The sequence below is a fragment of the Sarcophilus harrisii genome, chromosome 1 (assembly GCF_902635505.1).
Source record: "Sarcophilus harrisii chromosome 1, mSarHar1.11, whole genome shotgun sequence".
In the NCBI taxonomy this organism is placed as follows: domain Eukaryota; kingdom Metazoa; phylum Chordata; class Mammalia; order Dasyuromorphia; family Dasyuridae; genus Sarcophilus; species Sarcophilus harrisii.
The window spans coordinates 252,960,549-253,016,723 of record NC_045426.1 but is presented as its reverse complement, the minus strand read 5'-3'; the positions used below and the strand labels follow the sequence as shown (position 1 = coordinate 253,016,723).

General features: G+C 38.9%; 4 protein-coding genes across 5 annotated transcripts; 2 read left to right on the top strand and 2 right to left on the bottom strand.

Annotated features, from left to right (window-relative positions):
* The first annotated feature begins 5,014 nt into the window (after positions 1-5,014).
* LOC111719340 lies at positions 5,015-31,129 on the top strand. Its single transcript, XM_031942905.1, has 3 exons — positions 5,015-5,027; positions 5,655-5,984; positions 30,417-31,129. Exons 1-3 carry the CDS (start codon positions 5,015-5,017, stop codon positions 30,893-30,895), a joined length of 822 nt encoding a protein of 273 aa, XP_031798765.1. The 3' UTR covers positions 30,896-31,129.
* Positions 31,130-35,564: 4,435 nt separating this feature from the next.
* BCL7C (BAF chromatin remodeling complex subunit BCL7C) lies at positions 35,565-38,786 on the bottom strand. Of its 2 annotated transcripts, none has more exons than XM_012542875.3 (6): positions 38,121-38,786; positions 37,709-37,787; positions 36,620-36,728; positions 36,331-36,495; positions 36,159-36,244; positions 35,565-36,032 (listed from the first exon to the last, which is right to left on the bottom strand). In XM_012542875.3, the coding sequence occupies exons 1-6, from the start codon at positions 38,210-38,212 to the stop codon at positions 35,886-35,888; spliced, it is 678 nt and encodes a 225-aa protein (XP_012398329.1). In that variant the 5' UTR covers positions 38,213-38,786; the 3' UTR covers positions 35,565-35,885. The 2 variants fall into 2 exon arrangements, with proteins under 2 accessions (XP_012398329.1, XP_003761659.1); XM_003761611.4 differs by having other exon boundaries at positions 36,331-36,492; positions 38,121-38,784.
* Positions 38,787-39,845: 1,059 nt separating this feature from the next.
* LOC100928781 (cardiotrophin-1) lies at positions 39,846-43,615 on the top strand. Its single transcript, XM_003761591.3, has 3 exons — positions 39,846-39,957; positions 41,449-41,567; positions 42,674-43,615. Exons 1-3 carry the CDS (start codon positions 39,933-39,935, stop codon positions 43,118-43,120), a joined length of 591 nt encoding a protein of 196 aa, XP_003761639.1. The 5' UTR covers positions 39,846-39,932; the 3' UTR covers positions 43,121-43,615.
* A 427-nt stretch (positions 43,616-44,042) lies between these two features.
* LOC100935199 (cardiotrophin-2-like) lies at positions 44,043-46,779 on the bottom strand. Its single transcript, XM_031949379.1, has 2 exons — positions 46,537-46,779; positions 44,043-44,775 (listed from the first exon to the last, which is right to left on the bottom strand). Exons 1-2 carry the CDS (start codon positions 46,738-46,740, stop codon positions 44,317-44,319), a joined length of 663 nt encoding a protein of 220 aa, XP_031805239.1. The 5' UTR covers positions 46,741-46,779; the 3' UTR covers positions 44,043-44,316.
* Between the last annotated feature and the right edge of the window lie 9,396 nt (positions 46,780-56,175).

Here is a 56,175-nt window from a genome sequence, read left to right as displayed (position 1 = left end):
TTTAGAGTTGTAATTGACCTTAGTGATTAATAATAACAATAGCTACCATGTTATATATATATAACATTTTTTTGGCTGAGGCAATTGGGGTTAAGTGACTTGCCCAGGATCACACAACTAAGATATGTTAACTGTTTGAGGTCAGATTTTAACCCAGGTTCTCCTGACTTCAGAGCTGGTGCTCTATCCATTGCACCACATTTATATAACTCTTGCTATGTGCCAGACCCTGTGGTAAATGCTAACAATTTTTTCAATAGTAATTTATTTTTCCTAATACATGAAAGATAGTTTTCAATATTCACTTTTGTAAAACTTTGTGTTCCAAATTTTTTCTCCCTCCCACTTCTCTCCCCCTTCCCCAAGACATCAAGCAATCTGATAGAGGTTAAATATGTGGTATTCTTCTAAACATATTTCTATATTTGTCATACTGCATAAGAAAAATCAGATCAAAAGAGAAAAAAACCACAAGGGAGAGAAAAAAAAAAAAACAAGCAAACAAATAACCACAAAAAATGAAAATACTATAGTTCTCCCTCTGGATATGGATGGCATTTTCCATCCCAAATCTATTTGAATTGCCTTGAATCACCTCATGTTGAAAAGAGCCAAATCTATAACAATTAATCATTGTATAATCTTTGTTGTTGCTGTGTACAATGTCCTCTTGGTTCTACACACTTCACTCAGCATCAGTTCATGTAAGTCTCTCCAGGCCTCTCTGAAATCATCCTGCTGATTGTTTCTTACAAAACAATAATATTCCATTACATTCATATACCATAATTTATTCAGCCATTCCACAACTGGTGGGCATCCATTCCATTTTCAGTTTCTTTGCCATTACAAAAAGGGCTACCACAAGTGCCTAAGTGGACCCTTTTCCTTTTTTTATGATCTCTTTGGGATATAGTCCCAGTAGAGATACTGTTGGATCAAAGGGTATAGTAGTAACAATTATAAACTCTATCTTCACAACAGTCCTGGGAGATAGATGCTGTTATCCCATTTTACAGATGCAGAACTGAGGCACAGAAAGGTAAAGATATTTGCTGAGGATCACATAGCTAGTAAGTGTCTGAGGTCAGATTGGAATTTAGATCTTCTTAACTCGAGGCCTGGAATTCTTTCCCCTGGATTTACTATCTGCCTTGTCAGATACAATCCCTCATCTTATAGAGGAAGAAACTGGGACCTAGAGAAGTTAATTTGCTTAGCACAACCAAAATTCACATTTCACTTTTGGCTGGTTTGAATCATTAGGAAATTTTCCTTTTAATCAATCCTAAGTCTGTCTCTTTCTTGTCTCTCAGAGGCTCCTAGATCTGTCCTTTATGGCCAAGCAGAACAAATCTAAATCAACTTCCCCATGACAGCCTCTTGGATATTTGAAAGTAGCTCTTATATTTCCCCATAAATCTTTTGTCCTTCAGGCATACCATTTTTTCAGTCAATCCTGGCATGATTTTAAAGCCCTTCACCATCTTGGACACTCTCTTTTGGACACCGTAGTTCATCATGTACTTCCTAAAAGCAGCTGCTAGCACAGTGGATACAATTAAGGGGCTGGGGTCAAGAAGACTAGAATTAAAATTCAGCCTCAGACTCTTACTAGCTTGTAACTGAGCAATTCACCTAACCTCTTTTTTATCTCTTTTGGGACACAGACCTAGTAGTGGTATTGCAAAGCAATAATTTTCAGTTTCCTCATTTATAAAATGGGAAAAATCCAGAACTGATGTGAAGATCAAAAGAAAAGTGCTTAGTTGACACATTATAAGCAATATCTATCAATACTTATTCTATTCCCTTGCCTTTTCCTTCTATCTTTCTAAAAGTATACCCATAACTGAACACAATATTTCCTATGTGGTTTGACTAGGTCGGAGTATAGGGGAACTATCACTATCTTTGGGGCACGGCTTTTCCATGTAGCCTACCTGCTACATTTTTAGGATATGTTATAACATACTCATAATGAGCTTGCATTTCTCAAAAATACAGATCTTTTTCACAAGAAATGTTATAGAGCAATTCATACATTGTTACATTTATGAAATTAATTTTTTGAACCATTACTCTCTTAAATTTCATCCTATTAGATTTAGCCCAGTTATCTAGATTGTTTAGATCTTTTGGGATCCTGACTCTGTCATGCAATACGTTATTCAGCTTTGTAAACTCCAAAAATTTTATAAATATCTCATCTAAACCTTTATCCAAGTCATTGATTTAAAAAAAAAAACCCTTAATAAACAGTACAAGCTGAATAAAGCAGAAATTTCTGAAACATTGGACCAAAATCTTCCTTCTAAGTTATATTTCCCATTAATGATTACTTTTAATCCATTTAGCCAATTATAGTATACATTTTCATTTTATTTTTCCTTGTCAGCTTTAGTTCATTTTGAGCTTTAGTCTTCTTGATGTTATTCCTATGGGACTATGCCATGCTCCTGTGTCCATCCTCTATTAAGTGTCTTTGCTTGGCTCTTCTGTATGTCTTTTTAAAATCTAAGTTTGTTGATGACTTCCCTCTGGGTACACATCACTCTTTAGACATCTCACCCATTTTAAAAATTAGAATTGTTTCTCAATGTATCTTTTTTTATGTCATGTGAAACATATTTCCATATTAGCCAGTTAAAAAAAAAAACAACCCCACAAAGAAACTTTTTTTTTTTTTAAAGTATGCTTCACTCTGCTTTTAGAGTTCATCAGTTTACTCTCTGGAAGTGGATATCTTCATGGGTATTTTGAAATTGTCTTGTATCATTATCTTGATCAGAGTAGTTCTTTGATTAGTCTTGATTAGTATCTTTCACATTTTATCATCCTTATTACTGTTATGGTGTACAATGTTCTTCTGGTTTTACTCACTTCACTTTGCCTGAGTTTTTCCAGGTTTTCTGAAACAATTCTGCTGGTCACATATCATAATCATTGCGTCTTGATTTCATTTTGGAGATTTCCATACCATCCAGGTTCATTTGTAGAATTTTATTCTGTAGGATATTGTTTGCTTTGGAATCTGTTTTCTCAAAATTATTTCCACCCAATAAACCAGTTCTTCCTTATTAGAGAAATCTAAGTCTAAACATTTTAGACTTAGTTGTTTCTTCTGGGTTTTGAAGGAAATTATCATTAAAGTAAAATACAAATTATTAATATTAACCAATCTACAGAGAGCTCCTTCAGGCATCTATATAAATGAAGCCCCCCCATAATCATAGTGTTCTCTCTATGCTCTCTGTGATATTTCCCAAACATATGTTTTCTTTCTTAAGATGTGGTCTGTAGTAAATTCCAACAATATCCTATCTTTCATTCATCTACCTCCATTGTTCTTAATCTAAATGATCTCTACAATTCTTCCCCTTCTGATTCCTGAATTTCCTCACGTAAGTATGTATTTTTCATATTCAGCACTCTTACTGCCTCTCCTTTTGCCTTGTGAATAAAATATAGCCTTCCAGAGCCATGGTATGGTAATGGCCTACCATTTGATACCAATATATCAATATACAATACAATATACCAGTATACTAATAGTAGGCCATTTGATATCATTGGTATCAATGTTCATATTAAATTTGCCCCCTTGCATTATTTTTAGTTCACCTTACTATTTTACCTTGTTTACTGTATTTGTCTTAGCCCCTGAGTTTTATTCCTGGATCTTTTCTTGAATTTTTTTCTTTTTTTTTTTTTTTTAATAACTTTTAATTGACAGAACCCATGCCAGGGTAATTTTTTACAACATTATCCCTTGCACTCACTTCTATTGCGATTTTTCCCCTCCCTCCCTCCACTCCCTCCCCTAGATGGCAAGCAGTCCTATACATGTTATGTATATCCTAGATACAATATATGTGTGCAGAACCAAACAGTTCTCTTGTTTCACAGGGAGAATTGGATTCAGAAGGTAGAAATAACCTGGGTAGAAAAACAAAAATGCATACAGTTTGCATTCATTTCCCAGTGTTCTCTCTTTGGATGTAGCTGCTTCTGTACATCATTGATCAATTGAAACTGAATTAGACCTTTTTGTCAAAGAAATCCACTTCCATCAGAATACATTCTCATACAGTATTGTTGAAGTATATAATGATCTCCTAGTTCTGCTCCTTTCACTTAGCATCAGTTCATGTAAGTCTCTCCAGGCCTCTCTGTATTCATCCTGCATTCATCATTTCTTACAGAACAATAATTCTTGAATTTTTTTCTTTGTCTTATAGCATACCTACATTCTATGGTACATAGTAATGTAGATTTCAATAGGTAGTTTATTACTTCACCTTCATTTTCAGTTTAAAACCCTTATGATTAGATTTATTATAAGAGTTTAAACAAATATGTTCTTATTAGATTTGCTTCAACAGAGCAGTTTGGTTGGGGGTCAAAGTGAAAACTTACATAGGATTCACTTTAAGTCAAAACTTTATTTTATCAAAGCTGGTGTGACAAATAGCATGGGCAGCTAATTAGCAATTAGGGTCAAGGGGAACAGAGCTTTTATGCCAAAATTTTGGCTCTAAGGAATGTGAGGAATACTTAGACTGCTAAAAACAGCATATTTTTTTCAGACAGTAGCTTTGACATGAGATCTCTTAAAAACAGAATTAATCAAAACAATTTGGTTATTTGGGTTCATGGAACAGTTTACAGGACAAGTGTTCCTTTTATGAGCCCAAGTCTAAACATCCTTGTTTTAGTGATTTTAGTAAATGTTTATGTTAGTAATTTTCACAAGCCAGTCTAGGGCCTGGGGTTAGGGTCCAGCAGGACCCTATCATTACATCCCTACTTAGGAAACTTTCCTTCTTAAATTTTAAGCAGATTTCAAACTGAGTGTACCCAGAATTGGGGATCAGTGTTAGAAAATGTTAGCCTATGAAATGGAATATAATAATCAGCATTAAACAGAACCAGGGTTTAAAAATAATGGAAATTGTTTTGATCTGGGGGAGTCAAGAACTTTTAACTCTAGTCACAATTCTGACAGGTAGCCATGTCACCCTTGGGCAAGCCACCTCTCTACTTAGTGTTTCATTTGTCTCATCTGTAAAATGAAAGCTACATTAATTCTAGTTTACCTTCCAACTTTAATTCTATATTCTGGCTTTATTGCCTTTCAATGCTGACATTTTGTTCTGAGTGGAATTAGCCAGCTGAAGAAACAACAGTGTATTTTTTTGTGCTTTTAAGTTTTAATGATTTAAAAAAAATTTTTTTACATAATTTCCTAGATTAGCCTCCTTCCACTTCCAGAGAGCTCTCACAGAAATTCCAGAAAGGGGAGGGAAGTTGGAAAAGTCAGCAAAATTAACCAACACAGCCATCTAGTCCAGCATTTCATGCAGTATTCCATATCCACTATCCCCCACCTCTGCGAAGAGGGGAGGTGCATGCTTATATCTCTCCTTTAGGGCCTTTTGCAGAATAAAGTTGATTGTATCGTTCCTTTCTTTTGCATCGTTATCCTATATGTTGACATCCTAGTTCTGCACACTTCACAACTCCTTCCAGTTCTGATGATCATTTCTTTGATTCCTGGAGGTTTGATCTTAAACGTATCTCTTCCCTGAGATGTTCTCCCTGAGAAAAAAATGCGGGCAACCAAGGAAGAAACTCTGGACTTTAAAACCAAGCGGAGGACGCTATCTTTGGACCTATCCAGGATGAACCACGCGCTCGGGCCGCCCTCATTCATACAGCAGGTTCTGATTGGCCCCTGGGATCTGGTCTCCGCCTCCAGACTCTGATTGGCTGGAAGAGGCACGCCGTGGGCGAGGAACGACGCTCCTCTCCAAGCCTGTGGCGGTTCTCCTGCGCCCCTCATCCGCCCCCTCCTTCGTTTCTGCCGTATCCTCGACCGTGGCTCCCCAAAAATAGCGTTGGGAAAGGGGTGTGCGAGAAAAATAGAGGATGTGTCCTTCCCCTGGGCAGCGCTAACACCTGGGTCGGATCACGAATACGTGGTGAGTTTGGTGCCCGGCCTGCGCCCCTGCCCCACCCCGCCCCACAATCACTCGGTGATCCATTTTTCCCTTTGGGACCTGACGATTGCCTACGGACTTCCTTTTCCCCAAGCCTTTTTTTTTTTTTTTTTTTTTTTTTTTGGCGGACCCTTGAGGTCCTACCGACTTGTAGAGCCGGCCTTTCTGTGTTGACCGGTGATTTCATTGCTGAGAGAAGACGTGCCCTCTGCTCCTGTTCATGACCTCAAGTTTGGGAGAATAGCCCGAGGAGCGGGGCTCCCGGACTCCCGCCAGGCCTGCTGTCCAGACACCAATCCCGAATACGCTTTGGGGGAAGCCAAGAGAGAGCCTTGTGTTAGAGTGGAAAGAGGCGCTCAGACTGAAAGGCTCACACTTTTAGAGCTGAAAGCATCCCTAGTGCTATCAAACTCAAATAGAAATAGGGCCATGTACAGACTTTAGAAACTTTGTATTTTGTCTATTTTTGTTAAATATTTTCCTATTACACTTTAATCCTGTTGGGGCCACACTCGAAAGTGCCTCCTCTGATAATGTAATCCTAGATTTTACAAATGAACAAGCTTTGGATCTTTCCCTCCTGAGGTCACACAGCCAGTAACAGAACCAGAACACAAACCGCCATCTCTTTGACTCCAGTGAACTTGTGCAAAGGGCTTCAGCTCTCAGGAGTAAAAGAGTAGATGATCTCTGAAGTTCTTTCAAATCATGCTATTGTGCTATTGTCTACTTCAAATTCCTAAAAGAGCTAAATCTGTCATGGTTGATCATCATACAATATACCTGTGTAAAATGCTCTCCTGATTCACTTCATTCAGCATCAGTTCGTGTAAATCTGTCCAAGTTTTTTCTGAGACATGCCTGCTCATCATTTATTGAACAGTAGTATTCTATTGCATTCATATACCACAACTTGTTCACCCATTCCCCAATTGATGGGCATCCTTTCAATTGTTTTGTCACCACAAAAAGGGCTGCTACAAATATTTTTGTACAAATAGGTCCTTTTCGCCTTTTTATGATCTCTCTGGAATACAGACTCAGTATTATTTTTGGTGGTATTGGGTATGCAATTTTATAGCCCTTTGAGTATAGTTCCAAATTGCTCTCCAGAATGATTGGATCATTTCACAACTCTTTCAACAATGCTTTAGTGTCCTAGTTTTCCCACATCCCCTCCAACATTTATCATTTTCTTTGAGAGAAAAATTCTTAAACATGAAAGAAATAAGAATGAATGGAGGAAACCTGTGAAATATCCCTTCTGAAAATTTTTGTAAATAGCCAGAGCTCCTCATTTACTTTGTATAGGTCAAAAGCAGCCCTTTTTTTAGAACAGAAGGAATGAGATGAAATGAAACTGGATTAACAGTCATTTGACGAACATATTGGGCATATATGCCTACAGATAAACTAAAATTGATCTAAAATTATTTTACCATAATGAAATTTTGTTAAATATATTCACAGAAGATTGAACAGAACAAAAGTTTTCCATTCCCTTTCCCCACTGAATTTGGCACATAAAAAAGAAATGCTTTTACTTGAGGAGACTGGCTAAATAGATATATCCACACATTTATTCCTGGGCCTTAGTTTTCTCATCTAAGGACTAGAGGGCCTCTGAGATCCCTTCAGGACCAGAATCTATGATTCTTTCCTTTTGTGATCAATTCCCAGGCCTAGATCTAGTATTTCTTAGGGCAACATATTGGTGGATGCTTTGAATTTAGGTTTTTTTTTTCCTTTTAATGTCTGAGGCTCTCATAAGATTTGCTCTCATAAGAGAGATTTGTTTAGCATATTATCATATATTAGGGGTTCCAATTAGCAAACCCCTTGTTGGCAAGTAGTGGGTTTAGAGAGTGGATTTGATGATTAAGAAATCCTGAAAAGGGAGTCTCCTGGATACTAAAGATTGTTTAAATTCAGCAGCCATCTGATTTGGCTCCTTAAGATGCATGTGTCACTAAGATTTACAATTAGCTCAGGCTAATTAGTTTAAACTAGTTATGAATTTTTGTGTGTAGTGTTTTCTGATAAAGCATAGTTTACTTTGAACAGACTAAAGTTACTATCTTCAAGGTGGATATAGTTGCCCGAATCATGTTAATTTATTCCAGAAGTCTTTTTAAATTAATTCAACTTTTGTAATTTAATTTGGGGGGATTAGCAGATTTTTTTAAAATTTGACTTATACAATGACAAACCACAATTCTAGATGTTTCATGATGAAATATGCTACCCACTTACTGATAGAATAGTGATCATCTCTACAGACTGAGATGTGTGTGTATGTGAGAAAGAATGATATAGCCAACTTGGGAATTTGTTTTTCTCGACTATAAATGTAGCAGGGATTTGTTTTCTTGTTTTCTGCAAGGAGTGGGATTGAGGTGGGGAGGGTATTGCTGGGTCAGGAAGAGAAGGTGGCTCTTCATAAAAATAAAATTTAAACAATAAATGTTGGTTCTTTTTTTTTTTTTTTTTTAAATTAAAGCTTTTTATTTTTAAAAACAGTGGACAGTTTTTCAACATTAGTCTTTGTAAAACCCTTTCCCCACACCCTTCCCTAAGATGGCAAATAGTCCAATATATATTAAATATGGTAGAAATATGTTAAATCCAATATATGTATATATATTTATTCATGCTGCACAAGAAAAAAAAAGTGAAGTAAAATGCAAGCAAACAGCAACAAAAACAAAAATGCTATGTTGTGAACTACACTCAGTTCCCACACTCTTCTCTCTGGGTGTAGAAGGCTCTCTTCATTCCTGAACAGTTAGAACTGTTTTTGAATCATCTCATTGTTGAAGAGAGCCACATTCATCAGAATTGATCATCATATAATTTTGTTATTGCAGTGTATAATGATCTCCTGGTTCTGCTCATTTGACTTAGCAGTGTTGATTTATTTCAAATCATTTCTGCTTACATTGTTCTTTTGTATGAACAGCTAACATTAAAATTCTAGACAAGATGTTTGGGGAAGGCCCTAGGGAATGGAGAAACTCTAGTTCTTGTTCCAGTATGCCATTAACTAGTTACTTATTTCCATAACTATAAGAAAGTAATTTAACTTTTTTGGTCTCTGTCTACAGAATGAGGTTTTTAGACTACATAATTTCAGAGTTCTGTGAGGCTATGAAACATTTAATGTTTTAAATGGCTACTTTATGAAAAACAAAAATAATAAATATTTCAACTGCTGCTCTCATATGCTTACCTAAAGCACTAATAACACAGAATCATAATAGTAATGAGAAGAGCTACAACATTTATATAGCACTCCAAAGTTTGCAATGTACTTTACATCTATTTCATAAGATTCTCACAATAACCCTGTAAAGTAGGTGCCATTATTATCTTCATTTTACAAATAAGAAAATAGACTGAAGATGGTTAAGTGACTTATGTAAGATCATATTAAATGTCTAAGGCAGCATCCTAACTTGTAGTCCTAATGGACTATAAGTCCATCTTTCTATCCACTGCATTACCTAACATTTATAAGAATGAAAATTTTTTAAAAATGTATTGTTAGGATTATCCAAAAAATGGAACTAATTAAACTAAAATGGGACTAATTAAACATCAACATTTTCAAAAATTTGTTTAGGATTATCCTTAAATATGGAACTAATTAAACAACAAATGAAAAATTAGCATTCCTATGGTTCATCCACTAGGACATAGAAATGGCTTTACTATACAGAAAGCTTTTCTCCAATATCAAGAAATATTTATTAAGAATCTACCATATTCAAAGGACTATGCTAAATGCCGAAGGAGATACAAACAAGACTATATTCACTGAACTGGGAGAAAATAGCTATAGTCACTTTCCTCCATCAACAAATCTGAATTGTTCTAAATTGCAATTTGGTCACTCTCATATTTGCTAATATAATAATTACCATTGTTTGTATAGACAGGGCAAAAAAATATATATCAGTATCTGAAAGTGACCTGGAGGTCATTCCTGTCTTATTACATTTTGACAATTCCCTCCAGCATTTCCCTAATTCATTTTCCTTTTTCACTATGTGTTTAGAAAAAAAGTTTATGGAATAGAGACTGTTGGTACCTAGACTAAATGCCTTCCCTGGCAGAAAATTTATTGCTATCTTTTCCTGAGATCTCTCTTATTAAAATGGATTTCCTGAACACTTAAAACAATTTTATACATTTTCTCCTTTATACAAACCAGCTGTATGACTCCAGATCTATCTGTAGCTCCAGTTGATTTAGCTACTGTCAGTTCACATTTAGAACTGAAATGGTCTCATAGCTTAATATCCATCTTGCTTCACTGTACCTCTTGTCCACTTCTGTTTCCATCTAGCTACACCTCACAAGTATAGATAATCCGTGCCATAAAAGCCTACCTGATCTTACTTACCATATCTTCTAATTATCATGGAATATGAAGAAAATAGTAATGAGGATAATTTAAAGGTCTCTGACTTCTGAATATATTATCTAATGTTTCTGCAGCAGATTTACCTTATTAATTCTGTTTGATGTGGAGTACTATTTCATAGACCACATACCAGTAACCCTGAAAGGAAAGCAAGAAGATGGTAATAAGCAGATAAACTTCAAAATAAACATTTTTTGTGGATAAACCATATGCAGATTACTGAAGACTGAATGTGGATAGTTAATGCCCTTACCAGTGTACTAATCACTGTAAAGGTATTGTCCATAATGAATTTCAGGTCCCTTGGTAAAAAATGTACTATAAGATTCCAAACAAAGTATTTGAGTAGAATGAAGAACTCTAATCTCTTGCACAGAACTTCTTCCCAATTACAAAGAAATTCTAGGTTTTCTGCCCTGGAGAAATCACATCTTTGATGTATCTATGACCACATGCCTTGGCACAATTAGTACATTTTGAAGACTTTCCCCCTGTGTGTATTTTCTAATGCTGAATGAGGCAGGCATCCTGACTGAAGCATCTTCCAGTCAAGGTATTTGTTATATTTTTCTCTCCATTGATTCGTATGGTGACAGATGGAGTAAGAACTACATTGAAAAAAATCCCCACAGTCATTACATTTAGACAGTGTGAATACATTGGTGTGTAATGAGATTAGAACTACAGCTAAAATTCTTTACACAAGACACAAAGAATTTTTCTTCTGTGTGAGTTCTCTAGTGAGTAACAAGTTTAAAACTTTGATTAAAGCCTTTCCCACATATGGAATATTTGTAGGGCTTCTGTGTGTATTCTCTGATGCTCAATAAAAATGGAACTCACACATTGACAGGGTTTCTCTATCCTGTGGCTTCTTTGGTGCTGAACAAGATTTTTGTGCCTCCCAAAACTTTTCCCATACCTATCATATTTAAGAAATTTCTCAGAGAGGTGGTGTGTTCCTAGTGCTGAAGCAGGCTGGAGATTTGTTACTGTATGTTTTTGTGCTCTTGGAACCAATAACTCCATTAACACTCCATTGTGTTTGATCCACTTAAGGTGAGAAATCTGGCTGAAGCCCTTCCCATATTCAGAGAATCGTTAGGTCTATAGCACTTTTATGTACCTAGAAGGAAAAAGAAATGTTTTCTCTCCAGTGTCTCCTCTGATGAGAGGACTTCTCTCTTCTCTCCCCCTCTGGTGGGGGCCAACTTTGTTTCTATACTCTACTCATTCATTTGATTCTCTTCTTTTCTGGGACTCTGGACTATGTTACCTTTATATCTTGTAAGTTTACTTTGATAATTTTCATCCATAAAAGATCTAAGTAGGTCTTCAGAGAATGACATTTGAAGCATTTTATCTTTAGACTTTTCCCACTGGATATTCTTCAGTTCTTTCTCTGTATAGTATCTTTCTACTTCACCCCTTTACATCAGAGAATTTCTTGAGAGAACTTCTGCCTTCTAAATTTAGTTGATCATATATTCTAGTGAAACCAAATTACATGAAAGTGCTTTGTTAAAAACACTGTACAAATATAAGAGATTACTGTCGTCATTATTATTCTGAAAAGGTTATAGCCCCAGATTCAATTTGTTAATCAAGTTCAAGACACATTTATTACTTTATTCATTCACCTGCTGCTACACAACAATATGCTAGAAGCTTGAGAAAATAGTGATTAAATAAGACATATTCTCTTCCCCCCATGGAGTTTATAATTTGTTCATAGTAATAGAGTATAGTTCACTTGAAATTTTTTGTCCAAAATCTCTATACAATTTAAATGAAATTCCTACTGTACCCTGTAGGATAAAGGTGACTAGCAATATTCCTGGGATCCATTCCTTCAAAAAACTTTTAAGTAACTTCTCTGCATAAGACCCTGCTAGGGATACAAAATTATTTATGGGCTAGACCTTGATTTCAATAAGCTGAAAAATTCAGAAAAGAGGGGACATACTTTAAGGATTTATTATTCTAGAAAGATGGTACAGTGGGTGGAAAGTTGAATTTGGAGTCAGAGATTCAGTCTGTCCATTCCAGAACTACTACTTATCATTATGGTTTTAGACCCTCAATCTCTCTGGGCCTCAGTTTTATAGTATCATTAATCAAGAAATGGAAGGAACCAGAGAGATACATTTTCCAGGTGAGCAAATTAAGAGAGGTTAAATGACTTCCCCAAGTCACATAGATAGTGGCAGAGCCAGGATTTCACACTTTTTTGTCTAGCTAACTTTTAAGGTCCCTTCCTGTTTTAAATCTATGCTCCTTTAATCCCTGTATACAGATAACGATTGTAACTCCTATATGGTCTTTAAGAGTTTCCAGATATTGGGCAGCTAGGTGGTGCAGTGCATAGACCATCAGCCCTGAAGTCAGGAGGACCTGAGTTCAAATGTGACTTCAGACACTTAACATCTCCTAGATGTATGACCCTGGACAAGTCATTTAGCCCCAATTGCTTTAGCAAAAAAAAAAAAAAAAAAAAAATTGTTTCCAGATACATTTCTATCATTGGGCCCACAATTAGTCTTCTCATAATGGTAGCATCTCTCAGGACTTGAGCTTCATTGGCATTACCTTTAAGAGTCTAGGTTGAACCTAATCACTTCTGCCACTTTAGTAGCTGAAATTCTTCACAGGAGCTGGTAGAAATAGCCCATTTCCTCCCACTTTGAGAAACTCCATTTCCTCCCCAAATTCTGCCTTCCCCCCTTATCTCTCAAATGCCACCTTTCCAAAAGGCCACATTAAAACTTGCAACTGACGCCCACATTGTAACCACTGTAGATACTACCACCATAGTCTGATAAAGACCCTTTTAGTCCAAATTGGGATCATTTATATCTGCACAAGAAAGACAAAGATAGCTACTTTGTCTGTGATCCTCAGGAAGGAGAAGCTAGTGTAGATTAGAGCAATCTAGCCCAAGGGAAGGAAAAGAGAAGGATTTTATTTGATGTAATTCAATCACCCAAAGTACTTTTCAGGCATCTAAATGCAAAATACTAAGCACTAAATTTATTAAGTGAAAGTTACATCTGAAGCCCGCATAAGTACTGATAATAAGCAAGTCTTCTCCCTCCAGGGCAAGATCCAGGGATTCTTTTAACTTGAATCTTTCTTCCTAGGTGACAGGGAGATGTAAAGAACAGATTTTAATCTCTTTAACTATGGAATTTAGTCTCTTAGCCAAATGGTATTTATAACTACGTGGCAGAATTGTACTATCCCTCCTACTGGGCATTTAGGTGCTTAACTTGGTAGCATTCTATACTTTTCTTTGGAGGAAAAGAGAGCTGGCCACTCAGTTCCACTACTTTGCCAATTCTGTGCTTCAGTCTTCCTCCTAGCAACATATTAAGAATCAATACGGTTGTTCAGACATTATGTATTGCTCCCTGGATATAGCAGGCCCTTAACCTTTGTTTAATTAAACTGGCACTTTATTTGAGGATTGAAGGAAGAGAAAGCTTTGAATGAATTGAAATGGAAGGGAATCCATTCTAGGACAGCATGAGACAGGAGAAAACAGAAAAAGAACAGGTGGCAGAAAATCTTGTACAAGATTGTAACCTACAGGAAGTAGAGTAACATAAGACTAAGAAAGGTAGGTTAGAGCCAGATGGTAAAGAGTTTTGAGTGTCAAGGAAACTGAGGAGAAGTTGGGCATAAAGACAAGAGATTTGGAATTCATCTGCACACAAGTCTAAATTGAAGGCATAGGAGTTAGTAAGACAGAGGATGGCGAAAAAAGGGACATTGACAAAATCTTTGGTAAAATTGATACTTAAGAGCTGGTGAGAGAATGAGCAACAGAGTCAGGAAGTGGGGAGTAGAAAATCAATGAATTTCAGGGTGATAGATGAGGAAGGCCAAGGCACCAAGAGTAAAGATATATGGAGAACTTTCTGTGGTCCAGTGGATGGAGTTAGGAGGACCCGAATTCAAATCCTATCTCAGACAGTTATTAATTGTGTGTCCCTGGGCAAGTTACTTAATCCCAATTGTCTACAAATAAATTTATGTGTGTGTATAGATATATACATAATATATACTTCTATCTAAATCTAAATAAACACTTTAATTGTTTTAATAGCATTTTCAATGCATTTAGTTTCATTACTGTTATTAAAATAGCTCAGTAGTTAATGGTACAATGGTAATTAGGGCAAACTTTGGCATTAAATATTAACATGACCAAACCTCTTCATAGTTGCTTTTCATTTGTGTGTGGCTTGTGACTTTTTTTTTTTTTTTTTTCATCTAAATACCTAATGGCCTCTGGTAGAAGAAATATTTCTTATTTTTCAAAGGTGGGGGAGAAGGATCTGCTTGCACAGGATAATTGTTTGGTACATCCCTTTTAACATTCAGACTTCTCCATTTCTTGGAAGCTCAGGTTTCTCATCCTAGCCCTAACCTCAGTTGTCATAACTTGAAGTTTGTCTGGAACATGGGAGGGACTTTTAATTTTAATTTAATATTTTGATGGTTGTATTTTATCACAGTTGGTTTCTTTTATAATCCTATGTATTTTATGTTATATATTAAAATCAATATTCTGAGAAGGGGCCCATACCCATAGACTTTATGAGATTATTAAAGGAGTCTGTGACACACACATAAAATATTAAGAATCTGGTTTAGGGCTTGCAAAAGGATATTCAGAACCCCTAAGAAAAAGGTGGGAATCTAAAACTGTTGGGGAATAGCCCCATCAAAGTAAAAAAGATGAACCAAGATAAGGCAATAGGCTCAAAATTGTATATTAAGATACTAAAGATTGGGAGGAAGAAGCATTGGAGGAGCACCAACCTGCAAGAAGCCTCATTAGACACAACTAAAAATCAAAATTCTGACTAGGGCAAACAGGCCTGAGGGTACACATTGGAATGTGAAGAAGGAAAACTAGTTTCTCTGGTAGATTTGGTCCTGCTCCCCCATTTCTGTTCATCCTCAATCTGTATCCCTTCCTCTTTCTTCTTAAGGGTTAATAACATATGGGCATGTCAGGGAAAGGAGATACCTTCCAGATGTTCTGTCCAGATGCTACATCTCATTTCAAGCCCTAACATGGAATTTGAAGGAAATAGCTTTGATGAATTAAGACAGACCCAAAGTAGAAATCCAGACTTTCCTCTATAGTATGCAGGCATAATGGGAGATATCTTGGGGTTTAGCAGCAGGCTGCCTGGGTTCTGAGACAGAACCAGAAAAAAATGGTGCTTACCCTTTGGAAGCAGGTTCCAGTAGTTTTCAGACATGATGTGGCTTTACAGCAACCCTGAACAGGAAAGGAGACAACCTGAAATTCCCCAAACATGTAGAGTCATATTGAAAAGGGGGATTTGAATAAATGAAACCCTAGTTAATCTGAAAACCCTCTAGTGAGTGGAACAGGAAGTTGCCTTCCTCAGCCTCTCTAGGATTTAAGATTGGCACTTGCTGGGCTTAACCCTTACCTCCCCAATCAAAAGTGAAAGAAAATCTTTTTTTTGATAAAGCTATTTATTGGAGAAATCAGATTCAAACCCAGACACTTCCAGAATTCTTATATTTATAACCACAAGCCATTCAGTTCTACCGAACCCTGTCAATGACTTCCACAGAAAAGCCTTGAATTTTAGGATAAGGGAATAAAAGAGTTAACCCCAAATATGGGAAATTTAGATTGTTTCTAGTCACTTCTCTGACCCTCATTTACCTTACTTGTAAAATAAAAGTTTTGGACTAGATAATCTCCAAAGTCTTTCCTAGTTCTGACATTTTGAAATCCTAGTCCCAGCAAAATTTATGTTGTCTCAACCGATTTCACCTTTGCATAATCTTTCTAATATTGCCTCCTTTTCTTGCCTGCACCCTATCCTGGTGCAGACCCTCATCACCTCACACCTGGACTATTTTAAGAACCTTGTTGTTGATCTACCTGTCACAAATCGCTTCCCTATTCCTTTACACCTTCCATTTAGCAGCCAAAATAATTTTCCTAAAATCCAAGTTCAGTCATGTCACTCCCCTAGTGGCTTCCCGTCACCTCCAAGATCAACTACAAAATCCTCTGGCATTCAAAACTCTTCATTAACTAGTTCCCCTTTTCCTCCACCACCATCTTTCCTATCTTCTTATACTATATTCCCAGCCACAAACTCTTTGTTATGATGATATTGTCTTCCTTATTTTTCCACAAACAAAATACTCCATCCTCTGGATTTTTCTCTGGCTGTTTCCCATGCCTCAGTGATCTCACCTTATCTTTAACTTCTGGCCATCCTTTTAAGTCCCAACTAAAATTCGACCTTCTACAAGAAGCCTTTCTTAGTTCTTTAATTTCAATGCCTTCCTCTATTAATTATTTTCTACATATTTTGTATACATGGTTTGTTTGTATATATTTATTGGTTTGTTGTCTCTCCATTAGATTGTGAGCTACTTGAAGGCAAGAACTCTTTTTGCCTTTCTCTGTATTCCCAGCACTTAGCACAGTTCCTGGCACATAGCAGGCGCTTTGTTGCTGTTGTTGTTGTTCAGTCATTTCAGTCATGACCAATTTTTGGTGCCATTTGGGGTTTTCTTTTTAATTTTGTTCTGTTTAGTTTTGTTTTTGGTAAGGCACTCGGGGTTAAGTGACTTCCCCAGGGTCACACAGCTGGTAAGTGTTAAGTGTCTGAGGTTTTATTTGAACTTAAATCCTCCTGACTTCAGGGCTGGTGCTCTAGCCACCTAGCTGTTCCTCCAGCCCACCCCCATTGGGATTTTCCTGGCAAAAATACTAGTGATTTGCCATTTTCTTATTTAGGAGATACAATTTGTCAAGTAATCAGAGGTTAAGTGACTGCCCAGCTAGAAAGTATCTGAGGCTGGATTTGAATTTAGATCTTCCCAACTCTCCTAGTGCTTTATCCAGTGAGCCACTAGCTGCCTCATAGTAGGAACTTGTGTAGTTATTGATTGAACAACTGACTAGATCTCCAAACATTTGAACCCCAGTTTCTCATTGGTTCAAATTTGTCCTCAAAAAAGACTTTTTTTTTTTTCAAATAAAGTGTCTATTTCTTATTCAATTTAACAAATATTTATTAAGCACTTAACTCCAAGGAAGACATTGTGAATTTTCAGTCAATTAACAGAAATTTACTAAGCACTTACATTGTGCCAAGTACTATGCCACATGCTTTGGATAAAAAGGCAAAAACACTCTCCCTGCTTTCAAGGAGTTCATATTCTGATGTCTAAAGGACAATATATAACTTACATGTACAAAAAAGGTGTGTGTGTGTATACAGAATAGAAAAAAGGTGATCACATGGGGGAAAGGCATAGGACCAAAAAAGGCCATCTACAGAAGGTGGAATTTGAGCTGAGTCTTGAAGGAAGCAAAAGAAGCTAAGATGGAATATGAGGGACAATCCAGGTATGGGGAATCCGGAGAATCCAGGTACACGTAAAAGGCAGAGGGTCAGTAAATGGGATGTAAAGATCAGAAAGCAGTTAAGTGAAGCTGGATTGTAGCGTGTGTAGAAGAAATTATAAGACTGGAAAGTTAGGAAGGGGTCAAGTTATAAAGAGCTTCAAAGGACTTAATATATGAACTTAAAGTAATAGGATGCCACTGGAGTTTTAGTAGTGGGGTGACATGATCAGATCTGTGTATTAAGAAAATCATTTTGGCAGTTGGGCAAAGGATAGATTGAAATGGGGAGAAGACTATTATAAAAATAATTTAGGTGAAAGGTAATAGGAGCCATATTAGAATGGTGATTGTGTGAGTAGAGAGAAAGGGACACATGTAAGAGATGTTGTAAAGATAGAAATGATAAGATTTGATAACAGATTGGGTATGTGAGGTGTGAATGAAAATTGAGGTAATCCTACAGATCTGGGTGACTGACAGGAGGATGGTGTCCTAGACAGTAATAGGAAAATTGGAAAGATTGAGGGATTTTAGACATGCCAAGTTTGAGATGCCAACAGAATATCCAGTTTGAAATGTCTACAAACATATGTGACTAACTCAGGAGAGAGATTATGGAGAGAAAAGAGCCCAAGACCAACCAAGCCTTGGGAGACATCCCACAGTTGGAGGGTGTGACATGGATGAAAAGATTCGGCAAAGAATTAGACCATAAAGAGCAGTCATGGAAACCAGAGAAAACGCCTAGAGAAAGAACTCTGTGTGATGAGTAAAAACCATTACATTGAATTCCCAATCCCTATATTTATGCCCACCTGCATTTTTTATTTCCTTCACAAGCTAATTGTACAATATTTCAGAGTCTGATTCTTTTTGTACACCAAAATATCGGTTTGGTCATGTATACTTATTGTGTATCTAATTTATATTTTAATATATTTAACATCTACTGGTCATCCTGCCATCTAGGGGAGGGGTTGAGGGGTAAGAGGTGAAAAATTGGAACAAGAGGTTTTAATGCTGTAAAGTTACCCATACATATAACCTGTAAATAAAAGGCTATTAAATTAAAAAAAAGAGAGAGAGAGAATAAAAAGAAATAATTGTAAGGTAACAAAATATACAGTAACTAAAGATGGGAAAAGACTAGAAAATTGGAAGAATTAAAAAAAGCTTTATTTTAAAAGTCAAATGAAAGGAGAGGGGATTATTTGAATCAGTCACTCCACTCAATAAGCATTTTTTACAAATACTTACTGTTCTCCAAGCACTATGATAGGTGCCAGAAATAAACATTCTTTATTGTTGAAAAAAAAAAAAAAAACCAGAGAAAATATCCAGAAATATCCAATGGTCAACAGCATTAGATGCTGAGTAACCAAGAAGGATGTTCAAAAAGAGTCTTAAATTTGGCAATTAAGAGACTATTGGTAAATTTGGAGGTAGTAGTTTAAGTTGAATGATGAAATCAAAAGCTATATTGCAGAAGGTTAGATTCTTCTAAAATAAGAGAAGGCAAAGTGGAAGCAAGAGTGTGGCTGTTTTATCCCCAAGGAATTTAGCTGAGGGGAGGGGATATGTAAGATCATAGCCGTTGGGCATAGTAGGAACTAGTAAGGTTTTTAAGGATAATAAAGACTTGTATGTCTGTGTAGGTAGAAGAGAAGGGACCAGTAGATAATGATGTTGATGGTAATCACCTGGATAAGATGGGAAGAAATACAATCAAGAATACAAGAAGAGGCCTCAGACAATTAACACTAGTAGCTCTGTGACTTTGGGTAAGTCACTTAACCCCAATTGCCTTGCCCCTCCTCCCCCCCAAAAAAAAAATACAGGGGGAAGAGTTGGTTTTGGCAAGGAGAAGCATCAGCTTATCTTCAGATAACACAATGAAGGAGATAGTGGAAGAATGAAAGAGGATTGTGAGAGGAGGGGAGAACTCTTATTGAATGGCCTCAAATTTTTCAGTTGAGTATGAGTCAGTCTTCAACAGAGTGAAGAGAGGAAAGCAAAAGAAGTAGATTAAGTCCCTAGTTTTTATTTTAGCATCAGCAAGGCAAGATATTTTGGTAATCTTAAATAAAGCTTGTAAAAGTTTTGTTTTTACAACAACCACTGTTTCTCTGTATGCCTATCTTACATTTAACGATGACTTAACTTTTTCTGTGATAACTTCTCCATTACTTAATATCACATGGATTTCTTCTCCATAAAATCATAGGATCTAAATACAAAACAACCAAAAACAACACAGACAAATTTGTTTTGTTTATTTGAAGTTCATTTATCTACTATGACCAGTTCAAACAACATGCATAGAGTATCATACCGTTTGTTTTGAACTCTCACAGTTAGCCTATACACAATATCAAAACAGACACCATTGATTACTAATAAGTTTTAAAAATGCCAGAAATGTCACTTAATAGGTCAAAAGTGAATTGAACACAAATCGTTAATAGTCTCTGAATAGATATAAAAAAAATTAAACTGGATTATTTTCCATTGTGGAAATACTTCAGCATGATGCTTCTCTTCCTGGTGAAAATCAATCAGGCATTTACTAAAGACCTTTTATGAGTCAGTCACAGTGTTAAGTAATGGAGATAAAGAAAAAGAATGAAACAGCTCCCATCCTCAGAGAGTTTCTATTCTAATGAGAGACACAACATATAAACATTAAATAAAAAATAACCTTAGAGAGGAAAGCATTAACCAGAAAAGGCCAGTCACAGGGAGGAATTTGAACTGAGTTTTGAAGGAAGCCTAGGATTCTGGGAAGCAAAAGTGGAGAGAGAGAGAGAATGAGCATTCCAGTTACAAGGAGGACAGCCACTGCAATAGCATGGAGACACAGAAGATGAAGCTACTGTGTAAGAAATGGCAAATAGACCAGTGTGACTGGACCATAGAAACTGTGACAGAGATTTCTGTAATTTGTAAATAGACTGGGAAAGTAGGAAGGGCTAAATTGTGAAGCACTTTAAATGACAAAGAGTGGAATTTATAGTTCATCCTAGAGCATCTAGAAGTTACTAAGAGGGGATAGGAATGGAGTTGACATAGTCAAACTCTTACTTTAGAAAATTACTTTGAAGGTTAGATTACAAATTATGAGATCTGAGGCAACGAGACCAAGTAGACTATTGTGATCATCCAGGCAATAGGTAATGAGGGCTTAAACTAAAGCCGTGACGGTGTGAGTGGAGAAAATGGGACACATCCAAAAGATACTATAGAGATTAAAATATAAGAATTGTTAACTGACTAGCTATGAAGATTAAATGAGAGTAAGCAATCAAAGGTGACACTAGGTTTATAACCTCAAGGGTAATAGAGTTGTTACAAATAGGGGTAAATTTTAGGGGATATTGAGTTCTATTTCGGATATGTTGAGTTTGAAGTACATATAGGAAATATATCTAGTCCTTAAGGAAATACTATGAATTATCTAATAATATCTAATATCTTTTAAGTAGTTAATGGTGCAGAACTAGAACTCAGAAGAGAGATTCGATAGACTAAGTAATCTTTATATAAATATAATAATTGAACTCATGGAAGCTCATATAGTCATCAAATATAAAAATATAGAGATCAAGATGAAGCTTCAGGGTACAATCCACAGTTAATGGGAGTGACATGGGGATGAAACAGCAAAAATAATTAAGGAGTGATCAGTCAAGTTGGAGGAAAACCAAAAGAGAGCCATGTCATAAAAAAAAAAAAAAAATCCAGGGAGAACAAAGTATCTAAAGGAAGAATGTAAAATGCTTCAAAGAAGTTTTTAAAAAATTAAAATTGAAAAGAAAAGGCTATTAGATTTGACAATTAAGGGATCCATTTTATGCTTTTGTTAAATGAGATTGATGAAGTCCTGAGTAACTAAGTAGGGTTGATAGAGAGAGAGAGAGAGCCTGAAGTACTAAGGTTACTCCCCAGGGTAAGCAGGAAAGGGCACTGATGAGAATCAGTTCAACCTTGTAGTCCTACCCTCGGAGGAGGTCTTGGGTAGCTGGCCTTGGTGTGTCCAGTCAGAAATCCGAGTTTTGTCAAACCCCCAAGGTTAAATTTCCCCTATAAATCTGCCATAGTTTACACTATCTTTGCTAAATCCCTTTTGGGTTAGGCCATCATACAAAGCCTTCTTTCTGTCTCATAGTCTTTCTTCTTCTTAGAAATTTAGTTTCTTAAACTCTTCTATGGATTTAACCTGCCAGTCAATGGGATACTCCCACCTCATGGCAGATTCCCTTTTTCCTGGTTAATTGTGAGTTCCACTAGGGAATCATCTTTTCAGTTGTTATATACTCTCCCAAATCTATCTCATATTTACCATTCTTAGTATCTATTGTATCTCTTCATTTTGTGGGTAACCTCTTCTCAGAAATAAATCTAAGATAAATTTATAGGGAAAAGTTAGAGAGACCAGGAGATTCATGTTATTTATTTGCTAATTTTAAATGGTTTACAGGTAGGTTTGAGGGGTGGTCTATTCACTCTTGTCTCAGAAACTTTGTTATCACTGACCAACAGATTGTTTATCTGAGGACTGTACTGTAGTATTCCTAAAGCCGGGAGACTTTAGGAGAAGGAGGAGGAGGAGGAGGAAAAAGAGGGGAGGAGGAGGGGGAGAAAGAAAAGAAGAAAAGAAAAAAAAAGAAAATGACTGCAAAAGTTCAACTTGTACACCAAAGATCTGAAAAGAGCACCAGATTAAATAATAGTTAAGAAATCCAAATAGATACTACAGAAAATGTCTTTATTCAGTCTAAAAGTGCACAAAAGAAACTACTGATTACATTATGAAATAAATGAAAATACTCAGGAATGTCATTACCAAAATCCATAGTTTCTAGATTAAAAAAAAATTTGTAAGCATTTAGAATATTATGAGATCTGAAACCAGTTACTATAAAGAAGAGAAAAATCTTATGATACAGTTTTAAAAGGCAAAGATGGAAGCTTTACAATCAAGAATAACTTACCGAACTTACTGTGGGGCAAGCGAGGTGGTGCAGTAGATAGAGCACCAGCCCTGAAGTTAGAAGGACCCTCAGACACTTAACATGTCCTAGCTGTGTGACCCTAGGCAATTCACTTAACCCCAATTGCCTGGGGGAAAAAAAAAAACAACAGCAAACAAACTAACCCTGAAAGAATGAGTATAATTCTACAGGAAGAAAAATTAAATGGAATAATGAAATAGAGAAGTTTCACCCATTCCTGATGAAAAAGACCACAGCTGAGTAAAAAAACTCTCAAATGCAAACACAGAAATTAAGAGAAACTCAGGAAGATAAATATAGTTGAGCAATTGGAAAGAGTTTTATGAAGATGCTTGCAAGAGGGAGAAGAAACAATATTCCTTCAGAATCTTAATGTCTTCCAAGGATTATAGAGGGAGTTGAATAAGACAAATGAGACTTGAGAGCAGTTGTGTTCTGTTTTGATATTCTTGAAAGAAAATTGTAGAGAAATTTGGAGAAAGGAGAATAAAAATCTTAGAAGAAAAAAAAATCTTGTGTGGTGGTAGTAGTAGTAATTGACTCCTCCTCTTAATCTACTTGACCTCCCATTCTAGTTAGGCTAGTTGAAACATTCCTTAAGATTTAGGATGGTCCAGAGAATTAAGAACTCAGACTATTGATAGTCTTTCCTAATTCACTGAACACAAAACATCCATAGAATCTAGAAAAGTTGTCAGATATAAATCAAAACGAGAGCTTCACTCACCTGAATCAATTCAAGGGGTTTTCAGTACCTGTCCTTCCTTCTCTAGCTATAGTTAAGTAAATTGTCTTTTGTTGACTAAAGCACTATTGAATAGTGTTGCAAAACTATAAGCAAAGAGGCTACAGCAGCATATTAAAAAGATTATTTAACTTAACCAGGTGAGATGTATAATTAGGAATAAAGGATTGATTCAATATTTGGAAATCTATAGATAGTATAGGTATTAATAACAAAAGCTATAGTTCTCATAATTATATCACTGAATGTAAAAAAAAAATTTCTGACAAAATATACCTATTTTTTGTAAGCAAACAAAAAAAAACTACCACACATTTAAAAACCAAAATAAATAGACTATTCCTTAATATGAGTAAAGGCTATTTAAAACCAAGAGGCAGCAATATATATGAGAAAAATGATAGAACCCTTTCAATTAAGAGCAGGGGCAAAGCAAAGAAGACTTTAGTCAGCACTATTATTTGAATTGGTTCTAAAAGTCAATTACAATTAATTGAAACAATATTATTTGCAAAACAGCACAGTGTAAAATAAAGTCACACATGTCAATTTTTCTGTTTAATAGCAAAACCCAGCAGAGAAAAATTCCATTCAAAATAATTACATCATTTATAACAAATTTGGTAGTTTACTTACAAAAACACACTCAGGAACTATATGAATACAATTTCAAAATATTCATTTTTGACTTGGAAGCCCTGGATTTTGACAGTGACATTCCTGGAAGTTTTCATTTTGAGATTACTTTGAGAAGTTGATCTATAAAGGCTTTTTGTTTTCTCTGTTACCTTGGTTCTGATAGAGATAGGCAGTTTTTATGCATGATTTCTTAAAATTTTTTTTTTATCTTTGATGTTTGCCTTATCTCTGCTTAAATTTTTTTGTAGGTCACTTTTGATATTTCCTTCTATTTTTATTTCTTCTGACTTTGTTCTAGTATTTACAGTTTCATGGATCTCTGGTTCAATCTGACTTTCCTTTTTTTTTTTTTTTTAACAATAGCTTTTTATTTTCAAAATACATGTAAAGATAATTTTCAACATTCACCCTTACAAAACCTTGTGTTCCAGATTTTCTTTCTCCCTCCCAACCCTCCCAAACAGCAAGTAACTCAATATTTGTTAAACATGTGCAATTCTTCTGAGCGTATTTCCATATTTATCATACTGCACAAGAAAGAGCATATCAAAAGGGGGAAAATGAGAAAGAAACAAAAAGCAAGGAAACGGCAATAAAAAAGGTGAAAATACTATGTCGTGATCCACATTCAGTCCCCATGGTTCTCTTTCTGGATGCAGATGGCACTCTCTATCATAAATCTATTGGGATTGGCCTGAATCACCTCATTGTTGAAAAGAGCCTTGTATATTAGAATAGGTTATCACATAATCTTCTTGTTGTACAGTGTTCTCTTGGTTCTGGTCATTTCACTTAGTCTCCCAGAACTCTCTTAAATCATCCTGCTGATCATTTCTTTTAGAACAATAATATTTCAGAACATACATATATAACTTATTCAGCCATTCCCCATTGATGGATTTCTACTCCATTTCTACAAAAAGGGCTGCTATAAACATTTAGATCCTTTTCCCTTTTTTATGGCCTTTTTGGCCCAGCAGAGACACTGCTAGATCAAAGGATATGCAGTTTGATAGCCTTGTGGGCATAGTTCCAAATTGCTCTCCACAATGGTTGGATCAGTTCACAACTGCACCAATAATGTATGTGTCCCAGTTTTCCCAGTGCTATTTCTTTAGTTACCTGAGGAACAGCTCTAACCAATGCATTGTTTGGGAGGTCTACTCATGATAATCTAAACAGGGGTAGTGTAATCCAGATATGGGTAGGTTCTGATCATTTCCTTCTCAGTCTAAATCCTGCAAGCCCCTTAAACTCAGGATCAGGGTCCACATCAGCATTTTCCTGAACAGACAGCCCAGCTACACAGTACAGATGAAAACCCTTGTTTGGGCTCTTCTCTCTGTTCTCTATATACAGACTGGAGTCTTCCTTAGTCTGCCCTTAATCTCCATTTGTGAGCTATGCTTTAGAATGGGCTTTTGTTCTAGGCTTCTGCTTGTACAGACTTTTTGGAACATGGTCAATTTTTGTATTTTTGTTTTGCTATAATTATTTTTTATAAGAAAGAAGTTTGGGCTTTTTAAATTAGGAGGTTATTTGGTGGCAAATGAGTGCAAGTAATGCCAAAAAATGAAAAAGATGCTAAAAAAAATTTTTAGAGCATCTAAAAAGTGTATAAAAGAGAATAGAAGGCAGTTAAGGAAAACATGTTGAAATGGGTTAAATTTATTGCATATTTTTAAAACAAAGCTTATATGATTTTTTAAAAATTCATTTCATATACAATCCAAATTTTCTTTTCTTCTTTGTATATAGAAATGTTCCCTAATGGAAATAAAGGGAACAACTTCATTGGATGAGCAAATAAATTAATTATTCCCATGGGGGCTTTAAATAGAGACACCCTAGGGAACTTGGAAGACATTATAAATTGAGAAGTGCCTCTGAAGGATACTCCTGCAAGACAGGAAGAGGGAATTACTCCTTTCTCTCCCTGCTTCCCCTTCTCTTCTCATTCCACTATCAGTCATATAGTTTTAAAGGGGAGCTATTCACACAGTAGGAGACATTCAGATAAATCTACATACACACTTGAAGAGCTTTGAGTTCTTGCAGCATAGAAAATTTCGGGGATAGTTGGGAGTAGATTCTGGGAAACCACTTAAGGGACTTATTCACTGCAAACACTGCGTCCAAGAGGAGCTTAATGAAAACTAAGAGGAAAAAGGGCTTCTGACTTTCAAGTCCTTCAATACATAGAAATGTTGTCTTTGCCCTGTGTAGTGTTCTTACTGCTATTAGTACTTTAAAGTTGAACCCTTTCTTTATATGGACACTTATGTGTATTTGTGGGAAAGTACATCTCCCTTGGGGGAGGAGAAGTATGATGTTTTATAGCTTTTCTTTTTTTTAGGATTAGCAAATGCTTTTGCTACTCTTTCCATTAGCTGGTTGTTAATGGGAAATGATCTGTTAGGGCTCATGAATTCTGACTCCTCATAGTTACGAATGAACTCTTAATTGCCAAATCCATTGGCCTGTTTTCCTCAATTTTCTTGACCTCTCTGCAGGCTTTGACACTTTATCATTTTCTCTTCTGTTTAAGTTTTCAAGAAACCACTCTCTCCTGGTGCTTTTCTTACCTTACTGCTCTCTTTCTTGTCTCTTGTTTCTCTTTCTCTGCTGCTAGATTCTCCAGATAATGCCCTCTAACCATATTTGTCCCTCAGGATTCTATCCTGAGGCTTCTTAATTTGGGGTATGATTTGGGAACGGATGGATACTAGTGATAATGATGCCTACTCATCCCATCCCACAGATTTAATTATTGGAAGACTCTCAAAACTACCTGGCCTGCTCCAAACTCTTTGCTGTCTCCAAAGTCACTTCTCCAACTGCCTCAAGACATCTTGAATTAGATGCCCAGTAGACATCTTAAACTTAGTGTTTCCAAAAGAGAACTCATTATCTATTCCCCCTAATCACTCCCCCCTTTCACCTTCCTCATTACTGTAGAGGAGGGCTTCTTAAACTTAATACTGGTGACCCCTTTTATCTGAGAAATTTTTATGCAACCTGGGGTCTATAGGTATATAAAATAGGTATGCAAATCAAACATTTGCTGATAATAAATCATAATGTCATGACCCCCATATCTCATATGAGGGCATAAGCCACACTTTAAGAGCTGGGCATAGAGGCCCCATCCCTCAGGCTCACAATCTAGGTGCCATTTTCAACTACTCACTATTTCTTTTTTTTTTTTTTTAATAATTATAACTTTTTATTGACAGAACCTATGCCTGGGTAATTTTTTACAACATTATCCCTTGCACTCACTTCCGTTCCAACTTTTCCCCTCCCTTCTTCCACCTCCTCCCCCAGATGGCAAGCAATCCTATACATGTTAAATATGTCACAGTATATCCTAGATACAATATATGTTTGCAGAACTGAACAGTTCTCTTGTTGCACAGGAAGAATTGGATTCAGAAGGTAAAAATAACCTGGGAAGAAGAACCAAAATGCAAACAGTTTACGTTTAATTCCCAGTGCTCTTTCTTTGGGTGTAGTTGCTTCTACAAGTCCCTCGTTGATCAATTGAAACTGAATTAGATCTTCTTTTTGTTAAAAATATCCACTTCCATCAGAATACATCCTCATACAGTATCGTTGTTGAAGTGTATAATGATCTCGTGGTCCTGCTCATTTCACTCAGCATCAGTTCATGTAAGTCTCTCCAAGCCTCTCTGTATTCATCCTGCTGGTCATTTCTTACAGAACAATAATATTCCATAACATTCATATACCACAATTTACCCAACCATTCTCCAATTGATGGGCATCCATTCATTTTCCAGTTTCTAGCCACTACAAATAGGGCTGCTACAAACATTTTGGCACATACAGGTCCCTTTTCCTTCTTTAGTGTCTCTTTGGGGTATAAGCCCAACTACTCACTATTTCTTACCCTCCCCACCCCCCCATATCCAAACTGTTGCCAAGGTTTGTCAGTTTTACCTTTGCAACGTCTCTCAAGTGACCTCCTCTCCTCTGACACTTCCACAATCTGCTAGAGCACATGACAAAATTCCTGGTTCTGGGAGAGTGGGTTCTGAATATGAAAAATTCACATAAAGGCATTATCATAGTCACAAGGACCATTTATTGTCATAAGAAATCTCATAGGCTCATAGGTAAAAACGATTAATGAGTGAGCTTCGAATGAAGATGGTTAAAGAATAGAGATGTAAAGGTTTAGGAAAAGGTTAAGAGGAAAGAGGGAAAAGGGAAGTAAGGGTGAGGCCTAGAGAATTAGGGAAGAGTTAAGGAGAGTGCTAGTTGAGAACAAACTTGCATATGCCTTTTGTCTAGATCAGCAACTGCATGATGGGACAGGAAGAAATAAGAGTCTGGTAATATAGGATAATGAAGGTGCTTTAGTCACAAAGATTATTTATTTATAGGACAAGAATGTGTTTAGTATAGCTGCTCAGGGAAGGAGGGTCCCTTACCTGATTTGGTGAGTTAAGTATTCTCTAGTCATGCTGACAAGATAGTCCTAGAATTTGACCTCCTTTTGTGTGTATGTGTGAGAAAGTTGTCAATGGGAACAGGATGGAGTTCAGCCAGATAAATAGGACATCATCACAGGACCTATTTTACCACCTCACACCTGGATTGTTGCAATAGTCTGCTGGTATGTCTGCCTGCCTCAAGTTTCCCCACTCCAATTAATCCTCTTCCATATAGCCAACAAAGAGATTTCCCTAAATTGAAGGATACCCCTCACCCCACTTCTCAGTAAACTCCAATAGTTCCCTATTTTCTTTAGAATAAAAAAGAAAATACTTAGGTGAGTAAACTCCAATAGTTTCCTATTTTCTTTAGAATAAAAAAGAAAATACTTAGGTGTTCAAAGCCCTTCATAATAATCTAGTCCCTTCCTACCTATCTAATCTTATTACACTTTACTCGATTATACATGTTCTTCAGTTCAGTGATGCTGACTTTTTGACTTTTCCACACACAAAACATTCAATCTTTCTCGGTTCAGGCTATTTTCTCTGTCTGTCCCTCATGCTTGGAACACTCTCCCTTCTCCACTTTGACTACTGATCTCCTTGACTTCCTTTAACTCCCAGCTAAAATTCCTCTTTGTAGAAGAAGCCTTCCCAACCCCTGTACCTTCCTTATTTTCTATTTATGTTGTATAGCTTTATTTTGTGAATATTTGTTTACATGTCTCCTAATTTAAATTGTAGGGAAAGAAAGAAGAAGAGAAGGGGGAAAGGGAGGAAGGAAAGGAGGGAAGGAAGAAAGGAGCTAAAGGAAGGAGGGAAGGAGCGAAGGAGGGAGGGAGTGTTGCCCAGTCCTCTGTGGGGCAGCTCCTACTTCACAGACCATCACATCAGAGAGACCAATGCTCAGAGAGACCATTACAAAGAGCCATGACATGCAAGTTTAATTGCCTCAGAGTAAATGTAATTAACAATTACTGAGACCTGTTTGACTGAAACCTGTTAAAAGATCTTAGCTTTAAAAAGTCAAGGTCTCCCGCCATCCATCCAAGGATCCATCTCCATTCCACCTGATCTGTATCTGGCCACTGGACCCAGATGGTTCCAGACGAGAACGTGAGGCTGGTGACTTTGCACAACTTCTTTCACCCAGGTTAGAATAGAATGAAATGGGAAGAGGAAATAGTCCAGTACTTTTGTCCCAGAAAGGTAGTTTAGAAACCTTTAGTCCAAGCATAGACAAGCATAGTACAAGCATAGACAACCATTCACTTTCTGACAAAGGGATGAATTTAAAACGAATATTATCTGATATATATAATCTAGGTGGGAGTTTGTTTTGACCGACTATGTGGATTCGTAGGAGGATTTTTTTGTTTTGTTTTGCTTTTACAATTTGCTCAATGGGAAGTAGTGGAAGAGAGATTAATTTTTAAAAACAAAAATAGAAACACAACAGCATTGCAATATAGGAAAAGAGCTTTCAACTCATGCTCTAATCTGTCCAATGGAGATATTTGGCCCCGCCCCGTCCCAGCCAGGATTAGCCAATTGGGGGCAGCAAGGGCTGGGCCTTGTAGATTCGCTCAAACCCTTTCTAAAAGGGGATTAGTCTGTGGCAACCGCTTCTCCCTTCCTTGTTCTAGCGTCAGAAGCAATGGCATTGCTGCTAGATCCCGCTTCTTGTTCTCCTTTTGCCCTATCAGGGAGTCCTATCTGGCCTGGCAGGAGGCCGCCTCAATTATTTAAAACTGAAGTTCGTCTGTGGGTGGAGGAAGGAACCTTGGCGCCATCGCCTTGGAAACTGTTTCGCTCGGTACTGGGTGGAGGAACTAGCGGATCACGTTGGGACTCCAGTGTGGGCAACCATCTCCTGCCGCGGGTTACTGAGACCCTGCTTATCCTCCAAAGGCTGGGACCTCGGAAAATGCGGACCCTGATACTTCGACCTCCTCTCAGCCTTTTAGCACTACGGACGCCTGAAGCCAGCTGCTTAATGCAAGTCCTGGAAGTTCCTGCCTCAGATTTCCCGCCTTTGAGCCTCTGCACCAGACCCGGGAATGCTCAGGAAAATCCAGGCGAGGAGGGACAAGAGAGGTGGAAGAGAAAAAGACAACCAACCAATCCTGACTTGTTTTGTGTTTTCCCATTTACAAACCATTATATTAAAAATTTTTATCTGTGACACGTATGAGCAGAAAAGGTGATTCTGTCCAAGATATCCAGAGCCAGGGAAGGACAGTCCGAATACTATACTTAGGTGATAACCTCAAAAAGCTAAAAGACCTAGAGCTTGCCCCGAGCGCAATAGGTGCTGCATTTGTGAGAAGACTGAAACAAGAATCATCCCAAATGTGTAATCTGCACCAAAGAGAGGCATTGTACAGAATGCAGACACATTATTTTCCTTTTTTGTCATGTTAGGCAATCTGATGAGCATGAAATGGCACTTTGGAATTTTTTCATTTCCATTTTGCTGATTATGTAATTTAAAGCATTTCTTCATATATGTCTATTGATATGTGTATATGTATCTATATATCTACATTTACATATAGAGAGAGCACTTTGATTTATTCTTCTTAAAACAGCCTGTTCATATCTTTTGACCATTTATCAATTAGGGATTTCCAGAAATTTCTAATCCCCTTCTCAACCAAGAAACAAATAAGATCTCCCCAAATGGAAGTAGTAAGAGTCATTAACCTTTTGTACTCTGATGACTCAGTAAGCCCATAAAAAATCTATAATGGAATAGGATAAGAGTTCATTCAAGAATGCTCAATCTGTTTTTTGTATGCCTATTCCTGAAGAACCAGTAGTGAAGTTTCAGATCCCTATGGATCCCTACTGATTTTCTATCTTGACAACCATCACAGTCTTCTTGTCCTCCAAATGCTCAGACCTAATTGCTCCCAGACCCAAAACTAAAAGAGGGATCCCCCCATCTCCAGTGGCTAAACTATTCTTAATTGGTTATCTCTTTTATGCCCTTCTTTATTTTCCTTTTTAAATTTTTAAAAATATTTTAAAACACATTTCCTCATGAATCATGTTGAGAGACAAAAATCAGAAGAAAAGAGAAAAACCACAAAAGAAAAAAAAAGGGAAAAAATGAACATAGCATATGTTGATTTATGTTCTCTCTGGACATAGATGGAATTTTCCATCCAAAATTTATTGGGATTGCCTTGGATCACTGAACCACTGAAAAGAACCAAATCTTTTATAATTGATCATTGCACAATTTTGCTGTTACTATGCACGATGTATTTCTGGTTCTGCTTATTAATGCTCAGCATCAGTTCATGTAAATCTTTCTAGGCCTTTCTAAAATCAGCTTGTTCATAATTTTTTATAGAATAGTAATATTCCATTACTTTAATATACCATAACTTATTCAGCCTTTCTCCAATTCATGGGCTTATGTATTTCTTTTTGGTGTTCAAAATGATGAGAAAATTTGATGGCAAGAGAGCTGAGCCTGGAATGCATTTGTTTTCAGAAAACAGTTGCGTTAGAGGATGTTAGATTGAGTCTGGAGTAAAAATGAGTGCTATAAGACTAGAATTAAATTTATTCAATGGAGATAACATAACATGATGTCTCCCTTTATGACTTCTCACACTCCAGAACCAAGGTATCATCGTCCCTCTCCCTCCATTAAGGAATACTGACAAAGTAGAACTTATACTTATGAGACTACATATTTCTCTTAGGACACCTATTATAAATAGATGAACACCTATTTTGTTTTGTTTTTATAAGAAGAAATACAGAAATAGCATATAGTAGAACTACATTGTTTGAGCCTTGCTAAATATTCTCCCTTCCCTATTACTAGGAATCATACTTCATGTACTAGAAATCCTGGGGTTTTTATGTTTTTTAAGCCTTGGGGTTTGGAGAAGGGAGTTCCTTCTGGGGAAAAAAGTCCTGTACTTAGGATCATAAGATTTAAATTCAGATTCCAGTTTTGCCACTGAATGACATTGAGCAAGACAATCAAATTCTTTGTACCTCAGTTTTTCTTTTCTGTAAAATAAGTAGTTTGGACTAGATTAATTTTAAGGTGCCTTCCAACCCTATATTTATGATCCTGTGTCCCTATGATTCTCTTAAAGATTTGTATTAATGGATACAGAATGAAATAAACAGAATAATAAATATATACAGTCACTCCAATTATGTATAAAAAAAGAAGAAAGCAAAATCTAGAAGCGGGGTAAAATTATAATAATCAGTTTGACTCCAGAGGAAATATGATAGGGAAATGCACCTCTTCCTTTTGTTGGAGAGGTGAGGAACTATGAGTACAAAATGTTATGTACAAAGTCAAATGTGGCTATGGTATTTGTTGCTTTTACTTTAACTATTTTTCTTTGTTGTAGGAAAGGTGGAAGGAGGGGTAAGTGTTTTAATTGCTGATGTTAGAAATAATTGATAAAAAAAAACAAAATAAAAATAAAGTCCTTTAAAAAAAGTCTTTAGAAGAATTAGCTAGTATTGAGGAAAGAACCTGGAGATATACATACAATATGCATGGATTAAATAAAACATCTAAGTTCCAGAGTCCTTGTAAGATTACTAAAAGCCTACTAAAACTCATTAAGGAATGATTAAACTAGTGAGAATACAAGAATCGAGAGTTTTTCTATCCGATCAGAAGAAGGCTGTTTCTCAGGTGGCAGATAGAGCAATGGTTCCTGCTAACTTTTTAGCCCACATAAATCATTAAAGACAAATATGGAAGCCTCCCCAAAAAGATCAAAGTCTTGCTGTGAGAGGGGCTCCAAAATGCCCCAAATGGTTATCTTCCAAGAGAGAAAGATTTCAGTCAGTGAATAGTTCTAGTCACCTTGTGTTTTGGGATGGAGGGAATCCTTAGAGAGTAAAAGGAACTTCAACTACTATGGAAATCTATTTCTCAGGGAATCCTTGGCTCAGTGTCCTAAGCAACATAAAAGGAAAAATTGCATTGACTTACAATTAATTGGAAGTCATTGGATTCAAATCTCTGCTGCATTGTTGACCACTTTTGGAAACTATGTAATCTCTGAGGGTCTGTTAACTAATATTTAAAGTAAAGTGATAGTAACAGATAAAATTATGCTGTGATCTCCTATCCTTTCTAGGTCATATCCTGTCTAGCTGTAAATCTATGACTGTTTAAGATTTACTTTCTGGCCTTAAAGACTGGGCCTGGATGGTATAATAGAATCTAGCTCAAAGGCTACTTCTGCTATTTAACTACCTTCATAACCTATAATAGTCACTTAAACTTTTTTCTCATATGAAAAATGAAAGGTTTAGACCAGATCAGAGGTATCAAACAGGCAGGCAGTATAGCCCACAGCATCCTAAAGGAAGGCTAGAACTAGATTGAAATGTAATTGGGAAACAACTAATAAAATAAATAAAAATATTATAAAATGGAGATAATATCACATTAGAAAACTAAGTCAACATGCAACTCTCTGGGCTACTCATGTATGGAATAGGAGCCCCTACTTCTATTTGAGTTCCATTTGAACTAGATGGCCTCTAAGATCATCATCTAGCTCTAAAACAAGATCCTTCTGAATGAATAGGGTTTGCAATTACATGCTCAGTTATTTTCCTGAAGGTGTTGTTGAAGGCTTTGAATAGTAAACCTGACCTTAGGTCCTATAAGGCTCATGAGAAAATATACATTCCATTCCACAATCAACATAAAAGAGATCCTTTAACTGTTCTTAATATCGAAAATATTTTGGAAACATCTCATTCCAGCTCCATTCACACAATGAGGCTTGCAAACAGGAGTATGTGTGGAAATAATATAAAAGAAAACCTGGCCCAGATATGGTTAGAAAACTAGTAATAGATTCCATATGCAATCTGATGTCATAATAGTATGGACCCCCATCCTCAACAACTCTATTTGGTAAAGAAAATTATAAATTTACTTCAAAATGTGACTCACACGGCAGAGAAAGAATATTAGGGCTTAGATCAATGGTTTTCCCTAGGAGTACAACTACAAATCCATCTGAGCAAATAGGCATTCTGTATCATATACAGTCAAAATGATTTTACAATATTTGTAGGACAAAATGGCCCAACATTATATTCCAATCAGATCAAGGACACCTACTCATACATATGACACTTTTTGTTATAGTGAAAAACTGGAAACAAAAAATAAGTACCCTTCATTTGAGGAATAGCTGCACAAATGAGTTGTAGTATAGGAATAGAAGGAATGTTATTAAGTATGGAAAGAATGCATGAACTGATAGGGTGAAATTAGAAGAATCAGAAGACCACAATAATAATGTGACAAGAAACTATTTTAGAAGACCTTAGAAATCTAGCCAAAGCACTGCCCAAATATGACTTAATATGATTCATGATGAAACATATATCCTGTCTTTTGGCAGAATGGTGGTGAACTAGAAGTGAAAAATGAGAAACATTCTGACAACATGGCCAATGTGTTGATTTGTTTTGGCTTAATTGTTTCAAGAGAGGCCTACTGAAGGGAAGGTTTGTTATTGGAAATTGATAAGCATGAAATAATAGAATATCAATAAAAACATTTTTGAATGCACAGAGGAAAATAATACTGAAGGGGACACAGTGATTTTGTTATTACCTCGTTAAAGTTAATATATCTTTCTTTATATGACAAATTCAAAGTTTCATATAGGATCTCATTCTTTGTATGTTGAAATGTTTGTGTTGGTGACTAAATCCATAATAAAACCCATTGTTTTTTAAAGATCAAAGAGAGAACTTGTACAGGGAAGGATTTAGGTTGTAAGAAAGGAAGGATAGAAAATGGAAAAGGATAGGAAGGAAAACACAATGGATGATAGAAGAGAAAAGAACTCTATTAATAATACTTTTAGGATCCAACATACAGTTTCTATTTTCATTGCCCTCTTCCTCACTGCCCTTCTCAAATAGGAGATCTGTGAATATTTATGGATGCCTGGTGTCCCGCTTTTCTTTGCATGGTTGGGAAAGCCCAGGTTCCTAAGAGAACAGGAGGATATCAGGCAGAACCTTGGTGTTCTGACTGAAGTGATAGAATACTTGGCTACAAAAGCTTCTTTATTTGTAAAAGCCTGGGGTGGGGGGTAGGGGGAGGAGAGGCAGGACATAAGAACTTATGGATCAGCTTTTTAGGCTCAAGGATCCGAAGGGAGAGGACTGCCTGCAGGGGCATCTGGACAGATACGCTTGAGAGGGGGTGCCCCCTCGGAGTCTTCAGTCTCCCCCACAGCTGCCTCAGGTACAGGGGGCACTGGTTCAAAGACTGGGTAAGCTTCAGGAACCTGGGGAGGAGGAACTAAGGATAAGTTTTCCTACATTCCAAGAATTTTGCTCCTCTCTCCCAGCCCTTCCACATCCCTTATTCCCTACTCCTTCAAAGCCAGGCATCTTTCTTCAGCCTTTCTTACCTCAGCCTCCAATAACTCAGGCACAGGCTCTTCCTTGGTCAGCATTGGGGGTTCATCTGTCCCACTTATAGTCACACTTCCTGGTTCTGGAATAACAATGAAGCAGGTCATCCTAGGAAACAAGGTGCTAAAGATCACAGTGGGAAACCAATGCAGTTGTTTGAGTTCTTACCTCTTTCCTGACCCAGCCTTGGAGGCTGGGCATCTTCAGGAGCTCCATCTGGCTGGGCAGCAGGTGAAGCTGGTCGACTAGGCTGAGGAGTTCCCCCTGGGCTGGGCTCTGTGCCCTTCTGCAGGGAACTCTCTGAATGGAAACTTTGATTGCTGTTCTCATCTGCTGGGGGGGGAGAGAGGCTGGGAGGGATGGGCTTGGGTGCCTTGGCTCCTTCTGCTTTAAGATCTCCTCTCCCTTCCCCCACCCAAGACTTCCATTCTCCTACCCTCCAGATGCCCCTACATACCACTGAGGTCAAGCAAGATAAGGGGACCACCCCCTCTCGGACTGGCTCCCCGACCCCTCCGCTCCCTGACTCGGGGCCTTTCAGCCCCACTTCCCACCCGTCGACGTTCCTGCAGAAGGGAAAAGGAAAAGGAAGTTCGAGAATGGTAGAAAAAGGAGTGAATTAGTTAGGAGAGGGAATGGGAAAGTTTCCCAAGAAAGAAAAAAGAGTAAGACCCTGAAGGAATTCAGCTCTTTTCAACAAATATTCATTAGACACCTCCAGTGTTCAGGGATTTGTGCTAAGGTATGGAGGGAATAATTTTTTTTTTTTAATTAGAGACTAGCCCTCTAAGAGCTGTCCAGTTATGGAGATGGGGACACATATATCAATAATCCAAAAGAATACATAATCAGTTCATTGTGGACTTGCAAAGAAGATTCTACGGATTTGGAGGAAAGGAGGTACAGCTATTACTTCTGAGCCCAGGGAAAATTTCAAATCAGAGGATATATTTGAGTCGGGCTTTTAAAAATGAGTAAAAATTCAACTGGTGAGAAGGGAATAGGGACATTTCAGGTATAAGAAATTGGCAGGAAAGCATAGAGGACAGAAAACAGTCTACTTTGGCTTAAGCAGTCAGTAGAGATGGAAGAAAGCTGCAGGAGGGAAGTCTGCAAAGCTGAATGATGCCTAGTGGTGGAGGGCCTTGACTACCAGGCAAAGGAGCTTGACCTTCAATAGGTAGACAATCTGAAACTACAGAAGATTTTGGGCAAATGACATGACTAGATGTGGCAAGCCATGGGAAGAGGGGGAGGGAAAACATCTGGCAGCAATATGAAGGATGGATTTAGAGACTATTGCAATAACCCAGAGAGCCTGTACTAAGGTGGTAGCAAATAGAAATAGGAAGGATAGGACTGATGCAAATGTCACAGCAGACCTTAGTAACTTATAGGCTATGAGAAGAAAGAATCCGGTAGTTAGGGGAGACTGGGATAGTGACACTGAGAAAAACAGGTAAAGCAGGGGAAGGATCTGTAATGTTACAAAGAAAAGAAAGAAAAGGAATAGAGAAGCAATGATGTTGAAAGGGAATTCTCTCACCTCCTCATGTGGGTCCACAACAGGCACCCACTTGTAGATACGGAGGGAAGTGTCTCCCACTGTCACCCAGCGTTTCTCCCTGGGGGTGGTCCACAAAGCCAGATCAGCCAGAGCCAGAAATTCAACACACACACACACACACACTCTCTCTCTCTCTCTCTCTCTCTCTCTCTCTCCTCTCTCTCTCTCCTCTATTTCTCTCTCTCTCACTGTTCTATGGCACAGCTATCTTTGGAGAAGAGAAAAACAGCAACCTGGTGGGATATACCTAGATACCTAAAGCTTTGGAGGGTGGTCTTTCTGAGACCCTCCTACTCCTCCTCTCACTGTTACTGCCATGTTACTGTCCCACATCCCTTCCCCTCCTCCTTATCTCAAACCCAACCTTCCAGTCCCTGGGCCCCGTTCTCACCATCTCCGGACCTTTTCGATGGTTGCCATCACCTTCTTGATGTCATCCTTGGCCCGGCTCCTGGTCTCAGCCCTCACTGTCCGGCCCGCCATGGGAATTGAGGTGTTGCTTCTCCTGAGGCCCACCTGGCCTGCACTAGGGACCCTGACTCTGCCCCTCCTGGACTCCCCGAATCCCTCTCTCTGAGTCACTTGATGCTCTCCTCCCCTCGAGTTCCCTCTCTGCCTTGCTCAGTTTTGCCTCTTCCTTCCTTCCAGACTCTCCCTTTCTCCCCTTACCCCTTGTTCACTGGCTTCCTGTTTCCCCCACTTCTCAATCTACCCGGCTGTTTGTTTCACTCCCTCTCTTCCTTTCCCTCTTGGTTTTCCATCCTGTCTTCCTGCTTTAAATTTTTTTTTCTTTTCTCTCCTCCCCGCTGTCTGTCGTCTTCCCTTCTCTCTGTGAGTCACTCTTCCTGCCTCCCTCACTGTCTCTCCTTCCCTTTCTTCTGTTCCCTGTCGTCAGTGTCTGTCTCCCTCTCTGTCACCTCTCTCTGGCTTCTTCTATGAGCCCGCCCCTACCCCAGCCGCCCCCTAGTTCTGCTCTGGCTTGGGGATTTCCCTGCTGCAGCCAGGAAACCCAGGAGCAGCAGTCCCCTGGACCAGACACTCCGCCCCCTGTCCTGACTGCACTTCCCCGCCCACCCTGGCTCCCCCACAGCGCCCCCTGCCCTCCAGAGACAGGACTAGGACCTGGCAGTAGAGGCGGGGGCAGGGCTGGGGGCAGGGGGAGGGGGAGCTCCCTACCCGATTTCAGTTTGAGCTCCTTTGACTGCCCCCTTGTGCCTGTAGAGTTTTCTGCCTCTGTGTGCATGTGAGAATAGTGTGGATCTGTTGGCAAGTATGTATCATTGTGGGCATTAATGCCATCCGGTCTGTACATTCTTGCTGAGCCTGTTTGTGAGGGTCCTTCACTCACCGTGCACAGCATCTGTGGGTGCTGGTATAATAGCTATAATAGTGGGGCTGTGCCACGGGCCTGAGTGTTTGTGGACACCACTGTTTCATCCCTCTGCGGACACCCTAACCATACTATATTAGGTGTCCTTTTGAAATGTATCTGTCAGTTTTCTTGCCTGTATCTAGTTGGTGGCATTTAGATGTGTTTGTTCAAGCGTATGGTAGTAGATCTATTGGTGTATTGCACATACCTATGACTGAAACTCCGGTTTCACCTTCCATATCACCCTCTAGAAGTCTCTTCCCCTCCCTCCCTCCACCCCTGACTCCTGGGGGTAGTAGTTCCCTTGATGTTTCCCCAGGAAGCTATCCAATAGGCACATTCTTCGAATTCCAGGCATGCTAGTTCCCTCCCTGAACCCAGGAGTCCTCCTCTTCCTTCCCCCCACCCCCACCCCAACTCCTAGCTTCTTTCCTTTAACTGCCCTCTCAGAACTTTAACAGTCCCTGCCCCTTTGCTGCTGGGTGACCTCATCAGCAAGGTGACAGTTGTGTCCAGTTCCTAGACTAAGAGAAAAGCTGAAACTCTGGGAGGGAGAAACCCTGAGATCCTTAAGATTTCTATCTACTCAAGACCTATAATACCCCCTCTAGGGCCTTACTCCACTCCTCAGGGCAGGGCTGAAAGGTGAGCTCAGGGCCCTGGAATCTGGGCTTGGGGTGAGGTGGGGGGGAGTTTGGGGGTGGGCCCTGATTGGTTGATGGTGGACCACGCCCCCTACCCCCCTTTTTCTTCCCTCCTTCTTCTCTCTGGGCAGGGGAGGAGGGGGCATGTAAGGGAACCGGGACCAGCCAGGGGACGGAGGGGGCCAACATGAGCCAGAGGGAGGGAAACAAGGGTAAGGGACTTCTGGGTCTTGGAAAAATATCGTCTAGAAGAGAAAGCTGGGAATTTGGGCAAGATTGCAGGTTAATAGGAGGAACACGGTTCGGACCTACAGGTTAAGTGCCCAGGGCTGTATTATAATGTCTGTGTTCTAGAAAGAAGAGTTTAGTGACTAAAGAGCAAAATTATGGATTCTAAGAAAGGAAAAGGACCTGATTAAGAAAATGGAGGAAGGGCTTAGAGGAGGAAACTAAAAGAATAGGACTTCAGGTGAAAGTGGTACTATAGAAGTGAAGTAGACACGTTATATGTTGGAAAGGAGAAAAGAGTCTAGGGTTGAAAATCTTAGGCAAAAAATACCAGCTTCTGACTGAGGAGTCAAGTCCCAGAATCTGAATTAATGTAGCAAGGTCAATGTCTAGGTGGGGGACAAGGTGGGGGAGGGTAGGATGCAAGGAAGATCTTTGCTCTTTATACAGGAGAACCAGAGCTAAGCTACCTGAGTTAAGGGAGGGAGGGTCTTGGGAAGAAAGTTGGGTGGTTGTGTGTGTGTGTGTGTGTGTGTGAGAGAGAGAGAGAGAGAGAGAAAGAGAGAGAGAGAGAGAAAGAGAGAAACTGAGCAGGAAAAGATATAGAGCGATAAGCATTTGAGGCCAAGCATGGGTTAAAGAACTTGGTCACCTTTGCATGTTGCTTCCTTCTTACTAGTCCTGCCCCTACAATATTAAGCACCATGTGCCTAGTGTCTGCTTAAGTTCTTTGCATTCTGGGAAATGTAGTTTTCTCTTAGGCAAGTGTAAAAAAGATCCTGGGCTTGTATTCAAGTGTTTTCCATACCCTAGACTAGAACAGGGATTCTAAACCTAAGGTCTGTGAATTTGGTCCCCCCCCCCCACCTTTGTTTTTTTATATTTTGATGAGCATTTAAATATAATTAATAGATATTATATTTTATACATGTAAAAACATAATTCTGAGAAGGGGTCCATAGGTTTTTCTAGGCTATCAAGAGAGTATGACACAAAAAAATTAAGAACTTCTGTCCTAGAATCTTCCCTTGTTGCCTTTGGGGGTGTATACAGAGGGATAGATTATAAAAGAAACTTAAAAATTAGACCCTTGAATAACTGAACTCCCAATTCAGAGCAGTCTGAGGCCAATTCAAGTTATTAATCAACTTGTCAGGATTCTGAACTGTAGTTGGTTTTATCAGAGAATACTTCAATTATAATACATACCCAGGATTTGTGATTATCTTTAATATAGTCATTGGAGCCTCCCCTTTGGATCCCCACACCTAACCTTGTACTTTGCTACTTCCAGTCCTTATAGATCAATTTCTCCTTTCAAATAGCTAGGGTAGAAGAAAATAGTATCGTAGCCCTAATTGTCATAAGGTGAAAATGTGGAACCAAGTTATGAATTAGGTACTAAAATAGTATGCTATGGGGGGAGGAGAGACCTGAATTTTGATCCCTCCTCATCCCTCCCCTGTCCCCTCCAGTGGACTTACAGTCCCATTCCTCGGCCTCATCTTTCCCCCACCTTGAGGCCAAGATACGTCAGACCCACAGCCTTGCAAGGCTCCTCACTAGCTATGCTGAACAACTGCTTCAAGAATATGTGAGTATGGAGGTGGGAAGTGATGGGGTGGAGGAGGGGATGGGGAAAGATGGAGAAGATTGTCCTATACACTGAATTATTCAGTTTTAGAAGCAAGCCCTGGAAAAACCATCTAATCCAACTCTGCCGTTATACAAAAGAAACTAAATTCTCCAGAGTTAGAACTAGGATTAGAGATTCCAGAGCCATTGATTCTTAGGCTAGAGTTCTTGATACCAGACCAGGCTTGGCTTTGTTTTAAAGGATAGACAACTTTAAAATTAGGAATAAGCAAGATCAGAACTCATTCCCATGTATATAAAAGAAAATCCACTTTCTGTCGGTTTTCCATTCAGGTCAAGTTATTAATCACTAAAAGCTGTATCTTTTCACTGCATAGCAAGCTTCCTTCCATCCCACCTGCCTTACTACCAGCTTTCCCTGAGAAACTCCTAGTGCTGATGAGAGAAACATACAGGCACAAATGAATTGGTGGAAGGTGGGAGGGAAATTTTATGCCACGCATCCAAATTCAAATCTCAGTGATCCATGGGCTATTCACTGTTAGAGCATTACTGTTTTGGACTATCTCTGCTGTAGGATCTCCCCATTAACATTGATTTGGAGAAACTGCAGTCCAAGTCCCAAAGAACTAAGTTCTATTTCTGGCTCTGTTTACATATGTTGTGTGACCTTGGGCAACTAAATTATCCCTTCTGTGCCTCAGTTTCCTATAAGATTACTCCAGATTTGAAGATTCTAATCGGAATCCAGCCCTGCAAAGGGGAGCATTCCCCTGGGAAGGATAATAGACATCCATATTTGGAGGGAGGAGAGGGAAGAAAAATATTGTGTTATTGGTAAGGAAGACTTTTATAGCATAAAGAGGATCAATTTCCCTAATGAGAACCAAGCAAGAGGAGCAAAGAGGCCTGGGAGGCTTCACCAAAGCTGGTAGAAAATAAGGTGATTTTATAGTATAAGTGGTCCCTATTCAGGGGAGTTGCTCTTGCCTGGTATTTTTATAGAAGACTGGGGATCTGTTGCCTTAAATGGGATCCTCCAGGGAGGGTCTATGCAAAGGTAAGAAATGATTCCTAACACCTCTCCCAACCCTTCCCTTACAGGTCCAGCACCAGGGGGACCCATTCGGGCTGCCCAGCTTCTCTCCCCCAGGGTTACCAGTGCCTGGGCTGAACTCCCCGGCCCCAACTCGTTCAGGGCTCCCTACCCTTGAGCGGCTGCAGCTTGATGCAGCTGCCCTGAACTCACTGTCCCCACTTCTGGATACCATCTGCCACCTCCAGGCTGACCTCAATCCTTTTGCCTGTAGGCTCCTCCGACGGCTAGAAGATGCCTCTCACCAGTCAAGGGCACTGGGGAGTGCTGTAGAGGTTGTTCTGGGGGTACTAGGTGCAGCCCCAGGGCCCCCAGGGCCCCACCCCATTCTTCCTGAATCTCCTGGGGTCTTCCTGGTTAAGTTGTTGGGCTACCGGGTGTGTGGTTTATACCATGAGTGGGTATGCTGCACAGAAGGTGACCTAGACCAGTTGATGCAGGAAGGGCTAGGTTGAGAGAGGGGCCCACCTTATCCCACATAGTCCCCCTTGGAAGGGCCACCAACTAGCTTTCTTCCCACCCATCTTCATTTTCTGTCACCATCCCTTCACTAGCATACCCCTCCTTTTATCTCCATCTCTGAGATTCTCTGTTTACTTCATTTTCTAACTGTGCTTCTCTGTTTTGGATTAGGCCCTATGGTCAGTCACTATCTGCTTAAGATATCACTATAGAAGAAAGTTCCAAGACATTTCCCCAGAGGAGCCTTCAGCCTAATTACCTCTGAAGCCCACATTGTCTTACCCCTAAATCCTACCCTATCCCCTCAAGGATCTCTATTGTTCCCCAAAGCCCTAATCTGCCTTATTACCCCCTCTATTTTTCCTTTCTCATTCCTCTAATTCCCTAATTCTAGAAAACAGGCTATGACATCAGTGAAAAAGATCCCCCTGAAAAGGAGATTTTTATTTCTGAAAATAAATTAATTTTTTTGTAAATTAAAAAAATAACCTTCTGTGTACAGTTCTTGAAGTTGGGAGGTACAGTGTCAAGGGGGAATTGGGCTTATTTCTTGATACAGATTAAACACAAATTGCAGGAATACAGCATAAATATGGCATTAAATAAAAGAACTCAGATCCCTAGGCAATGACATCCTACTCTGAGAGCCAGAACATGAAAGACTATTGGGTGGAAAAATCAATATGATTTGAAGAAAAAGTAAATGTTTGATACTAAACACTAGAAAATAGCTAACAAAGAAAATGCAATGGCATCTGTTAAGAAACAGCAGGAGCCCAAAGTCATGGGGTGGTGAGGTAGACTTAATGAGGAAATTAATCCCTCTAGAGGTAGGAAGTAAAATCCATTCACACAGGACATCATATCCTGTACTGCACATGCCCAAATAAGTGAGAAAGCTTAAAGTAACTTAAGTCTCATCCATTCAGAATTGACCCCAAAATATCTGCTCACACCCCTCTACAATGGAGGTCCTGCCTACACTGCCCGGGCACAGCCAATACCACTGGAATCCCTACTGAGTAGGAACACTGGGGGGAATCATCAGGCCAATGGCTCCAGAGGACAAATTAAGAGGCATGGCCTCATGGCAGCTGGCTTGCCCCTTAGGAACAGCACACTGCAACTCTTCCTTTCAAAAGTATGCAGATAATAGTTGCCATTTCATACAGAAAGTCCAGCTTGTTCCTTATGCCACATATTTGGCCTTAAGAAGAGCCATGTCCCGCACAGCCCTGTCCGTCCAGTGTCCATATTCCCGGGTCACCACATAGCCTCGACATTTCCTCTCAAATGCAGAGGCTCCAAAGGGTGCAGGTCCAAGAGCATCCACTTCAGGAGGAATGGATACCCCCAGGACAGTCATAACAGAAGCCATATTGCCCATCAGGCCCTGGGCCCAGAGCCTTGCAGCTGCCAGTTGAGACAACAAGACAGAACTGCCAGGGTTAAGGTCAGCCTGGTCATCATTCACAAGCTGAAGATGCTGGGCCAGGGCTGAGAAAGCACCTCGAGTCTGGATTAGCCTCTCACCATCTCCCAGGCCTCTCCATAACATAAAGGGGACAGCTGCAGGGGGGAGGCTGCTCAACTGGAGCTCAGGGGCTGAAAAGCCCGTGTCACTGAAGGGACTGCCTTGGTACTGGAGCTGTGGAAACAGAGTAAGCAAGATACTCGAGTCACATAGGGCCCTAGATGGAAGAGGTTCAGGACCCAGGTGAAAGGATTTAGGTGATACAGTGGATAAATCACTGGAGTACAAATCCCACCTCAAATACTTTCTAGTTGTCTTCTAGAAGGGCAAGTCACTTAACACTTTGCCTCTGTTTCCTCAATTGCAAAATGTGGATAATGCCACTCACCTTGCAGGATTGTTATGAGAATCAAATAAGATATTTGCATAGTGCCTGACAAAAAGTAGACTCTATATAAATGCTTATTCCCTTCCCTTTGAATTTCTACAACCATTGAATCCTATGAATGGAAAGGACCTTAGAGATTATTCAGTCACAGGATTCTTAAGATGGAAGGGGCAAAAGGATCTTCTACTCCAACTCATCCTGACATGAGAATCCCCTTGGACAATAAATAGCAGCTGACATTTTTACATCCATTTCAAGTTTGCAAAACATTATACATACATCATCATGATTGATTCTCAATACAACTCTGTGAGGGAGACACTTTATGTGTCACTATCCTAATTTTATAGATGAGGAAACAATGTAAGAGAGGTAAATTGACCTCTTCATGGTCACACAGCAAATGTTAAGAGATAAGATTCAATTCCTGTTCTCAAATTCTCAGTTTGTTTGTTTGGAAGTAATTGGTATTAAGTGACTTGCCCAGGATCACACTGCTAGTAAGTTTCTGAGGTCAAATTTGAAATCAAGTCCTCTTGACTCCAGAGCCAGTGCTCTATCTACTTTGCCACCTACTTGTCCTGTTCCCTAATTCTAAGTCAATTGTTTCTATTTTATCAACTACCTTTTTTTTCATTTTAATTTAATTTTTTTAATAACATCCCTCACAAGTGATCAAGCTTCTGCTTGAAGACCTCTTTTGATATAGAAACTTACTCATTGTAGAGGCAGCTAGTTCTGTTTTGGACAACTCTAATGGTCAGACAGTTTCCCCTTCTATTCGGCCTAACTTTAATATTTCGCCACTTCTACCCTCTGGGAGTCAAAAAGATAAAGTCTAATCTTTCTTCCACATAACAACCCTTCACCGAGCTCTGTTCTTCCAACTCTAGCCCAATAAATATATAAAATCTGTGTTAACTTTCAGTTTATAGAGAAGGAATCCAAATTCCAGAGAAAATAAATAACTTGCTTACCCACTTGGTAGGAGAGCTGGGACTAGAATCTAAGATATGCTGGTAGCCATTTTAACAACTAGCTTTCCAGGAAAATAAATGTAGGAATGAACATTTAAGTTTAATCTGAACTGTCAACATTTTCTCCATCATTATCTTAAGTCTAGACAGTCAACAAAACAATAAATCAGGCTCTGGTTGTAACCATGTGCCAGTTTCTGAGGTGTAAATGCATACACTGAAAATTTCATAGTTGCATTTCAGGAGCTGGTGGGAGCAGGCTCCAGCATACCTATAACTAAAACCCAATTCTGACTGCTAATAATCTCTGTGGCAGGTATTGAGGTAATAATAAAAATTACAATCTGCATTTATATTTGACTTTATAATTTTCAAAATGGAGTTGTGACTTTTCTCTGGATCCCTTCCCTCAGTTTTCTGTTCCTAAAATCTCCTTTCTTTCCTCTACTGAAAGCTTCTCTTTGACATCCCTTACTTTTCCCCAAAAGGAAGAACCCCTTTCTTGCAGTCTCATCTTATCTCCAGTGTAAGAACCTCCTTCCACCTGGCCAGCAGTCCACCCTCACTCACGTAAGTCTGCAGCAGCACTGAAGTGTTCTTCTGCATGTAGAGGGCCAAGTTATAGGCTTGGTTGATGGGGTCAGCCAGGGATAATGGGACACCCAAGGTAAAGGGTTCCAGCAGCAGAGACAACAGGCAGGGGACAACTGGTTGAAATACAGAGAGAAAGTCAGAGGCAGGTTTGAGACTTCTCTGTGAGGATCCAACCTCCATTTCTTCAGAAGGCAAGAGCCTTGTCCTATAAAAATTCCCAGCAGATGAAGAGAAAAAAAGACAAATCTCCCCAAACCAGGCCCAAAGGCACCTGCAGACAGTTCCCTGAAAGAATAGACAGACAGACGTGTTGAACAAGCCCTCCTGGCTCTCCCTCCGATTTCTGAGTCCAGATGCTCTGTCCCTCAGGTCCTGTGATTCAGGACTTCTGTCCTCCACAAGTTCAGCTACTTACCTAGTAGGTTGGTCATGTTTGTTCCTCTTTCCTTTGCTCTCTGTCTCTAGGTCCCAGGGGCACCTGTTCTCCCTGGCCCTACCCTGAGGTCCTTTATACCTTTTATCCCTGAGGCTTTGGATGGGACAGGCAGAGGACCACACCCTGGAGGAGGGAAGAAGTGGAGGGGGGGAAGAGCCCAGGAAGCAGGAATGGGAATTGGACAGAAAAGAGGGTGATAGGAAAAAAGGAAGGAGGCTGTAGAAGATGAGAGATGCCATGGAAAGGAAGGTTTGGGAGACTCAAAGGAGAAGAAACAGAAAGGAAGGAGGAAAGATAGAAAGAAAGGGGAATAAATGGGGAGGAAGCCAAGGTAAACCCAATGGGAAAAGGACCTGAGAACAACAAGGTAAAGAGGCTGCAGAGGGATTCCCCAACAGGATAACCATAGCCCCCAGCTCTGTTTTCCTTGGTTCCCCCCACCATTCCTCCATTGCCTGGACTGTAAAACACCAGAAGCAAAGGGCTGAGGGCGGGGAGGGGATTATGGGGGACAATGGGGCCGCCCCAATCCCTGCAGCTCCGCACGTCCTGAGATCTAGTTTCCCCCAGAGGCGGCTCTACTCCGCCCCTCAGCAAAGGCTTTCTCTGTCCTTCAGCACCCTCCCAACCCTACCCCCACTCCACCCTTGGCACCCAGTAAGCCAAGATGGCTGTTGGCTGGGAGAAGAGGGCAAATGGTGTTCTAGAGGACAGGAACATCTGGATTCTGAGCTGGAACCAATTATTCTACAAAAATTCAAATACTATGGGATTCCTCTCTATGGCTGGGGATACCAAGAGATAGTTCCCCAAGAACATGGATCTGAGGGCAGGGCAGCTGGATCCCTGAAATAGAGCAGGGGTACCCATCTTTTAGGCTATAGTCTGAGAAGGTGGGAGGGGCAGTAGTCATTATAAGGAGAATTTGTCTCTGAGTTAATGCAAGGTGTATAAGGCTCAATGTGCATATCAAAGTCATTTTTTCTCTAAGCATACCATAACATCTCACACACTACTATTTTTCAAACATATGCAGAATTTGTTGCAATAAAATGCAAATTCACTTGCCTGTCATTAGATTAATACCTTTTGTTATGTATTTTTTTTTCAAATAGATATGATTAACTACTATCAGAAGTTAATGTTCTATCTACTGGTCATCCTGCCATCTAGGGGAGGGGGTGGGGGGGTAAGAGGTGAAAAATTGGAACAAGAGGTTTGGCAATTGTTAATGCTGTAAAGTTACCCATGCATATAACCTGTAAATAAAAGGCTATTAAATAAATTTAAAAAAAGAAAAAGAAAAAGAAAAGTTAATGTTTTGTCACTTAACAAGAATTATATTTTTAAAAGTTGAGAGAAATTGGGAGAAATCTTGCTCTCCTGATCCTCAATAGGTCCTGTGTTCAACCACCTATTGCCCAGCCTCAGAGTCACTCAGTGGCCAGGCCCTCAATCTAATCCCCATCCAAGCCTTGGAGCCAGTATACTGTCCCACCCTACCTCCCCTGAGGCCTCCACTTCTGGTAGAAGGATAGGAGCAGCAACCAAATGCCTGGGACTTAGAGATACCAGCTTCCTGAGGTCTTGAAGCTGACAGGGCAGGCCAGGAAGTAGAAGTCTAGCTGGAGAATTAGAGCTAGAAAAAGGTGACTTGGGAACTAGCTCCAAGATGGCAAGCCAGGAGCAAAAGCTTGGACAATATACTTGGAAGCTGATGTGAAGCCAGATATGTAGAGAAGAGCAAAGGCCCTTTGGCAAGCAGGCCTCTGGCTGAGGGGGCTGTATGGGGGGAGTAGGTGATGTCAGGGGATTAGCTTGGACTCATTGAGAGGGCTCAGTGAGGCGTGGGGCTGGCAGGAGGGGGAAGGAGGCAGGAACCCGATCTGAGACCTATTCACAGGTAAAGGGTATACGTGGAGGCAGGAGGGGAAGAGGCAATTTAGGGTGTCTGGATACAGGTTATTCGTTTGGTGACCTGGGTATGATATTTCTCCTCTACCACCTCAGCATCTCTCTTTCCCATGCCCTATGTCTTAAGGTTCTGCCCCTATTCTCTATCCAGACCTTGTGCTATTACTAAGATCTTATTTTCCCCTCTTCTAAGACCTCTTCTCACTTCTCTCTGATCTTCCTCTTTCTCTAGCTTTCATTTCTCTCTCCCCTTTCTAGGTTTCATTTTTACTATGTTTATCTCATTCCCTTGCCTCCAGTTTTACTTCCCATTTTCTCCCTTGGTCTCAGACATTCTCCTCCTGGCCTTTACAGTCTCCCTAGGTAAGAGAGAGGTCCTCCCAAGAAAGCTGAGACCAAACAGATTATTCTCAAGCGACAGTTTCTTCTAGCCCCTCAGAAAAGGCAGCTCTAATGATGAGTCCTGAATGCTTTCAATGTTCAAAATACATCATAGAATCACAGATTTAGCGCTGAAAGGGACCTTACAGGTCATTGAGTCCAATCCCCTTATTTTGGCCGAAGAATGATGTATATCGGAAGAAGGTTATTAGGCATCTGTTGGAGGAGAATGGAATAAAAAGAGAAGAGACTGGGGTGAAGGTGATCTTTAGAGAAGATAGCAATTCCTGAGAAACCCGATGGCTTGGGCCTGGGCAATACCACAAACAATGCTGGCTGCCAGAGAGCAATCTGTTGGTCAGTGAGTCATAGAATTCAATGTGGGGAACTACTCCATTCCTCAACTATACCTCTAAGTCATAAAATTAACAGCAACCTCATTCCTGTAAAATTATCTTCTTTTAATTCACTAGATCTCTTTGGAACTTTAGCTGGCTTCAACTGGCATTACAATTATAATATAATTTTTGCCCTTTAACTTGGAGACAAACTGAGTATGTGAATTCTTTCATCAAACCTGTGACACTGACCTGGGGACCCTAATCCTGTTGGGGGGTTTTCCACCTCAACAAAGGGACTAAACTGCCATCTTCTCATTTCCTGTTCCCTCCTGGATTAGATCTAGTGTCTAAATATGACTAGGGAAGGATGACTAGAGTCATCTGTCCAGTCTATTTTCTTTTCTTCTTTCCCCAACTCTAATGAGGGGGAGGGACATGTGCCTGGTTCTCCTCCTACAATGATTTTATGGGTCGGCTTCAGATTTAACTTTTAGTCCCAAATCCATTATTCTCTCCATGAAACCTAGTGGAGGTAGATATTCCACTTTGATGAAAGACCAAAAGAAAGACAATGAAGATACTGGCTTCTAGGGAATACAGCCTAAAGGAGATACAGTAGGATATGATGTGTATAATAATTGAAATCAAATTATACACAAATGTGTATAATAATTGAAATCTATGAGATAGAACTCCCAGGGAGGATGTAGCAATAACATTAAGGCAACCCAGCCTTGGGAGTACTACAAACAATGCTGGCTGTCAGATAACTATGGGTTGGTCAGCAATAACAAAGTTTCTGAGAGTTCACTAGTGGTGTGTAGCTCCACCTCTAAACTCTAGAATTCAATATTCTTCAAGACCACTCCTCAATTTTACCTCTAAGTCATAGAATTCAATAATGGGTGCATTTGCACCCTATTATTCAATTTTATCTCTAAGCCATAAAATTATCATAAAAACCTATTTCTCTTTCTCATAAAATTATTTTCTTGCTCCTGAATCTTTGCTAAATTCTCTTGGAATTTACATATCCTGCTACTGTTAGCTGCATAATAAATCTTTGCCCCTTAACTTGGAATAAATTTGTGAATTCTTTTACCATACCCACCCCACCCATGATACTGACCTGGGAACCCTAATATTGTTGGGGTGTCTTCCACCTCAAGAAAGAGATTTGACTTCTAATTGTAACGCCAACCCTAAATTTACTCTAAGTAAATAATTACCTCCCTCCAACCTTTAGTTTCTTCATCAAATACAGGTCACCTGTCTCTAAGCCCAGTGTTTGGTTCATGGAATACTCAACCACATAGAGGGGAAAAAAATACCGGATTTGTAGACAGAGAATTAGGGATTTGAAGAGATCTCAGAAGTCATTTGGTCCAATTTGTCCCTAAATAGGAATTTCCTCTACAGTATCATTGACAAGTGGTCTCCCAGCCTATCTGTGAACATCTCTTGTAAGAAGGAACCCATTACCTCCAAAAACAGCCCATTTCAATATGGGACAGTTCATGTTATTAGAAAAGTTTTCCTTTCACTGGGTCCAAATATGTCTTTGGATACTTTTCACTCATTATCACTAGTTTTGTCCTAAAATACCTCTTCCACATGACAGATCTTCGTATAGTTATCATTCTCTCATCTCTAGACTAAACAACCTACTTTCTTCAACTAATCTTCATAAGCACATTATTTTAGATGATTCCTAACCAAGACAGAGTGCAGCTATTATCTCCCTCTTTCTGGACATTGATTCTATTAATGTAGTTTAGGATATCATTAATTTTTCTTTTTTGAGGCAGTGGATAGAATGCTAGGCCTAAAGTCAAGAAGAGATCTGAGTTCAAATTTGATCTCAGACACAACTATATAACTGTTGGCAAGTCAGTTAACCTCAGTTTTGTTTTATGTAAAATGGAGATAATAATAGCACTTACCTCATAGGGGATATATATCAAATGGGATAATATTTATAAAATGCTTGGCACATGGTAGGTACTTAATAAATCCTTGCTCCCTTCCTCCCAACCCTTTTTGGCTGCCCTGTTGCACTGTTAATTCATCCATTAAGCCCCTCAGATCTTTTTCTTTTTTAGGAAAAAAAAATTATTGATGCATCTTTTTATCTTATCTTGACCTCCCAATACATTTTACTTTTCTACTCCTAGAAAGCCATTCCTTATCATAAATAAAACAGGGGGGAAAAAAAAAAAAACAGTTCAGCAACACTAATCAATATAGCAACGAAATCCCAAATTATATGAAGTATTCCATAACCATAGTATTTCACCTTTGAAAAGAAGGGAGATGCATGATCATCATATCTGTTAAGGCCAGACTTGATCATTGTAATTTCATAGCATTCCTCTTGGATTATTTCGTTCATTGGTCTTTCTATTTACATTGGTTTTAACTAAAAGTTGATACAGGAGGGTCTAACACAAAACATCCTTAACTGCTTCTGGCTGACTATAAGTTTGAGTTCAGAGCTCAGGTACCTTGGGGTTGATAAAGCAACCTCCTTATTGGTCACTCTAGCAGGCATTGCTGATGACTCAGTGGACTTTTAAAAAGGAGTGACTCTGCCTTCAGGCTCTGTCTTCCTTTGATTCTTCAGGTGGCATTATGTAACTCTGAGACTTCCCATGGTGGTGGTAGTGGTGGTGGTGGGAGGGAGGGCAGCTAATTAATTTTCTCATCCCAGAAACATTTGGGAGCTAAAGCATAAACCCAGCCCTACTAGGCCTAAGAAGGGATAATTTTTTTTTAGCTACTTCTTCCATTTTGGGTTTCTTTTTTGAATATGGATGCTGGAAACTCACCTTGAAGTAAGTTAATCCAAGTTTGGAGATGACCTTGTGAGTTCAAAAGATATGAAGGAAATTGAGTCTCTTGGCTCAGCAAGAGCCTGGCAGCAAGGGCAGCTTGTACTAATTAATTTTGCATCAGTTTATGTAAATCTTCCCATGTCTCTCTTGATCCATCATACATATCATATCTTAAAATGTAGTTAACACTGTAAGTATTACCCTGGTTCTCCTTGCTTGAAAGTTAGGTATATTATATTTTAGCCCTCCTCCACTGTCCTCCAACATCCTTAAGGAGTTTGGAGATGTCTAGACTTTCTGCAAATAGTTCCAGCCCCTACCAATGATTTTCTACCAAGTTGGGGGTTGTGTTGGACCCTCCGTTAAATTTAGCTATTAACAGAATAACTTTTACCAAGAAGTATTTATTTAAAAAGGTAGAGTAGCAAATATACAAACTTAATCTTTCCATCATATGGGAGACATAATTCCCCTTGCTTCCTATACCAACTCAGTCACTGGAAAAGGGTGGAGATTAGGTTAATAACTTGACTCAGTTTCTGTAAAACACATAGCCCTCATTCCAAGTCCAAAGCCCATTAGAATCCCAAGCATCCTGGTTTCTTTAGGTTTCACTGCTAGTGGCTGAACACATCCTATCTGCAATTTTGGCTCCAAAATTGCCTCAACTCAAACTCCTAGAGTTTGATGGGAGATTACCATTGGTTTCCATAGTTCAAAAGGTCAAATAATGCAAAACAGAGACCCCCAGGCTCATTTCTCCATGATAGATAAAAGGGAAGGGGATGGGAAAAGATATTTCCTCTCTTAATTCAGCCTCCCTATCAAATAGGAAAATCAGATAACTGTTAGATAGAATTAGGACTAAAAGAAGGGATTGGATTTTGATTAACAGAGAGGAAGGGGAAAGGCCATTCCAATGAGGGGGAAATAAACTAAGCAAAGGAGTGATAGTGAAGAATGAGGATAGCTTATTTTGTGGAACCATAGGAAAACTGACTTGACAGGAGGAGAAGGTCTACATAACAGTAAAAAAGCAAAACAACAACCAAAAAACCTCACACACATATGGATAAAAGAAAATAAGAAAGATTTTATGAAAATAATAAATACCATAAAAATAGAAGAATAGAACACTCTTAAGAAAGTAAAGGGGGGGTAGCTAGGTGGCACAGTGGATAGAACACCAGCCCTGAAGTCAGGAGGACCCGAGTTCAAATGTGGCCTCAGACACTAACACTTCCTAGCTGTGTGACCCTGGGCAAGTCACTTAACCCCAATTGCCTCAAAAAAAAAAAAAAAAAGAAAAGAAAAGAAAAGAAGGGGAGCTGGATGACACAGTGGATAGCACACTGGACAGCACACCAGATAATTAGCACATGAGTCCTGAGTCAGGAGGACCTACGTTCAAATCTGATCTCAGACACTTGACACTTAACATTTATAGCTGTGTGACCTTGGGAAGTCACTTAACTCCAATTGCCTCATCCAAAAAAGAAAATAATAAACACTGTACTCTTGTTTCCTGAATAATGGGTAGTAGATTGGTAAGATATTGATAGATTGTTAAGGGCCCTGAATGCCAGGCTGTAAAGATATACATTTTATTTTATAAGCAATGGAGATCCATTAAATTTTTTTTGAACAGGGTTGATAAACAAGGCCAGATTTATAATTACAAATAATCTTGGGAAGCTTGTGAAAGATAGATTAAAGAAATGAGAAGTTAGGAAACTGTCACTATACTCCCAGCACAAAAGTACCAAGACTTGACCCTAAAGACATTGGAATCAGAATAAAGTGGATTAATGGGAAAGATATTATGAAGGAAAGAATGAACAGCTTTTATGACTGATTGACTTACAAAGGTTCAATTTAATTAAATAATCATTTATCAAGCAATTATTTGCAGGATACTATGCTAGTTGTTAAAGATATAAAGGCACAAATTCCTGATTAAATGAAGCTTATATTTTCCTTGGGGTGAAGGAAATATGTAACACATGTATACAAGTATAGTATAAGAAACATTGAGGAGAACAAAAATCCCTAACAACTTGGTCAACTCTTTTGCTCTATGTATCCTCACTAATTGCTTATAAGGGTATAAACCAGCAATCCTGATACAGATGTTTCCAATCTTGGTTGCTACTTCATGAGTTGGAGGGTATGTGAGTACCTGAGTTGATAGCTGATTCAATGATAGCTGTCCAACAGGGGATTCCTGCATGAATGGAATCAACAAGTTTGTTCAGATCATAAAGGCACTAGGTAGAGGTGCCTGAATGGTCAGCAGATTTGGACCTCAGTCCAGCAGTCCCACAAAATACCTTTACCTTTTACAGAAATCATGATGATGATTCATTGTTTTACCCAGAAAATATTTGTTAATGTATACTCATAGGTCTTTTGTTTTATGCTTTTCTTCATTGGTAGGAGAAATAAATTGCAGTACTGTATCTGATATTTGTATATTGAATAACATTATGAGAAAGGATCCTTTTAATCTACTTGTGGGAAGATGCTAGATCTCCTGGAACTCTTAAGTGGGGAGCAATGAGAGAGTGAAAGAGAAAAAGTGAAAAACCTGAATCTTCTCTTCTGGATCAAACTGCTTCTAGAATGACTCAACCCCCTATGTAAATACAGAACAAGAACCCCTTTTCTGGGAGGAGCCACAAACACACACAAAAACATGTAAAAATATCCACATATAAATGCAGATAGGTGGCAAGGGAGAGCAGATAAGAATGTTAGACTTGGGGCAGCTAGGTGGTGCATTGGATAGAGTACCAGAAGTCAGGAGGACCTGAGCTCAAATCTGACCCCAGACACTTAACGCTTCCTAGCTGTGTGACCCTGGACAAGTCACTTAACCCCAAATGCCTTGGCAAAAAAAAAAAAAAAAAAAAAAAAGAATGTTAGGCTTAAATCTTGGATTTGAATTAATTATCTGACATTTCCTAACTAGTTGATCCTGGGTAAGTCATTTTACTGCTAGATCCCTTAGGCAAAATGCTCAAGACTTATCTATTAAGTCATGTTTGGGTATGACACTTTGATGATTTGGTAACTGGAGTTCAAACACTGGTGAACCCATGATCATGATCATATGATGAAATGTATGGGACAGCCTAAAGAACTCTCCCCGTGGTTGCTTTAATAAACTCCCTTTTTTCTTTTCAGTGATAGTGTTTAACACAAAAAAGGCAGAAATTTAACAATACCTTGAAGGACCATGCTGTGTCAATTGATGCAGTCCATTTTATTTTAATCCATAAGGTTAAACAAATACACATTAACAGGAATAGAATGAAAATTTGTATTTCAAATCAAAACTGTAATGAAAATTTTTGCATTCGATCTTTCTAATTTTTTTTTTAATTTAATAGCCTTTTATTTACAGGATATATGCATGGGTAATTTTACAGCATTAATAATTGCCAAACCTCTTGTTCCAATTTTTCACCTCTTACCCCCCCACCCCCTCCCCCAGATGGCAGGATGACAGTAGATGTTAAATATATTAAAATATAAATTAGATACACTCTAATGTTAATATTGTCTGCTTTTCTCTTACTTCTTCATCTCAAGGAGAAGGATTGCCTGTCCCATCCTCCAATCTTCCCAAAGCATCATTCAGAGACTGGGAATAAACACTGTTCCCCTGAGTGTCCTTTTAAGCTCCCCTCCCATACAAATGTTCAAG

Excerpts from the sequence above, each read along its gene's own strand:
- LOC111719340 (XM_031942905.1), top strand. Across the intron at positions 5,985-30,416 it reads GGTCGGATCACGAATACGTG|GGAGTCCTATCTGGCCTGGC; the intron begins GTGAGTTTGGTG and ends TTGCCCTATCAG.
- LOC100928781 (XM_003761591.3), top strand. The coding sequence starts at position 39,933 with ATGAGCCAGAGGGAGGGAAACAAGG. Across the intron at positions 39,958-41,448 it reads CCAGAGGGAGGGAAACAAGG|TGGACTTACAGTCCCATTCC; the intron begins GTAAGGGACTTC and ends TGTCCCCTCCAG. Across the intron at positions 41,568-42,673 it reads AACAACTGCTTCAAGAATAT|GTCCAGCACCAGGGGGACCC; the intron begins GTGAGTATGGAG and ends CTTCCCTTACAG.
- BCL7C (XM_012542875.3), bottom strand. The coding sequence starts at position 38,212 with ATGGCGGGCCGGACAGTGAGGGCTGAGACCAGGAGCCGGGCCAAGGAT. Across the intron at positions 36,496-36,619 it reads TATCTTGCTTGACCTCAGTG|CAGATGAGAACAGCAATCAA; the intron begins GTATGTAGGGGC and ends CTCCCCCCCCAG. Across the intron at positions 36,245-36,330 it reads AAGGCTGGGTCAGGAAAGAG|AACCAGGAAGTGTGACTATA; the intron begins GTAAGAACTCAA and ends TTGTTATTCCAG.
- LOC100935199 (XM_031949379.1), bottom strand. The coding sequence starts at position 46,740 with ATGGAGGTTGGATCCTCACAGAGAAGTCTCAAACCTGCCTCTGACTTT. Across the intron at positions 44,776-46,536 it reads CAGTGCTGCTGCAGACTTAC|CTCCAGTACCAAGGCAGTCC; the intron begins GTGAGTGAGGGT and ends CTGTTTCCACAG.